The sequence below is a fragment of the Mus caroli genome, unplaced genomic scaffold (assembly GCF_978045245.1).
Source record: "Mus caroli unplaced genomic scaffold, Mus_caroli_1 scaffold_18, whole genome shotgun sequence".
Taxonomy (NCBI): Eukaryota; Metazoa; Chordata; class Mammalia; order Rodentia; family Muridae; genus Mus; species Mus caroli.
This window is the reverse complement of record NW_028227273.1, coordinates 71,401,953-71,474,041: the sequence shown is the minus strand read 5'-3', so window position 1 is coordinate 71,474,041 and position 72,089 is coordinate 71,401,953. Positions and strand designations below refer to the sequence as shown.

The following is a 72,089-nucleotide window of genomic DNA, read 5'->3' as shown; positions in this document are numbered from 1 at the left end:
CATGTCTCTAGCTGCATGTGTATCAGAAGATGGTCTAGTCGGCCATCTTGGAAAGAGTCCCCTTGGTCTTGCAACTTTATATGGCTCAGCACAGGGTAACGCCAGGGCCAAGAAGTGGGACTCGGTGGGTAGGGGAGTGGGGGAAGGGTATGGGGGACTTTTGGGATAGCATTGGATATGTAAATGAAGAAAATACCTAATAAAAAATAAATTAAAAAATGGGCACAGAGCTAAACAAAGAATTCTCAACTGAGGAATACTGAAGGGCTGAGAAGCCCTTGAAAAAAATTCAACATCCTTAATCACCAGGGATCTGCAAATCAAAACAACACTGAGATTCCACCTCACAGCAGTCAGAATGGCTAGAATCAAAAATTTCGGTGACAGCAGGTGCTGGCAAGGATGTGGAGAAAGAGGAACACTTCTCCATTGCTGGTGGTATTGCAAACTGGTACAACCACTCTGGAAATCAGTCTGGCAGTTCCTCAGAAAACTGGACATCCTACTACCTGTAGATCCTCTACTGGGCATATATGCACAAGATGTTCCCACTGGTAATAAGGACAAATGCTCCCCTATGTTCACAGCAGCCCTATTTATAATAGCAGTAGCTGGAAAGAACCCAGATGTCCCTCAACAGAGGAATGGATACAGAAAATGTTGTACATTCTAAACATTTTTAACAAATGTGCAGCTTTGTCTTTAAGAGGGATTCCTAAGTGCAATACCAGAGTCTGTGTCTTAATTTTCTGTCTTTCTTTGGATAATTTACCCCTAAGGGTTGCTTCTCCTGACCCCAATAAGAAAACATGAATCTTTTCCTAATTGGTGTGCAACATGCTATAACTAAGCATGTTGCTATGGGGGGGGGCAGTCCCCTTTTCTGAAGAAAGAAAGAGTAGTGGATGGGAGGAAGGGGATGGATAGGAGAAGGAATAGGAGTAGATGAGGGCATGTAAATTGTTATCAGTATATAAAGCAAATGAATGAATGAATGAATGAATGAATGAGCAAGCTACATTTAAAAATGATTGAAGCTGGTGGAACCTGCTCTTAACAAAAGAGAGTCTTTCCATCAACGAGAGTTCTCCCCTGTGCTTTCATATTTGCTCCTATTTCCACAATATATTTTAAGTAAAATTTGTCAAGGACTATTTTATTTCAAAAGCTGAGTATTTATTTCAAACTTGCTATTTATATGTTTCTAATAGACAGATGTCTACTTTTCTTCCATTATTTTGGATATGTACAGCAGCAATATAATGGATATACAGTGGCTACTGAGAGTGGTTTCTTTTCTGTCTTGTTCCCATTGGTTTTAAATTTGATTTTTAGACCATGCATCCTTGTTCACCTATGAATTTTATTTTTTCTTGTTGTTTTATCCCTGTCATAGTTTGAATTTTGTACTTATAAAGCCTTTTTTTTTCAATCCTCAATTTGGAGCATACCTTTTATGAGATTATTTACTGATATTTATTTGGTTTATTTCATATATATACATATATATATATATAATGTATATATATATATATATATATATATATATTGAAATTCTTTCATTATTTTCTAATTTAGTGAAATCCTTTCATTTTCGCATTCAGTGTCTCAGTGATTAAAGATTTCACATTTTTATTGTATTTTCCAGAGGTGATTACTGTTCTTCTTTATTTCTTTTTCATCATTCTTATAATCATTCTTTGATTCCTTGTTTGGTATATCATTGTACATACTTTTACTTAAATCTAATGTTTAAATATTTCTTTGATGTCTGAACATGTTTGTTTATTAGATTACACACTGAGATTAGTATATATATGTATATATATGAATATGTATATATATATATATATATATAAAACACTGATTGCATTCTTAAATTTTTTTTCAAGGAAATGTTGTTATAAGGCTCATGTAAATTCTGGATAGAAATCATGTGAGATTTCTATTCTATCCTCTAGGTTGATACTCAGTTATATCATTTCATTTTCAGCTCCTACGTTCTTTTCCCTAAGAATGGAATTCTTAATCACATTGAGGAAGAATAGTAACTTTAAATTTCATATTATCAGAGCAACAGGAGATATTCAAATGAAATTAGGCAATTTGAATATGAAACACTAAAACTAATCACATCAGAATTCATAACTATGTTATAACCACCATACCTATGAGATATTTAATTTTCAAATTTTCTCAAAAATTAATTCTTATTACTACCAATTTTTCCTCATATACAGCATGCAACTTGCACAGACTTCTTTATTTGAATGACCTATGCAAAAATGGATGGGGCCAGACAAGTTTCCTTTAGTGAGCATTGTGTCTTACAAGGTATGCTTCAGGGCTCTAGACATGGCTAAATTCTCAAAAACAATTGTTACTCAGGAGTAGGAGCCATGTTTAATTTCCAGTACCCACTGTGTGGCAAGAAGCTCTTGCAAATGCTCAGAGGTTTGAATGATTCTTATGCTTTCCATATATACTTTTCATGCAGGTGTTTCACAGATATACATACTGACAAAACAACCATACCAACATAGCAAAGAAACAAAAGAAGAGAAGGTATAGTTCATACAGGTATCAAAATTTGTCATAAAATATTAATGTATGGCTAGGTAATGTTGTAGGAAATTTAAAACTACTTGTTAAGCAAGCTTGAAAATAATATAATAAAAATTTGTGACTTAGTTATTATGCATTTACTCTGTCTTTACAAAGATCCAAGGTCTTTAAACATCCTTTGAAAGGGTTTATCATAAGATTGGAACTTACTCTGTCATTAATAATTAGACTAGTAGCATATATACCTTCTCAGCCTTTTGGCTAAGATCAAGTGTAGACTAGTAGCATATTTCTCACTATACTGGAATAACATAAACTGTTTTCTGATACAGTTACTCTAATATTAAAGGCCTGAAACAGTATCTGATATGATACAAATACAGTGTATTCATGTTGGAAATCCTCAAAGAATTACTAAAATGTGACATAAAACATGAAAAAATAAACATAGTATAGGATGCTACAAATTTATCTTGCACATGGCAATCAGTTTCAAGGACATTTGGATGCACATACTTGAAAATTCAATTTAAATTAGCATAATTAGGCTGAACCCACCTGTGTACTTCCTTTTGCCCACTTTATCATAACTTCAGATAAATGTACCTGTTGACCATTTGGAAAATAGGGACTAACCATCCCTATTTTAACTCTAAATCCAAGGCCCTGTGGGAAATTCCAAGTGTAGAAAATGTCATATTCTTCCTGCAGTTTGTCTCTTTGGTTCATATTCACTATGTCTCCAACAGGATTAGTGAACTGCATCTTTCTCAGAGAGGGATCCAGCTGAAAGACAGTCAGCATAGTATAGAGTATATTCTCTTTTTTAAAGTAAGAAAGTATATTCTTATTTCATCTTAAAGGCAACATTATTGGCAATATGCTGGTGAAAATTTCAGTGAAATTCAAGGGCTGAACAAATTATAATGTTGTTATTATTTTAGTTCTCTAAGAAATTATCAAGCACAAACATATATGTAGACATCAACAATATTTGCAATATGAAATATACATACACATGAAACAGAGAGACTTGCATCCTTGTAGAGATGCACACATATCACAAGCACACACTTATCTACAGAAACATTCACATACATGTCCAAAGCCATGTATAAAAACACATATACACACAGACACACACAGACACAGAATATGCATCAAAAACTTCAAACAGACACAGATACACACAAAACACATAGTCAGTTACACACACATACAAACCCATGCACAGAGAAATATTCATAGGTTCACATAGACATATATTGACATCCACACAGTGACATTGACAGAGAAAAATTTGTGATCTCATGCATAGACAAACAGACAAAAATGAAAGAACATACACAAAACCCAGACACAGGCAGAAACATGCATTGATAATTATACACAGGAATACACATTCTCACAAAATGTACCAAACAGAACCAGACAAATTTATGTTTACTGCCCTAGATAGAATGATAGGGAGATTGGCAAAAAGTGTCTATAAATAACCCGTCTTCTCTCTCTCTCTCTCTCTCTCTCTCTCTCTCTCTCTCTCTCTCTCTCTCTCTCTCTTTCTGTTTATGTCTGTCTATCTTTACATCTATCATCTATATCTAGCTGTAGACACAGATACAAATAAAAACAGAATCTTACAAATAAGCAGTGAGAAATATGCATTCACTCACATCACCACACACAATTGTAGGGAACATAATTCTAATACAATTTTCTTTGTAAATACTCTCAGAGCAAGAAGTAATACCATAGGCTAGAGTAGGAACAGCATGAATTTGGATGAGTAGTTAAAACAATACCGAACAATGAGTACAATATGCTTGAAAAATAGTGAACAATGTCTCATCATTGAGTGGACTCATGTGGATGGGCTCAGTATGTTTTCATTATTAGAACATGTATGATGATATTCAGGTAATTTGTAACAAAATCGCAGGAATACAAGGACAGATTATGCCTTCTACTCTATTTCCTTAACATTAGAGTTTTATACTAATATAAAGATTTACTTGCTCAATAAAAGTTCTTTCTATTTTGGAAAACATTTTGTAGCACACTTGGTTTTGGGCATTTATAGTCTCTTAAAACTATATCATTAATAAAACTAAACATCATCTAAGAGTAGAAATATTACCTTCTTGCAGCTATAATTGTGATCTTTCCCATTGTCCTTGGGCAGATTATCAAACTTTTGAAAAGTCATCTGATGGAGTGCATGGGCAAAAGCATACACAGCATTGTATATGTAATAACTCTTTTCAATAAAAGCCATGTCAAAAGTATGTACCATTAACCATTCAAATGAGTAACTGGATGAGCAGTTCATCAGTGTCTTACATTTAGATGCTGAGACCTCACAGTTAAAGTGCATCCATTCCAGCTCTACCAGATATTCATCTGGGCATTTGACAGAGTTCAATGTCTGCACAAAATTTTTAAAACCAGAAATCTCACTATTGTGTTGTTGAAAAGCAAAAGTCCCATATTCGTTACCAAACGTAAAGTGTTTCATACTAGGACTGACATCCCACTGTGAAGTGGTGATCCATAGTCTCTGTATACCTAGGGATTCCCACATTCTAAAGCTCACAGCTAAAGTACTGTCTGTGTCACCATAAATGATGACAACATTTGTGGATGATGTCATGATTTGGTTGTAAAATACTTCAGCTCTTGACATGTATAAATTCATGTTGACTGGAATCATGTTGACAAAGGCAAAGCAGACTGTATATTTTTCCATCTCTCTTCTCAAATAGGAGAGAAATTGGATACCTTGATCACTGTCTGAGATGACCAACCCTACCCAGTTCCAACCAAAATGAATTATGAAGGATACCAGGGCAAGGGCTAGAGATGTATGATCAGAGGCCATCTGATGTAGATAGGGAAATTTTTCATGATCACTCAGGACAGGATGAAAGGGTCCATAAGTAATGTGAAGGAACTAGAAAACAGGAAGCAGCAGGAGGTACAATGAATTCTTAGAACATGTAAACACATTTTGTTCTGCATAGTTCTAAAAATCTTAGCTAAATATTATTCTCTCCCTCATCTATATTTCAAATAAGGTAATGTGGAAACCCCATCAAATCTGTGAATAACACCCGTGAACTACTTAGATTTACTTAGTCCTATCAAGGCCATGCTGGCACAGGAGATACATGATTTCATGACTGAATTCTCACGCTGCACCTCCTAACAAAAACCACACACTCATACAAACATAAAAATTTACCTGATCAGACAGGAAGTTCTTCACGATTGTATAAAATGTCACAGTTGTTGCCAAATTCCGGCTTGTAAGGGCCATTGCACATTTGAAGTATTCTTTACACAAATAATTAGGGAAAATATCATAATCTTGTATATTCGAATGCAGGAGTCTCATGGTTTCAGATTCACAGAGACAATTGACTGTTGAGAATTCAAAAAATAGAGACATATTTGGCAAAAGATCAGAGTTCCTGTTGATTTCATATATGGAAAACGCCAAAGCCAGAGCATATTTGTGATTTTCAGTCTCAGTTCTGTAAAAGTTGACAGTGTTTATAATTGACAGCAACTTACATATATCATTTGTAGTCAATAAAAGGACAGATCTGCACTGGATTTCATTATCCCCAACTCATAGAGATGAAATGATCTGTGTAATTTGGTTGAGATGACAAAGAACCTGGAAGATCATAAAACCTTCAGATGCTCATGAAAGGTCACCTTTCATAAATGAGATGTCACTACTATTAGCAATAGCATGATTTTCAAAGAACACAAACAGAACCCTTAGAGTCCATCCATTGCTTCCTTATTTTAAAGAGAGGGTAAAGAACTGGACTTCATAAGTTGTTAAAGCCAGTGAATTTGTATAGCTTAAAATGTAAACTTCAGAGTGAGCAAATATCTAACTTCAATTTTCATGCAGCATGTGTACATAAATGGGGACCACATGGAGCAAATTTATGAAGTAATTGAATATATATGTGTGTGTGTGTGTGTGTGTTCAGTTAATATCAGCAGTCTCTATGGCCATTTGCCTAAACACCTAGTAGGATTAAGTAGTATAAAATATATAAGCATTCTTATAGGCATTCTTTTGATAAGATACATTGGCTCTTGTGAAATGGAAACTGTCTAGGAGAGATATTTATGGACAGTTAAAGGTTCAGATTTGTTTTATTGCTAAGTTTCCATCCCTGTTAATGATATACTGATGGCAAAACATACTCTGTGTCAAGTTAAAGTCATAATATAGCATTAAGTCTGTTATAATATTTCAAGTTCTTTCTTCTTTTGCAGGCTGAAAACACCGTGCAAAAGCCTCAGAGCTTTGCTTTGCTCCTCATCCTCAGTAGTCTTGGGAAACATTCATGATGACTGTAATGGAAAACCCAAAAGCACTTACTGTATATTCAATATATTACTAAAATACTCTTTCTCCACAGGTTGTTGTACTGCATGAATCACGAAGGTACATCCTGTCTCCTGGTTTCTATCCTTGTTTTCATTTCGCTTTATTTTCCAAAAGCACCTGGGATGAATAAAATCAGCCACAAGAAGTGGAATGTTCAGTAGCAAGAAGATTAAAATCAAGGTGAACATATTTTTCCTGTTCTGAGTCTGGGCAGTATTGATGGTGAAGTGCCAAACAAATCAGCAAATCAAACAGGTACCAATATATTCCCATGTACTATTAACACTGTGTCCCAGGGAGATGCTACACATGCATTCATATTTCCATGTTTCCTCACCCCTGGAAGAATCACTGATGCTCTCTCCTGAGTATCTTCACCTGTTGTCCACTGTGTGATAAACTTGGTTTATAATACAGATGAGGATGATGTAGCTTGATGGTTGACATCACACATGTTTATGGAAATTAAGGTCCCTGGAAAGATTCCACTTTGTGAAAATTTGGTCCCAGGACTGCCTCAAAATCTGTTTATGTGAACACCTTAAATAATAGCAATGGATTTTGTTAGTTGATCCACCATGAGACATGCATTAATGGCTCAGGAAGGCCTCACAAAATCTGAGGTCATGATTACACACTGGCCATTGTGTCACAAATCCCCAGAGAGGGAATTTCAGCCTCATGTTTAGAGCATTTGCTATCCACTGAGAATGCATAACAGACATTGATACAGCACTGACAGATACAGAATATCTAAACAAAATCTATACTTACATTGTCTTGAGAATTTAAAATTATGTCCAATCTAGAAACGTCCTGAATCCTGCTCTATCCAAAACTATCCAGATCATCACAGAACCACATTTTCCTTACATATTTTTATTTTTGTTAAGATCATTATTCATCTTAATTTTTAAATACATTTAGAATATCCCCCTGTATAGTTAGGATTCTATTTTTTCTAATATATAGCCTGAAAGTTGATATGAATTTCATTAATTTTAAGTCTTTTATTTATTTATATTTTAGTCATTGACCTGCTCCCATTCCTCTTGATTTTTAAATTTTCATTAATTTCCTGAGAATGCTTGATCTGTGTGGTCTTTTCAAAACTTCATAAGACCTAGCACTCATATTCCCAATTAATAATAATAAGTAACTAGCTGAATATTTATTTGATTTCTAAAATATGATCTTCAAAATGACCCTCAGTTCTCACAGGTCAATACTGTATTTTGACCTGTTTCTTCTAGTTTATGTTTGCTTTTCTACATTATTTTGCTAATTTTACATTCCAGTAGTTGCTGTGAAGAATTCCCACAATTAGTATTTCAGAAGCAAATAGTTAAGAGGCAAGTGAACCTGTGTTTTATGAGTAAATTAATCTAATATAATTTTCCTTTCAGCTATTCTTGTTAATATTTTAGAACCTGTACTGCCAGTGGACGAGTTTGTTGATAATTGAGGTAAGATGATTCTATGTGGATATGGAATGCATTTAAAGCAGCACCAATATAGTCAACTCTCTGTTATATGCTGTGTTATGTCATATTTGGCATTTAAGAGGAGGCAAATAGGGCAAATTTTCTTGAAATGTTGAATTATCAACAATTTCCATATGCATGAAAAAGAACCTCTATCCTCTGAGACTAAAATATGCATATACAGAGATATGTGATAAAGAATTTTTTAGCATTTAACTATTTTTTTAATTTCAAATATTTTTTTCTTGAAAAGTTATTTTTGTACACAGTATATTTTTATCAGCTTTACCTCCTCCAATTCCTAGATCCTTCTCGGTTCCATAGGAGAGCAAAGGAGTTTTCAAACTGATTTCACATGCTACCCCATCCCCATATCTTTTGGGTGTTTTCAATTCTCAAAAATTTCTCTCCTACTTACTTCATGTATAAATGTGTGTATATACACACAAATACATACATATACATTTATTGACTTTCATATATGGAATGTTATTTACCTATTGTGGTAAAGCCTACCAGAGAATGGTAGTTGAGTGGTAGTTGATATTTTTGATTGGTTCTTGGGTTTTCTTTGTAATAAATTTATTGTGTTTCTGTACCAAGGTTCATAAGAAAAATTATTCTATAAATCTCCTTCTAGGTTAGTTTATTAGGAGGCTTAGTTCTTACGGTGAGTGTAGACTCATAATCTGACTTGAGCAATATCTCTTCTGTTTCTCTTGTTTAGCATAATATCACGTTAATGGTGTTATATCTTGGATTGTCTCAAAGAATTATGTCCTAAATTTATTGAGGTCTCACATTTTGGCATGAAGAGTTGGGAGACTTTTAGTGAGTTCTTCTATTTCACTGTTGGTTAGAGTTGTATTCTGTAAATTCTTATTCTGAATATCTTTAACCTTAGAAAGTGGTAGGGATTGATGAAAATACCCACATATTTCAGATTTTACATTATGGGGAGTATAAAGTTATAAAGTAAGCCTTTTTGATTATCTAGATTTTTCTGTTTCTATTATTAACCCCCTCTTCATTTTCTTTTTTTTTTTTTTGGGGGGGGGAGGAAAGGGTTTATTCATCTTACATTTCCATACTGCTGTTCATCACCAAGGAAGTCAGGACTGGAACTCAAACAGGTCAGGAAGCAGGAGCTGATGCAGAGGCCATCGAGGGATGTTTTTACTGGATTGCGTCTCTGACTTGCTCAACCTGCTCTCTCTCTCTTTTTTTTTTTTTTTTTAGAATTGATTTTTTTAATTAGGTATTTTCCTCATTTACATTTCCAATGCTATCCAAAAAGTCCCCAATACACTCACACACACACACTACCCTACCCACCCACTGCCACCTTTTGGCCCTGGCATTCCCCTGTACTGGGGCATATAAAGTTTGCAAGTCCAATGGGCCTCTCTTTCCAGTGATCTTTTGATACATATAGGGTTCCACCTATAGGGTTGCAGATCCCTTTAGCTCCTTGGGTACTTTCTCTAGCTCCTCCACTGGGGCCCTGTGATCCATCCAATAACTGACTGTGAGCATCCACTTCTGTGTTTGCTAGGCCCAGCATTGTCTCACATGAGACAGCTTGATCTGGGTCCTTTCAGCAAAATCTTGCTAATGTATGCAATGGTGTCAGCGTTTGGAAGCTGATTATGGGATGGATTCCTGGATATGGCAGTCTTTAGATGGTCCATCCTTTCATCACAGCTCCAAACTTTATCTGTGTAACTCTTAACATGGGTGTTTTGTTCCCAATTCTAAGAAGGGGCACAGTGTCCACACTTTGGTCTTTGTTCTTCTTGAGTTTCATGCGTTTAACTAATTGTATCTTATATCTTTGGTATCCTAAGTTTCTGGGCTAATATCCACTTATCAGTGAGTACATATTGTGTGAGTTCTTTTGTGATTGTGTTACCTCACTCAGGATGATGCCCTCCAGGTCCATCCATTTGCCTAGGACTTTCATAAATTCATTCCTTTTAATAGCTGAGTAGTGCTCCATTGTGTAAATGTACCACAATTTCTGTATCCATTTGTCTGTTTAGGGGCATCTGGGTTTTTTCCAGCTTCTGGCTATTATAAATAAGGCTGCTATGAACATAGTGGAGCATGTGTCCTCCTTACCGGTTGGAACATCTTCTGCATATATGCCCAGGAGAGGTATTGCTGGATCCTCTTGTAGAATTATATCTAATTTTCTGAGGAACCGCCAAACTGATTTCCAGAGTGGTTGTACAAGCTTGCAATCCCACCAGCAATGGAGGAGTGTTCCTCTTTCTCGACATCCTCTACAGCATCTGCTGTCACCTGAATTTTTTATCTTAGCCATTCTGACTGGTGTGAGGTGGTTTTTCAGGGTTGTATTGATTTGCTAATCAATTATTTGCATAATTATTTGCTAATCAATTATTTGCATAATCCCTATGATTATGGATGTTGAACATTTTTTCAGGTGCTTCTCTGCCATTCGGTATTCCTCAGGTGAGAATATTTTGTTTAGTTCTGAGCCCCATTTTTAATGGGATTATTTGATTTTCTGGAGTCCACCTTCTTGAGTTCTTTAACATATTGGATATTTGTCCCCTATCCAATTTGGGATAGGTAAAGATCCTTTCCTGATCTGTTGGTGGTCTTTTTGTTTTATTAACAGTGTCTTTTGCCTTGCAGAAGCTTTGCAAGTTTATGAGGTCCCACTTATCGATTCTCCATCTTATAGCACAAGCCATTGCTGTTCTATTCAGGAATTTTTCCCCTGTACCCATATCTTCGAGGCTTTTTGCTACTTTCTCCTCTGAAAGTTTCAGTGTCTCTGGTTTAATGTGGAGTTCCTTAATCCTCTTAGATTTGATCTTAGTACAAGGAGATAGGAATGGATCAATTCGATATCTTCTCCATGAAAACCAGCAGTTGTGCTAGCACCATTTGCTGAAAATGCTGTCTTTTTTCCACTGGATGGTTTTAGCTCCCTTGTCAAAGATCAAGTGACCATAGGTGTGTGGGTTCATCTCTGAGTCCTCAATTTTGTTCCATTGGTCTACTTGTCTGTCATTATACCAGTACCATGCAGTTTTATCACAATTGCTATGTAGTACAGCTTTAGGTCAGGTATGGTGATTCCACCAGAGGTTCTTTTATCCTTGAGAAGAGTTTTTGCTATCCTAGGTTTTTTGTTGTACCAGATGAATTTGCAGATTGCCCTTTCTAATTCCTTGAAGTATTGAGTTGGAACTTTGATGGGGATTGCATTGAATCTCTAGATTGCTTTTGCAAGATAGTCATTTTTACAATGTTGATCCTGCCAATCCATGAGCATGGGAGATCTTTCCATCTTCTGAGATCTTCTTTAATTTCTTTCTTCAGAGACTTGAAGTTCTGGTCATACAGATCTTTCACTTCCTTAGAGTCACGCCAAGGTATTTTATACTGTTTGTGACTATTGAGAAGGGTGTTGTTTCCCTAAATTCTTTCCCAGCCTGTTTATCCTTTGTGTACAAAAAGGCCATTGACTTGCTTGTGTTAATTTTATATCCAGCTACTTCATTGAAGCTGTTTATCAGGCTTAGGAGTTCTCTGGTGGAATATTTAGGGTCACTTATATATACTATCATATCATCTGCAAAAAGTGATATTTTGACTTCTTCCTTTCCAATTTGTATCCCCTTGATCTCCTTTTGTTGTCTAATTGCTCTGTCTAGGACTTCAAGTACAATGTTGAAGAGGTAGGGAGAGAGTTGACAGCCTTGTCTAGTCCCTGATTTAATGGGATTTCTTCCATCTTCTCACCATTTACTTTGATGTTGGCTACTGGTTTGTTGTAGATTGCTTTTATCATGGTTATGTATGGGCTTGAATTCCTGATCTTTCCAAGACTTTTATCATGAATGGGTGTTGGATTTTGTCAAATGCTTTATCAGCATCTAAACGAAATGATCATGTGGTTTTTGTCTTTGGGTTTGTTTATATACTGGATTACGTTGATGGATTTCCGTATATTGAACCATCCCTGCATCCCTGGGATGAAACCTACTTGGTCAGGATGGATGATTGTTTTGATGTGTTCTTGGATTCAGTTAGCAAGAACTTTATTGAGGATTTTTGCATCGATATTCATAAGGGAAATTGGTCTGAAGTTCTCTATCTTTGTTGGGTCTTTTTGTGGTTTATATATCAGAGTAATTGTGGCTTCATAAAATGAATTGGGTAGAGTACCTTCTGTTTCTATTTTGTGGAATAGTTTGTGAAGAACTGGAGTTAGGTCTTCTTTGAAGGTCTGATAGACTCTGCACTAAACCCATCTGGTCCTGGGCTTTTTTTGGTTGGGAGACTATTAATGACTGCTTCTATTTCTTTAGGTGATATGGGACTGTTTAATCATTAACCTGATCTTGATTTAGCTTTGGTACCTGGTATCTGTCTAGAAACTTGTCCATTTCATCCAGGTTTTCCAGTTTTGTTGAGTATAGCCTTTTGTAGAAGGATCTGATGGTGTTTTGGATTTCTTCAGGATCTGTTGTTATGTGTCCCTTTTCATTTCTGATTTTGTTAATTAGGATGCTTTTTCTGTGCCCTCTAGTGAGTCTGGCTATGGGTTTATCTATCTTGTTGATTTTCTCAAAGAACCAGCTCCTTGATTGGTTGATTCTTTGAATAGTTCTTCTTGTTTCCACTTGGTTGATTTCACCCCTGAGTTTGATTATTTCCTGCCTTCTACTCCTCTTGGGTGAATTTGCTTCCTTTTGTTCTAGAGTTTTTAAGTGTGTTGTCAAGCTGCTAATGTGTGCTCTCTCTAGTTTCTTTTTGGAGGCACCCAGAGCTATGAGTTTTCCTCTTAGAAATGCTTTCATTGTGCCCATAAGTTTGGGTATGTTGTGGCTTCATTTTCATTAAACTCCAAAAAGTCCTTAATTTCTTTATTCCTTCCTTGACCAAGTTATCATTGAGAAGAGTGTTGTTCAGTTTCCACGTGAATGTTGGCTTTCTATTAGTTATTTTTTTATTGAAGATCAGCCTTAGTCCATGGTAATCTGATAGGATGCATAGGATAATTTCAATATTTTTGTATATGTTGAGGCTTGTTTTGTGACCAATTTTGTGGTCAATTTTGGAGAATGTACCATGGGGTACTGAGAAGAAGGTATATCCTTTTGTTTTAGGATAAAATGTTCTGTAGATATCTGTTAAGTCCATTTGTTTTATCAGTTCTGTTAGTTTCACTGTGTCCCTGTTTAGTTTCTGTTTCCATGATCTGTCCATTGGTGAAAGTGGTGTGTTGAAGTCTCCCACTATTATTGTGTGAGGTGCAATATTTGCTTTGAGCTTTACTAAACTTTCGTTAATGAATGTGGCCGCCCTTGTATTTGGAGCATAGATATTCAGAATTGACAGTTCCTCTTGGAGGGTTTTACCTTTGATGAGTATGATGTGCCCCTCCTTGTCTTTATTGATTATTTTGGGTTGGAAGTCGATTTTGTTAGATATTAGAATGGCAACTCCAGCTTGTTTCTTCATACCATTTGCTTGGAAAATTGTTTTCCAGCCTTTCATTCTGAGGTAGTGTCTATCTTTTTCTCTGAGATGAGTTTCCTGGAAGCAGCAAAATGTTGGGTCTTGTTTGTGTAACCAGTTTGTTAGTCTATGTCTTTTTATTGGGTAGTTGAGTCCATTGATATTAAAAGATATTAAGGAAAAGTAATTGTTGCTTCCTGTTATTTTTGTTGTTAAAGTTGGCATTCTGTTCTTGTGGCTGTCTTCTTTTAGATTTGTTGAGGGATTACCTTCTTGTTTTTTCTAGGGCGTGGTTCCTGTCCTTGTATTGGTTTTTTCCTGTTATTATCCTTTGAAGGGCTGGATTCGTGGAGAGATAATGTGTGAATTTGGTTTTGTCGTGGAATACTTTGGTTTCCCATCTATGTTAATTGAGAGTTTGGCTGGGTATAGTAGCCTGGGCTGGAATTTGTGTTCTTTTAGTGTCTGTATAACATCTGTCCAGGCTCTTCTGGCTTTCATAGTCTCTGGTGAAAAATCTGGTGTAATTCTGATAGGCTTGCCTTTATATGTTACTTGACCTTTTTCCCTTACTGCTTTTAGTATTCTATCTTTATTTAGTGCATTTGTTGTTCTGATTATTATGTGTCGGGAGGAATTTCTTTTCTGGTCCAGTCTATTTGGAGTTCTGTAGGCTTCTTGTATGTTCATGGGCATCTCTTTCTTTAGATTTGGGAAGTTTTCTTCTATAATTTTGTTGAAGATGTTTGCTGGTCCTTTGAGTTGAAGATCTTCATTCTCATCCACTCCCATTATCCGTAGGTTTGGTCTTCTCATTGTGTCCTGGATTTCCTGGATGTTTTGAGTTAGGATCTTTTTGCATTTTCCATTTTCTTTGATTGTTGTGCCGATGTTCTCTATGGAATCTTCTGCACCTGAGATTCTCTCTTCCATCTCTTGTATTCTGTTGCTGATGTTCACATCAATGGTTCCAGATTTCTTTCCTAGGGTTTCTATCTCCAGCATTGCCTCACTTTGGGTTTTCTTTATTGTGTCTACTTCCCTTTTTAGGTCTTGGATGGTTTTATTCAATTCCATCACCTGTTTGGTTGTGTTTTCCTGCAATTCTTTAAGGTATTTTTGTGTTTCCTCTTTAATGTCTTCTACCTGTTTGGTTATGTTTTCCTGCAATTCTTGAAGGGATTTTTGTGTTTCCTCTTTAATGTCTTCTACTTGTTTAGCAGTGTTCTCCTGTATTTATTTAAGTGAGTCATTTAAGTCCTTCTTGATGTCCTCTACTATCATCATGAGATATGCTTTTAAATCCAGGTCTAGCTTTTCAGGTGTGTTGGGTTGCCCTGGACTGGGCGAAGTGGGAGTGCTGGGTTCTGATGATGGTGAGTGGTCCTATTTTCTGTTATTAAGATTCTTATGTTTACCTTTAGCCATCTGGTAATCTCTCGAGTTAGTTGTTATAGCTGTCTCTCTTTAGAGATTGTTCCTCTGGTGATTTTGTTACCCTCTATGAGCAGACCTGGGAGACTAGCTCTCTCCTCTGAGTTTCAGTGGTCAGAGCAGTCTCTGCAGGCAAGGTCTCCTCTTTCAGGGAAGGTGCACAGTTATCTGGTGTTTGGACCTCCTCCTGGCCGAAGATGAAGGCCCAAAACAGGATCTTTCCTAGAAGCTGTGTTGCTTTGGCCTGACACAGAAGACGTTGTTTCAGTAATCCACACTCTCACCTGTGTAGACTACTTTCCTTGGAGTCCCAGAACTAAGGTGGCTCCCGCGGAACCTGAGGCAGAAGCCTCTAGGGCCTGGTGGACACCTGTGCTCTGACCAGGAAGGTGGCCGGTTGTCTGGAGCCGAAAATGGTGCAGCCTCAGAGTCTCTGTGGTTCTCGCCTGTCCCAGCGACTGCTGACCTCTGTATTCCACTCTCACCTGTGCAGACTGCCCTCTGCTGAGTCCCATAACCAAGCTGGCTCCCGAGGAACCTGAGTCAGAAGCCTCTCGGGCTGGGCGGACACCTGTACTCTGACCAGGAGGTGGCCAGTTGTCTGGAGGCGAAAATGGTGCAGCCTCAGAGGCTCTGTGGCTCTCGCCTGTCCCAGAGACTGCTGGCCTCTGTTCTGCCGTGTTGTCTTATTGACAGTGTCCTTTGCCTTACAGAGCTTCAGAGTTTCATGAGGTTCCAATTTGTCAATTCTGATCTTAGAGCTTGAGACACTAGTATTTTGTTTAGGAAATTTCTCCTCTTCCCATGTGTTACAGGATTTTCCCCACTTAATCTGCTATTATTTTCAGTGTATCTCCTGTTACTTGGAGTTCCTTGATCCACTTGGACTTGAGATTTGTACAAAGAGATAAGAATTGATCAGTTTGGACTGATATACATGCTGACCTCCAGGTGAACAATCACCATTTGTTGAAAATGGTGTCTTTTTATCACTGGATGGTTTTAGCTCTTTTGTCAAAGATAAGTGTGTGTGTGTGTGTTTTTCCTGCATCTTCAATTCTACTTCAGGTAGATAACTGGCTGTCTTTTTACCAGTACCATAGAATTTTAATGGAGACTACTCTGTTATATAACTTAGAGTCAGGCATGGAGATTCCCAAGAAGTTCTTTTATTGTTGAGAATAGTTTATGCTATAGTGGGTTTTTTTTTTATTCCAAATGAACTTGCAAATTGCTCTCTCTATCTCTATGAAGAACTGAGTTGGATTTTGATTGGGATTACATTGAATCTGTAGATTGCTTTCTGCAAAATGGCCATTTTTACTATATTGTTCCTAACAATCCATGAGCTTGTGTGATCTTTCCATCTTCTGAGATCTTCTTTGATTTCATTCTTCAGAGAATTGAAATTCTTGTCATACAGTGTTTTCACTTGTTTGTTTAGAATTACACCAAGGTATTTTATATTATTTGTGACTATTGTGAAGTGTGTTGTTTCCCTAATCTCTTTCTCAGCCTGTTTATCCTTTGAGTAGAGAAAGGAAACTGATTTGTTTAATTTTATATCCAGCCACTTTGCTGAAGTTGTTTATCAGGTTTAGGAGCTCTCTGGTGGAATTTTGGGGGTCACATAAATATGCTATCATATCATCTGCAAATAGTGATATTTTGACTTCTTCATTTCCAATTTGTGTCCCTTTGACCTCCTTTTGCGGTCTCATTGCTCTGGCTCCTACTATTGAGTAGATAGGGATAGAGTGGGTAGCCTTATCTAGTCCCTGTATTTAGTTGGATTGCTTCAAGATCCTTTCTAATTAGTTTAATATGGTCTACTGGGTTGATGTATTTTGCTTTTACTATGTTCATGTATAGATCTTAAATTCCTGATCTTTTTAAGACTTTTACCATGAAGGTTGTTGAATTTTATCAAATGCTCTCTCAACATCTAATGATGTGATCATGTTATCTATGACTTTGTTTATATATTGGACTACATTGATGGATTTCTGTGTGTTGAACCATCCCTGTATCCCTCAGATGAAATCTTCTTGATCATGTTTAATGATCACTTTGATGTGTTCTTGGATTGGGATAATGAGAATTTTATTGAGTATTACTGCATCAATATTCATAAGGGAAACTGGTCTGAAATTCTGTTTCTTTGTTGGGTCTTTGTGTGGTTTAGGTATAAGCATAATTGTACCTTCATAGAATGAGATGAGTAGTTTTCTGTCTGTTTATATTTTGTGGAGTAGATTGAAGAGTATTTGTATTAGGACTTCTTTGAACATCTGATACAATTCTACATGAAAACCATTTTTGATGATTGATTCTAGTTCTTTAGAGGTTATCAGACTGTTTAGATGGTTTATATAATCATGATTTAACTTTGGTAACTGGTGTATGTCTAGAAAATTGTCAATTTCCTACAAAGTTTTCACTTTTTGTTGAATATGTGCATTTGCAGAAGGAGCTAATAAGATTTTGAATTTTTTTCTGTTTCTGTAGTTTTGTCTCCCTTTTCATTTCTGATTTTCCTAATTTGGATACTGTCACTGTGTCCTCACGATAGTCTGGTTAAGTGTTTATCTCTTGTTGATTTTCTCAAAGCACCAACTCCTGATTTTCTTGAATCTTTTTATAGTTCTTTTTGTTTCTACTTGGTTGATTTCAGCCCTGAGTTGGATTATTTCTTGGTGCCTACTCCTCTTTGGTCTTTTTGCTTCCTTTTGTTCTAGATTTTTCAGAGTCACACTCAAGCTCCTAGTATATGCTACCTCCAGTTTCTTTCTGAAGGCACACAGAGCCATAAGTTTTCCTCTTAGCATTGCTTTCATTGTGTTCCATAAGTTTGGGTATGTTGTGCCTTAATCTTCATTAAATCATAACAGGCTTTAATTTCTTTTTTTCTTCCTTGACCAAGTCATCATTGAGTAGAGCTTCCACGTATATGTGGGTTCTCTGTTGCTTTTGTTGTTATTGAAGACACTCCTTAATCTGTGGTGATCTGGTAGGGTGCATGGTATTAAGAATAGAAACAGAATGTTTGGTTCAGTTACACAATGTAATTTTATTAAGCTATTAAAAATATAAAGGACTGTATCAAATTTGCCAAAATATGGATAAGACTACAAAATATTATTCTGAGCAATGTAACAGAGAATTAAAAATATGTACATGGTATGTACTGTGTTATAAATGCACATTTGCCAAAATATAACCAATAACCATGATACAACTTGCAGACCATATGAAGTTTAGCAAGAAGGAAGGCCCAAGTTAGGATACTTCAATCCTATTTAGAAGGGAGAACAAAATAAGTATGGGAGACTGGAGGAAGGACAAACTTGTGTGGGAGATGGAATGGTATGGGGGAAAGGGAAAGAGGATCACGTATGATGGACAAAAGGAGAGAAGGCCAGAGGATAGTGAGAGTGAATAGAAATCTGAATCTGCAGTGATGTAGGTTGGGGGCAACAAGGGGACTTCTAGAAAGTCCCAGATATCTAGAATGTGAGTGTCTTTCAGAACTCAATATGGATAACCTTAGCTGAAATGCCCAACAATAGGGATATAGAACATGAAAAGACCAACTCCAGTAGTTACCCAAGGTCCCCAGTGGTGGGATGGGTCCACACACCCATCTTCAAAATTTTGACCTAGAATTGCTTCATGTCTAATGAAAATACCTGGACAAAAATGGAACAGAGTCTGAAGGAAAGGCAATCTAGTGATCAGTCTAACTTGGGTACTATTCCACACACAGGCACCAAACACAGACACTATTATTGATTCCATGTTGTTCTTGCAGACAGGAGCCTAGCATAGCTGTCTTCAAAGAATTTCCACCAGCAGCTGACTGAGACAGATGTAAATAATGAGAACCAACCATTGGACTGAGGTTTGGGACCGACTATGGAATAGTTAGTGGAAAAGATTGAAGGAGCAGATGCAGATGACTACCACAATAGGAAGAAAAACATTGCCAACGTAATTGGACTCCTGAGAGCTATCAGAGTCTCAACCACCAACCAAAGAGCATACATGGCCATGGTTTCTAGCACATATGTAGTAGAGGACTGACTTGACAGACTTTTGTGGAAGAGGGTGCATCTAATCCTGTAGAGGATTGATGTCCCAGGGAAGGGGGATACTATGTAGTTGGGAAGGGGAAGCACCCTTTTATATATAAGTGCGAGGGGGTTGGGAAGAAGAATTCTGGAGTGAGGACAAGATTGGGAGGCAATAATTGGAATGTAAATAAATAAAATAATTTAATTTTAAAAAAGAAGAAAATAAGAATAATAAAATAATTGCTTCTATTTTTTAACTACAAATATCTGATTGTATCAGATTTTGCCTGTAAGAAAAATTTGCTGAAAAATTATCTTGCTGCCTTACTATATGCTAATATATAACTAGTTTATTGTTTTCTCTACCTATACTATGTAATATTTCTTGTTAAGTTATTTGGACTTTACTGTTTTTTTTTTTTTGTTTTGGTTTTTTTTTTTTTTTGGTTTTTGTTTTGTTTTGTTTTCATAGCAATTAATGAGAAGATTACTAAAACAAATTATTTTACACCCTGAATGATTTTTCTGGACTAGATAAGTGATGGGAGAAAGAATAAAGTGGTTGGGACATTGCATTTTGCACCCATCAACAATGTGTATGTATGTGTTGTGTAAATTTTGTGTAGGAGTATGTTGGACCTCTTTACTTCCCAAGGTATGTATGTATGTATGTATGTATGTATGTATGTATGTATTTGTGTATGTATGTATGTATTTATGTATGTATGTATGTATATATATGTATATGTATATATATATACATAAATATGTGTGTAGATGAGTGTTTGTTTCCATGTGTAAACTGTACGTGTGTGTTGAAATTTCACTCCATTCATATCTTCTCATATGTAACTATGTAAAGATGTCTGGGTGTGTTTTGGAGCTTGTTCCTTCCACCAATTGTGTGTATATATGTATGTGTATTATGTGAGAAATAGTTGGAACCTGTCTGTTTGATCTTTCTTACATCTACGATTTGTGTGTATATGTGCATCTGTGTATATGTGTGCACATGTGTTTATGTGAAATGCTTGGAACCTGATGTAAGAGCTTGGCTTCAGCCATCAAATGTGTGAGTGTGTATGTGTTTGTCTGTCTCTCTGTCTCTCTGTTTGTCTCTCTGTGTCAATGTATGTGTTAAATTTCTAGTACTTTTATTTGCCTCCATCACTGTGTGTGTGTGTGGTAATGTGCATGTAAATGTGTATGTGTGTGTGCATGTGTCTGTGAAAGTTTGAATCTCCCCCTTTTTCTTCTCTAGACACTGGATATCATAGCCAGTAGCCTCTTTGCTTTTCTGGACCAACTAACCCATGTCAGGTGATGTCAACACAGACTATCACCAGCTACTTGCCTAGGGTTACTCTGTGGTGTCAAAGGTGATATTTTGCACAGACTCATCTAAATTCTACACATAGAATAGATTACTTCAACAAGCTGTGCTTTCCATGACAATTTCACAAGTATGTCTTTGATGATATACTTAAAATTGAGAGTTATCTGTAGAGTTTCTGAAAATGAACTCAGTCATTTCTACTCATAGCTGATCTTTTCTTTGTTAGTTACTACAATTGTGATACCTTAGGAGAACATTAAAATATACCACTGTATAGGTTTTGTAACATTCATCTGTATTTTTTAAAATTTTATGAAAATTTAGTTGTGTTCATATATGTGTTTACATGTGTGAGTTTGTGTGCCTTATAATATGCAAATATAGCTTCAGGTACATATGCAACACAAAAGAGAGCATCCTGTTAATTGTAGCTATCGTTATAGGTGTTTGATAACAACAGTTGTTGGGGCTTAGTATTGTATCAGGTCCTCTACAAAAAGAGGCCAAGACTATATCTAAAGAGACATCAATTCCTCTTTGCAAATATTCTAACAACCTGTGGATAAAAATATACCTCTTTCCTTTATGCTGCTAGAAGTAGTCCTCTAACTCAGAATGAATCAGGATTCTATTATCTGTTTCTGTCAAAAGATGATTGTTTGAGAACATTGTGGAAAATTATAAGATCAATGGGAATATCAGCAGACATGGTATTGCTAGGCAATATCCATAGAGGAAACAGTGAGAGTTATTCTAAAAGCAGATAGGTATGGCAATATAATTCAACATTTTGTGATTATAAACCAACTATACATTTTTCAGAATTTATGAAATTCGAGCATGGGAAGATGATTTCACCCTGGTCATTTCAAGAGAATTCCGGTCTGGTCTAAACAATATTGTGTAACATTTAGAAACAAAGATGCATCCCAGCATCCCTGCACTGGAAGCCAAAGTGGAGAAGATCTCCACAGTCACCATGACCTTGCCTTTGGTGCTATGGTAAACAGGGATGAAAATGACCCAGACACTGCAGAACACCAGCATGCTGAATGTTATGGATTTGGCTTCATTAAAGGCACCAGGAAGTTTTCTGGAAAGGAAAGCCAGAGTGAAGCTCCCAAAGGACAAGAGAGCCAAGTATCCCAGAATAGAGTAAAATGCATTGACTGAACCCTTGTGGCAAACAATGATGATGTGGCCATGTTCAGATTGTGCATCAATATCAACAGAAGGAGGAGAAGCTCCCAGCCAAACTACACATATAATAACTTGGATGAGAGTGCAAAAGAGAATGATGTAGTTAGATGCCCCTGAAACTAGAAAGTACTTCATCATTCTTTGAGAGGCTCTAATTTTGAATGCCAGAACTACCACAATTGTTTTAGCTAAGACAGTGGAGAGAGCAACAGTGAATACAACTCCAAATGTGATTTGTTGTAGAACGCAGGTGACTGAGTTTGGATGGCCAATGAAGAGCAAGGGGCAGAGGAAACAAAAAATGAGTGAGATGAGCAAGATATAGGTGAGAATTCTGTTATTGGCCTTAACAATTGGAGTATTGTGGTGCTTCACAATGACGCCGAGAATCACAGTTGTGAATGCCAAGAAGCACAAGGAGAGTAAGGAAAGTGCCATCCCCAGTGGTTCTTCATAGCTGAGAAATACAACAGCTTTATGAATGCAGTGATTCTGTTCTGTGTTAGCATATTGGTCCTCTGGACACTGGGCACAATTATCCACATCTAATGGAGAAATGAAGATATTGTTAGTGCAGCTTCAGCTATTTTACTGACAGGATATTTCATTTCAGCATATAGAAGAAGTGCTGCAATATATGAGTGAGTTTGTTATTGCAGGATTTTCCCTGTCCAATCACATTAGGGCAGAGGGAAGCTTGTGACTGGACAGGAGATGGGAGGCAGATCCAGGAGTTGAGGAGACAGAGTGGGGTCTCATGAGCAGAGAGGGAACCAGAATGGAGACTGAGGTGGTGTTGTCAAAAGTTTAGAATAATTGTGTTAAAGCTTTATTATTATCCTTTGGCTCTGAAATTATTGTTTTGACATTTGTTAATTGTGTTATTACTGATACATAAGCCTGATTGGCTACCTAAGAATTAAGAGTCTTGATTCTACCCGGTAATTACACTTTGATGTGGTTAACCAGGGATGGGAGGGGTGTTGCCTGAAAGCAACGGAAACTTAGGGGGCCCGTTCCAAATGTTAGCCTGGTGGGAGCCATGTGGCCTAGCAGAACTAGCAAGTTGGCAGGCTGAGAGTCAAAGGGAGTGAGATCACCTGGTGCAGGGGCCTGCTCTAGATATTTCCCATAACATGTTTTTTAGAATGCATTGAAAGTCACTGTTATAAGAAATAATATTTTCCATTTTCGGATGGTGATCATCATTAGGTAAATGAAAGCAACAAAGTTTTTTTTGTTTGTTTGTTTGTTTTCCTATACTGTTTTGATCATGTATCATGGATGTGTTTATTTATGAGTATGTTTACATATAAAATTAACAAGAAGTATCATTAACTTGAGAATGATTAGGTTTATATAGATGAAGCATGAAGGTGAGAGTGAGACCTGAAATTTATACAAATATAATGTTGATTTTTATAAATGCCAAAATAATTTTAAAAATTGTTCCAACTTTTGTCCTCTTATGACTACAGTAATACCACATTCCTACACCTTTTTTATCAAAGGGCAGCAAGCTTTTTTTAAAAGGTTAAAAGTTCTGTAGTTCCCACCTTTGTGTGTGTAGGAAATCTGATTGCCATTCCAGTGAGTCACTGAATGATTGCAATACAGGATAAATAATGTACTTCCAAGGTTAGAAGTCTTTTATATGGTACAAAGCATTTGTGGAGAGCTGTTATTATTTTATTTGTTTAAGGGCTAAGAATTTAGCTTGGTTGTGAGCAAAATGTATTGCTTTTGGAGAATATTTGAGTTTGGTTGACAGTGCCAATGTCATGTGTCTCCAAACAGACTTGTTAAATCACTTATGTGTATGTTCAGTGTAGAACTGTATGCGTATCACAAAGCAACTGGTAGGAGTTGGTTACCTACTATTATTTGATGAGTTCTGGGGAAACTTTCAGCATTATACTTAGTTGTGAAGGATTTAAGTTCTAAGCAATCTTACTAGCAATAAATGTCCCCTTATGATATTTCTTCAATTATACAATTTGGCACAAAAAAGCCCAGAAATACTACATACCTGCCATTTGTATTTAATTCATCCTAACTAAATAGTTATTTAATTAACATGGACTATGCTAGTGCCAATGCCATTTGAAATCTGTGGCTAATTCCTTTAAGGAACAAACAATATTAATGTGCATCATTTCTGAAAGAACACAGACCTGGGAGTCCTCTACTGTATTTGTTTTGGGGGTCTCATATCAGCTGGTGTATGCTGCCTCTGTGGTGGTTTAGTGTTTGGTAGATCTCAGGGGTCAAGGTTAATTGAGACTGCTGGTTCTCAGAAATTCTCTCAGGATCACACTTCTCCTCAGTTTCTTTCAGCCTTCCCTAATTCAATAACAAGGATCACCTGCTTCTGCCCATTGGTTTGCATGCAAACATCTGCATCTGACTCTTTCACCTGCTTGTTGGGTCTCTTGAAGGGCAGTCATGATAGGTTCCTTTTTGTGAATGCTCCATAACCTCAGTAATAGTGTCAGCACTTGGGATCTCCCCTTATCTGGATCCCACTTTGGGCCTGTCACTGGACATTCTTTTCCTCAGTTACCTCTGCATTTCCATCCCTGTAATTCTTTCATACAGAAACAAATATGGGTCAGAGATGTGGCTGTGGGATGGCAACCCCAACCCTCTCTTGTTGTCATGTCATCATACTCGAGGTGGGTTCTATAAGATCTCTCTCCCTAGAGACAGGCTTTTCATCTAAGTTCCTTCCCTTTGAGTCCAGAGATTCTCTCAGATTTCTGGTGCATTCTGGAAGGTTTTCCCAAACCTCCTATTTCCAGAGTTTGCCTGTTTCCACCTTCTTCTGGCCCAAAGGCTTGAGTCCTTTTCTCTAAACCTGAAGAGACTGGAGTTCTCAGGGAGTTTAGAGGTCATGTGGGGTGGTGGTGGGCACATCCACATAGGATGGGGGTGGGGAGGAGGTAGAGGATGTGGAACAACCAAAGGGTGGATCAGCGTGAGGGAATATATCATGGAATATAAAAAATGTATTAGTTTAGATAATTATGATCTTCCTTCACAGATCCCAACAAGACTAGTCTGCCCAGGTGGAAGTGCGGACTACAGAAGCTAACAGCTTCTGGGTCACCAGGAGCCACAGAGCTTCTGAGACAGACCCATTTTGGGCTCCAGACATACGGGCACCTTCCTTGCCACAGGAGAGGTATCCACTCCGACCAGGAGGTCTTTGATGGAGCATCTGCAGGAGCCATCTATGTTCCCAGATCCTGCCAAGACTAGTGCACAGTGTAAGTCACTGTGCACAGGTGAGAGTGTGGACGACAGAAGCTAACAGCTTCTGGGACAGGCCCTGGTTTTGGCCTTCATATTCTGCCAGGAGGCAAATCTGATTAACAGTTATCTGTGCACCTTTGCCTTAATAGGAGGGCTTGCATGCAGAGAGTGATCTAACCACTGAAACTCAGGAGAGAGCTAGTCTCCCAGAGCTGCTGGTACAGGCATACAGAATCACGAAAAGAACAAGCTCTAACCAGAGACAACTATAAAAACTGACTCAAGAGATTACCAGATGGTGAAAGGCAGACTTAAGAATTTTACTAACAGAATCCAAGACCACTCACCATCATCAGAACCCAGCACTCCCACCTCAGCCAGTCCTGAGTACCCCAACCCACTCAAAAAGCTAGACCCAGATTTAAAGGCATATCTCATGATGATGCTAGAAGACATTAAGAAGGACTATAATAACTCAAAGAAATACAGGAGAACACGGCTAAAGAGTTACAAGTCCTTAAAGAAAAACAGGAAAACACATCTAAACAGGTGATGGAAATGAACAAAACCATACTAGACCTAAAAAAGGGAAGTGGACACAATAAAGAAAACCCAAAATGAGGCAATGCTAAATATAGAAAACATAGGAAAGAAATCTGGAACCATAGATACGAGTATCAGCAACAGAATACAAGAGATGGAAGAGAGACTCTCAGGTGCAGAAGATTCCATAGAGAACATCAGCACAATAATCAAAGACAATGCAAAATGCAAAAAGATCCTAGCTCAAAACATCCAGGAAATCCAGGACACAATGAGAAGAACAAACCTACGGATAATAGGAGTAGATGAGAATGAAGAGTTTCAACTTAACGGACCAGCAAATATCTTCAACAAAATTATAGGAGAAATGTTCCCAAACCTAAAGAAACAGATGCCCATGAACATAGGAGAAGCCTACAGAACTCCAAATAGACTGGACCAGAAAAAAATAATTCCTCCTGACACATAAAAATCAAAAAAACAAATGCACTAAATAAAGATAGAATAATAAAAGCAGTAAGGGAAAAAGGTCAAGTAACATATAAAGGCAGACCTATCAGAATTATGCCAGATTTTTGACCAGAGACTATGAAAGCCAGAAGATCCTGGACAGAGGTTATATAGACACTATGAGAACACAAATGACAGCCCAGGCTACTATACCCAGGCTACTATATATTCAATTAACATAGATGGAGAAACCAAAGTATTCCTTGACAAAACAAAATTCACATATTATCTTTCCAAGAATCCAGCCCTTCAAAGGATAATAACACAAGAAAACCAATACAAGGACAGAAACCATATCCTAGAAAAAGCAAGAAAATAATCCTTCAACAAACCTAAAAGACGACAGCCACAAGAACAGAATGTTAACATTAACAACAAAATAATAGGGAGACACAATTACTTTTCCTTAATATCTCTTAATATCAATGGATTCAACTCCCCAATAAAAATACCTAGACTAACAGACAGGCTACACAAACAGAACCCAACATTCTGCTGCTTAGAGGAAACCCATCTCATGGAAAAAACAGATACTACATCAGAATGAAAGGCTGGAAAACAATTTTCCAAGCAAATAGTCTGAAGAAACAAGCTGGAGTAGTCATTCTAATATCTAATAAAATAGACTTTCAACCCAAAGTTATCAAAAAAAAAAAAAAAAAAAAAAACGAGGAGGGACACTTCATACACATCAAGGGTAAAATCTTCCAAGAGGAACTCTTAATTCGGAATATCTAAGCTCCAAATAAAAGGGCAGCCACATTCATTAAAGAAATTTTAGTAAAGCTCAGAGCACACATTGCACCTCACACAATAATAGTGGGAGATTTCAACACATTACTTTCATCAATGGACAGATCATGAAACCAGAAACTAAACAGAGACACAGTGAAACTAACAGTAGTTATGAAACAAATGGATCTAACAGATATCTACAGAACATTTTATCCTAAAACAAAAGGATATAACTTCTTCTCAGCACCTCATGGTAACTTCTCCAAAATTGACCATATAATTGGTACAAAATAGGCCTCAACAGATAGAAAAATATTGAAATTGTCCCATGCATCCAATCAAATCACCATAGACTAAAGCTAATCTTCAATAACAACAGAAATAATAGAAAGAAAATATTCAAGTGGAAACAACAGTCTTCTCAATGATACCTAGGTCAAGGAAGGAATAAGGAAAGAAATTAAGCACTTTTTAGAGATTAATGAAAATGAAGCCACAACATACCCAAACTTATGGGACACAATGAAAGCATTTCTAAGAGGATAACTCATAGCTCTTAGTGCCTCCAGACAGAAACTAGAGAGAGCACACACTAGCAGCTTGACAACACACCTAAAAGCTCTAGAAGAAAAGTAAGCAAACTCACCACAGAGGTGTAGACTGCAGGAAATAATGAAACTCAGGGGTGAAACCAACCAAGTGGAAACAAGAAGAACTATTCAAAGAATCAACCAAATATGGAGCTGGTTCTTTGAGAAATCAATAAGATAGATAAACACTTAGCCAGACTCACTAAAGGACACAGGGACAGCATCCTAATTAACAAAATCAGAAATAAAAAGGGAGACATAATAACAGATCCTGAAGAAATCCAAAGCACCATCGGATCCTTTTACGAAAGTATATGCTCAACAAAACTGGAGAACCTGGATGAAATGTAAAATTTCTAGACAGATACCGGGTACCAAAGTTGTATCAGGATCAGGTTAATGATCTAAACAGTCCTATATCCCCCAAAGAAATAGAAGCAGTCATTAATAGTATCCCAACCAAAAAAAAAAAAAAAAAAGCCCAGGACCAGATGGGTTTAGTACAGAGTTCTATCAAACCTTCAAAGATGATCTAATTTCAGTTCTTCACAGATTATTCCACAAAATAGAAGCAGAATGTACTCTACCCAACTCATTCTATGAAGGCACAATTACTCTGATACCTAAATCACAGAAAAACCCAACAAAGATAGAAAACTTCAGACCAATTACCCTTAGGAATATTGATGAAAAATCCTCAATAAAATTCTCGCTAACCGAATCCAAGAACACATCAAAACAATCATCCATCCTGACCAAGTAGGTTTCATTCCAGGGATGTTGGGATGGTTTATTATATGGAAATCCATCAACAAAATTCATTATATATACAAACTCAAAGATAAAAATCACATGATTCTCTCGTTAGATGGGGAGAAACCATTTGACACGATCCAACACCCATTCATGATAAAGTCTTGGAAAGAACAGGAATTCAAGGCCCATACCTAACCATAATAAAAGCAATCTACAGCAAACCACTAGCCAACATCAAAGTAAACGGTGAAAAGCTGGAAGAAATCCAACTAAAATCAGGGACTAGACAAGGCTGCCCACTTTCTCCCTACCTCTTTAATATAGTACTTGAAGTCCTAGCCAGAGCACTTCGACAACAAAAGGAGATAAAGGGGATACAAATTGGAAAAGATGAAGTCAAAATATCACTTTTTGCAGATGATATGATAGTATATATAAGTGACCCTAAAAATTCCACCATAGAATACCTAAACTTGATAAACAGGTTCTATGAAGTATCTGGATATAAAATTAACTCTAACAAGTCAATGGCCTTTCTGTACACAAAGAATAAACAGGCTGAGAAAGAAATTAGGGAAACAACACTCTTCTCAATAGTCACAAATAATATAAAATACCTTATCGTGACTCTAATGAAGGAAGTGAAAGATCTGTATGACCAGAACTTCAAATCTCTGAAGAAAGAAATTAAAGAAGATCTCAGAAGATGGAAAGATCTCCCATGCTCATGGATTCGCAGGATCAACATTGTAAAAATGGCTATCTTGCCAAAAGCAATCTACAGATTCAAGGCAATCCCCATCAAAATTCCAACTCAATTCTTCAACGAATTAGAAAGGGCAAAACCTAGGAAAGCAAAAACTCTTCTCAAGGATAAAAGAACCTCTCGTGGAATCACCATGCCTGACCTAAAGCTTTACTACAGAGCAATCCTGATAAAAACTGCATGGTACTGGTATACTGACAGACAAGTAGACCAATGGAATAGAATTGAAGACCCAGAAATGAACCCACACACCTACGGTCACTTGATCTTTGACAAGGGAGCTAAAACCATCCAGTGGAAGAAAGACAGCATTTTCAACAAATGGTGCTGGCACAACTGGTTGTTAACATGTAGAAGAATGGGAATCGATCCATTCCTATCTCCTTGTACTAAGGTGAAATCTAAGTGGACTAACCAGTACCTCGGAGCTCTTGACTCTAGCTACATATGTATCAAAAGATGGCCTAGTTGGCCATCAGTGGAAAGAGAGGCCCATTGGTCGTGCAGACTTTATTTGCCTCAGTACAGGGGAACGCCAGGGCCAAGAGGTGGGCGTGGTTAGGTGGGGGAGTGTGAGTGTGAGGGTGTTGGGACTTTTGGGATAGCATTGCAAATGTAAATGAAATAAATATACAATAATAATAATATATATAAACAAATCATTTAATAATTACTCATACAAAACAAATAAAAGAACAATGTGTTCTATTATGGAAAATTTTAAATGGGCACGATATATAATAGTAATGATTAGAGGGCCCCTCATATTTTCATATCATGTGTTAAGAGTGATGCTCTGTTTTCTAAATTTCAAATAACTGATCTTTTGAAAAAAAGAATGTTCCTTTTTATGCAAAACATCCCTTTTCCGAAGAAAATACTCATTTGAATATCTTATAATTTTACAAGTTATTATTTTCTCTGTTCATTTATCTTCAGAGGAACTGGGTTTGTTTACCCATACCCACATGGCTTTTTTTGTCTTCCATGTGCTTCTATACAGGCAAGGTAAGAGTGGCCTTAGGTAAAACAATATAAAAAAAAAGTAAATCTTTAAAGATTAATGATCTACGTATACTATTAGAGCATTAAATACTAGAAAAGATCTTTTGAAGAGTACATTTACTATGAATTTTCAAGGTGTAATGGATGCAGGCCAATTTCTACTTTTTTTCTTAATAAGGACATATTAAATTTTTGTACTCCTATAATGAGTAACTAGGACAGAGATGTATTTTATTTTTAAACTTTTATTTTTAACTACTTCAGCAATCCAATATGGGAGCAAGATGACAATCCTTTTGAAGAACTTATTCCAGCAGGAAATACTCACTTGTCTCATTAGAAATTTCATTTTCTGGGCAGGGTTTGCAATGAAAACAGCATGCTGCCATTCCATCCATCTCGAATTTTCTAGATCCAGGACCACAATCAGCACTGCACACAGAAGTTGGCACCTAAGGAAAAGTAGACATATGCTGCTATCAACATTTTTACTTACCCTTCCATAATTGTATTATATAAGTATTTGATATTAATAAACTAATTTTATACACACCAACAAAGTTAGCAGATCTTATTTAGTGCATTTTATGATGTCAGATATCAGTAGATGGAAAAATTGAGGAAAAGTTGAATTGTTTCCCAACTCCTTGAAATTCAAGAAGGTAACCTGATAGCTAAAGGGGTCTGCAACCCTATAGGTGGAACAACAATATGAACTAACCAGTACCCCCCAGAGCTCATGTCTCTAGCTGCATGTGTATCAGAAGATGGTCTAGTCGGCCATCTTGGAAAGAGAGTCCCCTTGGTCTTGCAACTTTATATGGCTCAGCACAGGGTAACGCCAGGGCCAAGAAGTGGGACTCGGTGGGTAGGGGAGTAGGGGAAGGGTATGGGGGACTTTTGGGATAGCATTGGATATGTAAATGAAGAAAATACCTAATAAATAAAAAATAAATTAAAAAATGGGCACAGAGCTAAACAAAGAATTCTCAACTGAGGAATACTGAAGGGCTGAGAAGCCCTTGAAAAAATGTTCAACATCCTTAATCACCAGGGAACTGCAAATCAAAAAACATTGAGATTCCACCTCACAGCAGTCAGAATGGCTAGAATCAAAAATTTCGGTGACAGCGGGTGCTGGCAAGGATGTGGAGAAAGAGGAACACTTCTCCATTTCTGGTGGTATTGCAAGCTGGTACAACCACTCTGGAAATCAGTCTGGAGGTTCCTCAGAAAACTGGACTTAGTACTATCTGTAGACCCAATACTGGGCATATATCTACAAGATGTTCCCACTGGTAATAAGGACAAATGCTCCCCTATGTTCATAGCAGCCCTATTTATAATAGCAGTAGCTGGAAAGAACCCAGATATCCCTCAACAGAAGAATGGATACAGAAAATGTTGTACATTCTAAACATTTTTAACCATTGTGCAGGTTTGTCTTTTAGAGGGATTCCTAAGTGCAGTACCAGAGTCTGTGTCTTAATTTTCTGTCTTTCTTTGGATAATTTACCCCTAAGGGTTGCTTCTCCTGACCCCAATAAGAAAACATGAATCTTTTCCTAATTGATGTGCAACATGATATAACGAAGCATGTTGCTATGGGGGGGGGGGCAGTCCCCTCTTCTGAAGAAAGAAAGAATGGTGGATGGGAGGAAGGGGATGGATAGGAGAACGAATAGGAGTAGATGAGGGTGTGTAAATTGTTATCAGTATATAAAGCAAATGAATGAATGAATGAATGAGCAAGCTACATTTAAAAATGATTGAAGCTGGTGGAACCTGCTCTTAACAAAAGAGAGTCTTTCCATCACCGAGGGTTCTCCCCTGTACTTTCATACATGCTCCTATTTCCACAATAAATTTTAAGTAAAATTTGTCAGGGACTATTTTATTTCAAAAGCTGAGTATTTATTTCAAACTTGCTATTTATATGTTTCTACTAGACAGATGTCTACTTTTCTTCCATTATTTTGGATATGTAGAGCAGCAATATAATGGATATACAGTGGCTACTGAGAGTGGTTTCTTTTCTGTCTTGTCTTTAAAACCAATGGGAATTGGTTTTAAATTTGATTTTTTAATCAAATTTCACCTATGAATTTTATTTTTTCTTGTTGTTTAATCTTTGTCATAGTTTGAATTTTGTACTCATTAAGCCCTTTTTTTCAATCCTCAATTTGGAGCATGCCTTTTGTGAGACTATTTACTGATATATTTATTTGGTTTATTTCATATATATATATATATATATATATATATATATATATATATATATATATTCTTTCATTATTTTCTAATTTAGTGAAATCCTTTGTCATTTTCACACTCAGTGTCTCAGTGATTAAAGATTTCACAGTTTCATTGTATTTACCCAGAGGTGATTACTGTTCTTCTTTATTTCTTTTTTTACCATTCTTATAATCATTCTTTGATTCCTTGTTTAGTATATCATTGAACATACTTTTACTTAAATTTAATGTTTTAGATATTTCTTTGATGTCTGCACATTTTTTAATTAGATTCCACACTGAGATTAATATATATATATATATATATATATATATATATATATATATATGAATAACACTGAGTGTATTCTTAAAATTTTTTTCAATGAAATGTGTTTATAAGGCTCATGTGAATTCTGGATAGAAAACATTTGAGATTTCAATTCTATTCTCTAGGTTGATACTCAGTTATATCACTTCATTTTCAGCTCCTATGTTCTTTTCCCTAAGAACGGAATTCTTAATCACATTGAGGAAGAATAGTAACTTTAAATTTCATATTATCAGAGCAACAGGAGATATTCAAATGAAATTAGGCAGTTTGAATATGAAACATTAAAACTAATAACATCAGAATTTATAACTATGTTATAACTAGCATACTTGTGAGATATTAAATTTTCAAATTTTCTCAAAAATTAATTCTTATTACTACCAATTTTTCCTCATATACAGCATGCAACTTGCACAGACTTCTTTATTTGAATGACCTATGCAAAAATGGATGGGGCCAGACAAGTTTCCTTTAGTGAGCATTGTGTCTTACAAGGTATGCTTCAGGGCTCTAGACATGGCTAAATTCTCAAAAACAATTGTTACTCAGGAGTAGGAGCCATGTTTAATTTCCAGTACCCACTGTGTGGCAAGAAGCTCTTGCAAATTCTCAGAGGTTTGAATGATTCTTCTGCTTTCCATATATACTTTTCATGCAGGTGTTTCACAGATATACATACAGACAAAACAACCATACCAACATAGCAAAGAAACAAAAGAAGACAAGGTATAGTTCATATGGGTATAAAAATTTGCCATAAAATATTAATATATGGCTAGGTAATGGTGTAGAAAATTTAGAACTACTTGTTAAGCAGGCTTGAAAATAATATAATAAAAATTTGTGACTTAGTTATTATGCATTTACTCTGTCTTTACAAAGATCCAAGGTCTTTAAACATCCTTTGAAAGGGTTTATTATAAGATTGGAACTTACTCTGTCATTATTAATTAGACTAGTAGCATATATCGCTTCTCAGCCTTTCGGCTAAGATCAAGTGTAGACTAGTAGCATATTACTCACTATACTGGAATAACATAAACTGTTTTCTGATACAGTTACTCTAATATTAAAGGCCTGAAACAGTATCTGATATGATACAAAAACAGGGTATTCATGTTGGAAATCCTCAAAGAATAACTAAAAGTGACATAAAACATGAAAAAATAAACATAGTATAGGATGCTACAAATTAGTCTTGCACATCGCCATCAGTTTCAAGGACATTTGGATGCACACACTTGAAAGTTCAATTTAAATTAGCATAATTAGGCTGAACCCACCTGTGTACTTCCTTTTGCCCACTTTATCATAACTTCAGATAAATGTACCTGTTGACCATTTGGAAAATAGGGAATAACCATCCCTATTTTAACTCTAAATCCAAGGCACTGTTGGAAATTCCAAATGTAGAAAATGTCATATTCTTCCTGCAGTTTGTCTCTTTGGTTCATATTCACTATATCCCCAACAGGATTAGTGAACTGCATCTTTCTCAGAGAGGGATCCAGCTGAAAGACAGTCAGCATAGTATAGAGTATATTCTCTTTTTTAAAGTAGGAAAATATATTCTTACTTCATTTTAAAGGCAACTTTATTGGCAATATGCTGGTGAAAATTTCAGTGAAATTCAAGGGCTGAACAAATTATAATGTTGCTATTATTTTAGTTCTCTAAGAAATTATCAATCAAACACAAACATACATGTAGACATCAACAATATTTGAAATATGAAAAATTCATAAACATGAAACAGAGAGACTTGCATCCATATAGAGATGCACACATATCACAAGCACACACTTATCTACAGAAATATTCATGTACATGTCCAAACCCATGTATAAAAACACATATACACAGACACACACAGAAACAGATTATGTATCAAAAACTTCAAACAGTCACAGATACACACAAAACACATAGTCAGTTACAAACACATACAAACCCATGCACAGAGGAATATTCATAGGTTCACATAGACATATATTGACATCCACACAGAGTGACATTGATAGAGAAAAATTTGTGATCTCATGCATAGACAAACAGACAAAAATGAAAGAACATACACAAAACCCAGACACAGGCAGAAATATGCATTGATAATTATACACAGTAATATACATTCTCACAAAATGTACCATACAGAAAGAAACAGAACCAGAGAAATTTATGTTATCTGCCATAGATAGAATGATAGGGAGATTTGCAAAATGTGTCTATAAATAACCCGTCCTCTCTCTCTCTCTCTCTCTCTCTCTCTCTCTCTCTCTCTCTCTCTCTCTCTCTCTCTCTCTCTCTCTCTCTCTCTCTTTCTCTCTCTCTCTCTCTCTCTCTCTGTCTATGTCTATGTCTATAGATATCATCTATATCTAGCAGTAGACACAGATACAATTAAACACAGAAACTTACAAATAAGGAGACATATGCATTCACTCACATCACCACACACAAATGTAGTGAACTGAATTCTAATAGGATTTTCTGTGTAAATACTCTCAGAGCAACAAGTAATACCACTAGGCTAGAGTGGGAACAGCATGAACTTGGAAGAGTAGTTAAAAAATACTCTACAATAAGTACAATATACTTGATAATTAGTGAACAATGTCTCATCATTGAGTGGACTCATGTGGATGGACTCAGTATGTTTTCATGTATGATGTATATTTAGGTAATTTGTAACAAAATCGCAGGTATACAAGGACAGATTATGCCTTCTAATCTATTTCCTTAACATTAGAGTTTTATACTAGTATAAAGATTTACTTGCTCAATAAAAGTTCTTTCTATTTTGGAAAACATTTTCTAGCACACTTGGTTTTGGGCATTTATAGTCTCTTAAAACTATATCATTAATAACACTAAACATCATCTAAGAGCAGAAACATTACCTTCTTGCAGCTATAATTGTGATCTTTCCCATTGTCCTTGGGCAGATTATCAAACTTTTGAAAAGTCATCTGATGGAGTGCATGGGCAAAAGCATACACAGCATTGTATATGTAATAACTCTTTTCAATAAAAGCCATGTCAAAAGTATGTACCATTAATCATTCAAATGAGTAACTGGATGAGCAGCTCTTCAGTGTCTTACATTTAGATGCTGAGACCTCACAGTTAAAGTGCATCCATTCCAGCTCTACCAGATATTCATCTGGGCATTTGACAGAGTTCAATGTCTGCACAAAATTTTTAAAACCAGAAATCTCACTATTGTGTTGTTGAAAATTAAAAGTCCCATATTTGTTACCAAATGTAAAGTCTTTCATACTAGGGCTGATATCCCACTGTGAATTGGAGACCCATAGTCTCTGTATACCTAGGGATTCCCACATTCTAAAGCTCACAGCTAAAGTACTGTCTGTGTCACCATAAATGATGACAACATTTGTGGATGATGTCATGATTTGGTTGTAATATACTTCAGCTCTTGACATGTATAAATTCATGTTGACTGGAATCATGTTGACAAAGGCAAAGCAGACTGTATATTTTTCCATCTCACTTCTCAAATAGGAGAGAAATTGGATACCTTGATCACTGTCTGAGATGACCAACCCTACCCAGTTCCAACCAAAATGAATTATGAAGGATACCAGGGCAAGGGCTAGAGATGTATGATCAGAGGCCATCTGATGTAGATAGGGAAATATTTCATGATCACACAGGACAGGATGAAAGGGTCCATAAGTTATCTGAAGGAACTAGAAAAGAGGAAGCAGCAGGCGATACAATGAATTCTTAGAACATGTAAACACATTTTGTTCTGCATAGTTCTAAAAATCTTAGCTAAATATTATTCTCTCCCTCATCTATATTTCAAATAAGAAAATGTGGAGGCCACATCAAATCTGTGAATAACACTGTTGAACTACTTAGATTTACCTAGGCCTAGAAAGGCTATGCTGGCACAAGTGATACATGGTTCCATGACTGAATTCTCACCCTGCACCTCCCAATGAAAACCACACACTCATACAAACATAAAAATTTACCTGCTCAGACAGGAAGTTATTCAGGATTGTATAAAGTGTCACAGTTGTTGCCAAATTCCGGCTTGTAAGGGCCATTGTACATTTGAAGTATTCTTTACACAAATAATTAGGGAAAATATTATAATTTTGTAAACTTGAATGCATAAGATTCATTAATTCAGACTCCCAGACACAATTGAGTGTTGAGAATTCAAATAATAGAGAAATATTTGGCAAAAGATCAGGGTTCCTGTTGATTTCATTTATTGAAAAAGCCAAAGCCAGAGCATATTTGTGATTTTCAGTCTGAGTTCTGTAAAAGTTTACAGTGTTTATAATTGACAGCAACTTACATATATCATTTGTAGCCCAAAAAGGACAAATCTGCACTAGATTTCATTATCCCCAACGCATAGAGATGAAATGATCTGTGTAATGTGGTTGAGATGACAAAGAACCTGGAAGATCATAAAACCTTGAGATGTTCATGAAAGGTCACCTCTCATAAATGAGATTTCACTACTATTAACAATAACATAACTTTTCAAAGAACACAAACAGAACCTTTAGAATCCATCCATTGCTTCCTTATTTTAAAGAGAGGGTAAAGAACTGGACTTCATAAGTTATTAAAGCCAGTGAATTTGTGTAGATTAAAATTTAAACTTCAGAGTGGGCAAATATCTTACTTCAATTTTCATGCAGCATGTGTACATAAATGGGGACAACATGGAGCAAATTAATGAAGTAATTGAATATATATATATATATATATGTGTGTGTGTGTGTGTGTGTGTGTGTGTGTGTTTGTGTGTATTCAGTTACTATCAGCAGTCTCTATGGCCATTTGCCTAAACACCTAGGATAAAGTCGTAGAAATTTTGTAGGCATTCTTTTGATAAGATACATTGGCTCCTGTGAAATGGAAACTGTCTAGGAGAGATATTTATGGACAGTTAAAGGTTGAGATTTGTTTTATTGCTAAGTTTCCATCCCTCTTAATGAGATACTGATGGAAAAACATACTCTGTGTCAAGTTAAAGTCATAATATAGCATTAAGTCTGTTATAATATTTCAAGTTCTTTCTTCTTTTACAGGCAGAAAACACCGTGCAAAACCCTCAGAGCTTTGCTTTGCTCCTCATCCTCAGTAGTCTTGGGAAACATTCATGATGACTGTAATGGAAAACACAAAAGCACTTACTGTATATTCAATATATTACTAAAATACTCTTTCTCCACAGGTTGTTGTACTGCATGAATCATGAAGGTACATCCTGTTCCCTGGTTTCTATCCTTGTTTTTACTCTGCTTCATTTTCCAAAAGCACCTGGGATGAATAAAATCAGCCACAAGAAGTGGAATGTTCAGTAGCAAGAAGATTAAAACCAAGGTGAATATATTTTCCCTGTTCTGAGTCTGGGCAGTATTGATGGTGAAGTGCCAAACAAATCAGCAAATCAAACAGGTACGAATATAGCCCCATGTACTATTAACACTGTGTCCCAGGGAGATGCTACACATGCATTCATGTTTCCTTTTCTACAGGTGTTTCCTCACCCCTAAAAGAATAATTGATGCTCTCTCCTGAGTATCTTCACCTGATGTCCACTGTGTGATAATCTTGGTTGATAATACAGATGAAGATGATGTAGCTTGATGGTTGACATCACACATGTTTATGGAAATTAAGGTCCCTGGAAAGATTCCACTTTGTGAAAATTTGGTCCCAGGTCTGCCTCAAAATCTGTTTATGTGAACATCTTAAATAATAGCAATGGATTTTGTTAGTTGATCCACCATGAGACATGCATTAATGGCTCAGGAAGGCCTCACAAAATCTGAGGTCATGATTACACACTGGCCGTTGTGTCACAAATCTCCAGAGAGGGAATTTCAGCCTCATGTTTAGAGCATTTGCTATCCACTGAGAATGCATAACAGACATTGATACAGCACTGACAGATACAGAATATCTAAACAAAATCTGTACTTACATTGTCTTGAGAATTTAAAATTATGTCCAATCTAGAAATATCCTGAATCCTGCTGTATCCAAAATTATCCAGATGATCACAGAACCATTTTCCTTACATAATTTTATTTTTGTTAAGCTCATTATTCATCTTAATTTTTAAATACATTTAGAATATCCACCTGTATAGTTAGGATTCTATTTATTTTTCTAATATATAGCCTGAAGCTTGATATGAATTTCATTAATTTTAAATCTTTTATTTATGTATATTTTAGTCATTGACCTGCTCTCATTCCTCTTGATTTTTAAATATTCATCAATTTCCTGAGAATGCTTGATCTGTGTGCTATTTTCAAAACTTCGTAAGACCTAGCACTAATATTCCCAACTAATAATAATACGTAACTAAGCTGAATATTTATTTGATTTCTAAAACATGATCTTCAAATGTGACCCTCAGTTCTCACAGGTCAATACTGTTTTTTGACCTGTTTCTTCTATTTTATGTTTGCTTTTCTACATTATTTTGCTAATTTTACATTCCAGTAGTTGTTGTAAAGAATTCCCAAAATTAGTATTTCAGAAGCAAATAGTTAAGAGGCAAGTGAACCTGTGTTTTATGAGTAAATTAATCTAATATAATTGTCCTTTCAGCTATTCTTGTTAATATTTTAGAACCTGTACTGCCAGTGGAAGAGTTTGTTGATAATTGAGGTAAGATGATTCTATGTGGATATGGAATGCATTTAAAGCAGCACCAATATAGTCAACTCTCTGTTATATGTTGTGGTATGTCATATGTGGCATTTAAGAGGAGGCAAATAGGGCAAATTTTTTTGAAATGTTGAAATATCAACAATTTCCATATGCATGATCAAGAACCTCTGTCCTCTGAGTCTAAAATATGCATATACAGAGATATGTGATAAAGAATTTTTTAATTATGTAATTATATTTTTAATTTCAAATATTTTTTTCTCAAAAAGTTATTTTTGTACACAATATATTATGATCAGCTTGAGGAAATGCCTCCATGAGATCCAACTGTAAGGCATTTTCTCAATTAGTGATCAAGGGGGAAAGACCCCTTGTGGGTGGGACCATCCCTGGGCTGGTAGTCTTGAGTTCTATAAGAGAGTAGGCTGAGCAAGCCAGGGGAGACAAGCCAGTAAAGAACATCCCTCCATGGCCTCTGCATCAGCTCCTGCTCCCTGACCTGTTTAAGTTCCAGTCCTGACTTCCTTTGGTGATGAACAGCAGCATGGAAGTGTAAGTCGAATAAACCCTTTCCTCCCCAACTTGCTTCTTGGTCATGATGTTTGTGCAGGAATAGAAACCCTGACTAAGGCAAGCTCCTTTCTCTGTGATAACTCCAGCCTGTGTCAAGTTGACACACAAAAACAGCCAGTATACCAGGTATTTTGGAGGGACTGACATTGGAGTAGTGAGAAATGAGAGATTCAAGTGGCATTGGAAGTACAAAAGATGGCTCTTCAGTTAATAGTGCTTCCTATTCTTGAAGAGGACATGGGTAAATTTCCCATAACCAACATACTGTGATTTCAATTACAGTAACTGAGATACTTTCTTCTGACAGCAACAGGCAACATCTACAAATGAACTACATGCCTACATGCTGCCTAATATTGATATACAGAAACTAAAATACATGCTCAATTGCTGGTGGGAGTGTGCCTTATTTAGAGTTTTACTGCTGTAAACAGACACCATGATGAAGGCCACTATTTTAAAGGACATCATTGGGGCTGGCTTACAGCTCCAAAAGTTCAGTTCATTGTTAGCATGGCAGGAACATGGCAGAGTTCAGGCAGGCATGGCATGGGAGGAGCTGAATGTTCTACATCTTGATCTGAAGGAAGCTAGCATTGGTTTGTGTTCTGCATAAATAGGAAGAAGGTCTCTACCATTTTAACCTGACCCCTTTTTAAGATGCTGTTGGGTATCCAACTCCCTTGCCATCCACTGGAACCTCCCTGGAGGTATCCCAACTCTCCTCTTCTTGAGACTCCAAGCCCTTCAGTCAATTCAATATGAGATTTGGCCCAAACTGTCTGTCTTAAATGCTCCTGGGATGCCAGAGACCCCACACTACTTCCAGACTGTTGACTTGGTCTGTGTAAGGAGGCATTGGGTACAGTCTCTGGTACCCTGCTGGAAGGGACCCTTCCTGGTGCTGCTAACCATTCCCACAGCCCTCAAGGTGGACATTATTGTGGCCTGTGTACACATTTCCTATGTGAAACCTGTAGATGCCCCACTCCCTGGGGACCCCCGTTGGGCAGTACAGAAGACAGACTATCTGCTCAAGCTCAAGATCATTCAACCTTGATCATGACCTCCTGGTGGTACTTTTGGATTCTGGTTCTTTCCCCAATCCTATGTGCCTTTCCACCAAACCTGTGACAGCACTCATTTTCTCTCTTCTATTGGGGTTGGGGGGAGGGGTGAGCAGACACTGGGACCTCTGCTTTGGTCTTACAAGGGAAAAATTATGACAGTCTAAGGGCAGCAATTGATTTATATAGAGAGAGAATAGAAACTTCCATCAGTCACCTTCAAGAATCATTGACTTCGTTAGCAGAAGTAGTACTACAGAATAGGAGGTGATTAAACGTAACTTTTCCTCTATCAAGGAGGGCTATATGCTGCCTTAGCTAAGGAGTATTGCTTTTATATAGACCATTCTGGGTTGTTAAAGATTCAATGACCAAGGTGAGTGAAGGGTTAGCCAAGTGCAAGAGAGAAAGTAAACAGAGTCAGGGCTGGTTCAAGTCTTGGTTTAACTCCTCCCCTTGGTTAACCACCCTCATATCCACCTTGTTAGGACCCCTAATTGTTCTCCTGCTGTTGTTGACCTCTGGACCCTGCATATTGAACAAGCTTATAGCCTTCATAAAAAAAAAGAGAATAAGAACAGTGCAGCTGATGGTCCTGTGCCAACAATATGAGACACTGAGGACAGGACCTGAAGAATATTACTTAGTTACCCAAGACCCCTTAGTGTAGCTTGTACAAGAAAAAGGGGGGAATGAGAGACCCTAAGAGGTTTTCCAGCCTCACACCCTCCTTGCAGATTCCTCCTCCCACCTGGGGTCAAGACTAGGCCAAGTTCTATTCTCCACCCACAGGAACATTCTTTTTTTTGTTTTGTTTTGTTTTTTCAAGACAAGGTTTCTCTGTGTAGCCCTGGCTTTCCTGGAACTCACTTTGTAGACCAGGCTGGCCTCGAACTCAGAAATCCACCTGTCTCTGCCTCTGAAGTGCTAGGATTAAAGGCATGCACTACCACTGCCCAGCCCACAGGAACATTCTTGAGTAAAAAAGAAAAATTCTCAAAATGTTTTAATAGTCACTTGACCATCTGGAAAGTACCAGGTAGAGTTCAAATGTGTGTCATGCTTGCTAGCCAATAGATTTAAAGGTTATTATTCTCAGCCAATAAATTTAAACTCTAAACCTTTTGCTTTTGCATCAAAAAGAGGGTCTCAAAGCTCAACTATACAGTGACACATTTTATCCAACAATACCATACTTACTCTAACAAGGCCACGCCTCATAATGTCACTGTCTGGGACAAGCATATTCATCCAACACGGAGTGAAAAGCTTGTACAATTATTTTGGAAATCAATCTGGTGGTTTCTCCTAAAGTGGGAAAGTTCTACCCAAAACCCAACTATACCACTTCTGGATATATACCCAAAAGATGCTCTGCCATACCATAAGGACACTTGCTAAAGTATGTTCATAACATTGCTTTTCATAATACCCAGAAACTGGAAATAACCTAGATATCCTTCAACAGAAGAATAGATAAGAAAAATGTAATTCCTTTACAAAATGAAATACTTCTCAGCTTTTCAAAACAAGGACATCATGATATTTGCAGGCAAATGGATAGAACAAGACAATACAATCCTGAATCAGGTTACCCACATGCAGATAGACACACATGTTATGAACTCACTTATAAGTAGATATTAGCCATAAAGTAGATGATAACCATGTACATTGCTGTCAATACACAGGTGAGGACAGGTGAAATATAAGGTTAAAGTCTGTGATTGGGCAATGAAAAGGAATGCAGGCCTGAGAGTTTCAGAAAGAGTGGACAGGGTACAGATAGGACAGAGATTAGAGAAATATGGAGGAAGAGGACAAACCTGATCCATGTGGCTTGAAATAGCCACAGGTAGCTATGGATATCATAGAAGAGCATAGAACAATATAGGGCCATTTGTCCAATCTACGTGGGCAGCTTGTATCAGCATCAATTTAGTTTTGAGTTCTTTGTGTGGGCATTTTGTGGATTGAGAATTTACTGATATAAATCTGACTGATCATTTACAAGCTTCTGGAATTTTGATTTTCCTGGGTTACAGGGATTTGTGACAGCTCGTCACAGTGGGCAATGACTGGGAAGGTGAGTAGGTTCAGCAGCAAGTGAACAGCAGGAATTTGGGCAGACAGCTGCATGGGGTTAGCCATGGGGGTAAGGAGACACTCCCACAGCTGGAGAGGAGCCTGCAGTAGCGTGGTTTGATTTTTTTTTTAAATAATACATGCAACATAACCATGCTATAATTCCCATACCCCAAAAAGCTAAGTAACAAGGAGGGCTCAAGGGAGGATGCCTGAAGCTCAGGGGGAAATAAAATATTCATTCAAAGTGAATGGAATGAGGGCACTAAGTGGGAGAGGTGGTGGGGAGTAGACAGGTAGGAGAGGAGTGGGGAGCTGGAATATAAAGGGAATAAATAAAAAAAATTAATACAATAAAATACTCCATGCAAGTAGCACTACTTAAAAGTAAAAGTGCGATTACAGCAACATGTTCTACTCTTAAAGGAAATACTTTAAATGTCAGACAGAGTTAGTTACTCTGGAGAGGTTTACTGGGTAGCTGCATGAAATCCTTTCCTACACTATTCACATTAAGTGACACTAAAAAATAAATCCATATCCTTCCCTCATAGACCTCCACTATTACAAGTTAAATATGTAGAATTACACTATTAGCAATTGACTTGAGGGAAGACATTTCAGAAACTCAGAATTTTTAAAGGATTTAGGTGTCTCGGGAAGTCAGGTGTCTGTAAGTCAATTGATAACAACCTAATGCTGAATTGGTCCTGCTGCATCCTGCTTTCACTGCCAGATATTGTGATTTTGCTGAGTCAGAAACAGGATTGTTTTCTGGGAAGTATGCCAAAGGAGCTCAAATATGAAGAACAGAAAATCTCAGTTAAAAACTGTGATTTGTGGGAAAGCTTGTGGCTTTCTATGATATGAAAATAAGCAAATAATTGCCAAATAATTTTGGCAAAGCATTAAAAAATGCAGTTACAAGGTGTTTTAGTCAGGGTTTCTATTCCTGCACAAACATCATGACCAAGAAGCAAGTTGGGGAGGAAAGGGTTTATTTGGCTTACACTTCCATGCTGCTGTTCATCACCAAAGGAAGTCAGGACTGGAACTCAGACAGGTCAGGGAGCAGGAGCTGATGCAGAGGCCATGGAGAGATGTTCTTTACTGGCTTGCCTCCCCTGGCTTGCTCAGCCTACTCTCTTATAGAACCCAAGACTACCAGCCCAGGGATGGTCCCACCCACAAGGGGCCTTTCCCCCTTGATCACTAATTGAGGAAATGCCTTACAGTTGGATCTCATGGAGGCATTTCCTCAACTGAAGCTCCTTTCTCTGTGATAACTCCAGCTGTGTCAAGTTGACACAAAAATAGCCAGTACAATTGACCCCTTGTCAACTTGACACACAAAAACATCACTAGTAAGCCTCAACCCTTACATTCTTATTCATCCCCAAGATCTAAATAACTTTAAAAGTCCCACAGTCTTTACATATTCTTAAATTTTCAATCTCTTTAAAATATCCATCTCTTTTAAAATCTAAAGTCTTTTTACAATTAAAAGTCCCTTAACTGTGGGCTCCACTAAAACAGTTTCTTCCTTCAAGAGGAAAAATATCAGGGCACAGTCACAATCAAAGCAAAAATCAATCTCCAACCGTCCAACATCTGGGATCCAACTCACGATCTTCTGGGCTCCTCCAAGGGCTTGGGTCACTTCTCCAGCCATGCCCTTTGTAGCACACACGTCGCCCTCTGGGCTCCAGATGCCTGTACTCCACTGCTGCTGCTGCTCTTGGTGGTCATCTCGTGGTACTGGCATCTCCAAAACACTGTGTGACCCCTTCAGTCCTGGGCCTTCAATTACAACTGAGGCTGCACCTTCACCAATGGCCTTCCATGGCCTCTCACAGTGCCGAGCCTCAGCTGCTCTGTGACCCCTTCATGCCTTCAAAACCAGTACCACCTGGGTGACCCTTACACATTACCAAGTCCCGCTGCAGAAGGAGTACAACCTTGGCTATCTCTGGAACACAGCCTCTTTGTGCTTTCAGAAAACACTTCCCAGAAGATGTCACCTCAACGATGCTGGTCTCTTCTTAATCACTGCTAATTTCTTAGCTCCAGCTAACCAGCATCAATAGTCCCAGTAATGCAAAGTTTTTGCTTTAGTAGTTCTGGTATCTTGTTAATCACAGCTGATTCTTCAGCCCCAGCTAACCAGAACTACAAAATCTTCACAAACAAAACAGCAACGGCCCTGAAAAGAGTCTTTAATTTTCCCTCTGAAATTTCACAAACCAGACCTCCATCTTCTGTACTGTTCTCAGCATTATCTTCCAAGCTCCTACACAACATCTGACAGAGCTCTTAACAACGAATGGATCTTCAAGCCCAAAGTTCCAAAGTCCTTCCACAGTCCTCCCCAAAACATGGTCAGGTTGTCACAGGAATACCCCACTCTGCTGGTACCAATTTGTTTTAGTCAGGGTTTCTATTCCTGCACAAACATCATGACCAAGAAGCAAGTTGGGGAGGAAAGGGTTTATTTGGCTTACACTTCCATGCTGCTGTTCATCACCAAAGGAAGTCAGGACTGGAACTCAGACAGGTCAGGGAGCAGGAGCTGATACAGAGGCCATGGAGGGATGTTCTTTACTGGCTTGCCTCCCCTGGCTTGCTCAGCCTACTCTCTTATAGAACCCAAGACTACCAGCCCAGGGATGGTCCCACCCACAAGGGGCCTTTCCCCCTTGATCACTAATTGAGAAAATGCCTTACAGTTGGATCTCATGGAGGCATTTCCTCAACTGAAGCTCCTTTCTCTGTGATAACTCCAGCTGTGTCAAGTTGACACAAAAATAGCCAGTACACAAGGAATGCTCAAAAACACATGGAAAGTGAACAACTCTATGTTGAATTCAAATGGGTCAAGACAGAAGTAAAAAATAAACTAAAACTGGAGAAATCTCATACTAGCAATGAAGAAGTGAGTTCAGGACCTTTGGAAAATTCCACCAGACCCCTCTCCTGGAAGAGAAAGGTCATGGAGCACTTAGGCACCCCTCCAGAAGGGAGAGGCTAATTACTTCCTCATACCACAGTCAGGGGCACCAACCATCAGCCACTCATGGGTGGGGAAGGGCCAGAACACTTAGCCAAATTCCACAGGATGGTGACTGTTGGCCACCTACAGACAAGGAAAGTCCTTGCTACCTCATTCCCTAAGGACCAATCAGTTTAAAAGTCACATTGTCACCAATCAGTTCTGCCAATCACATTGTGCCTAGTGTTTATTGCCCTATTCTACCTCTGAAAACTATAAAAAACCTCATACTGAATGGGCCACCTGGGGTGGCTGACTCCTTCGGGCACAAGATGACAACACCAGCATGCTGCAACAATAAATTCCTCTTGCTTTGCATCAATCTCCAGCTCCATTTGTTCACTTGGGGGTCCCCAGTAAGCTAAGGCTCATCAGAGTCTTAGAGCAACTGAACACCTCAACTGAAAACTCTCACACACAGAAAAGTAACCACATCCAAGAATAGACAGCAAGAAGTAGTTTTACTCAGGGCTGAAATAAAAGGAATCAATGAAACAAAGCTGTTTTTTTTTCCTTTGACAAAATCAACAAGAGAAACAAACTCATACCCAAATTAAAAGGTAGAGAGAATATTCAAATTAACTAAATCAGAAACAATAATGGGGACCTAAGAACAGACACTCAGAAAATCCAGAGAATCATAAGACATACTTATAAAAACCTCTTCTTCACCGAACTGGAGAAATAAAAAAGAAATGGATAACTTTATTGGTAGATATCCACATTCCAGAGTGAAATCAACATCAGATAAACAAATAAACATATTTAACCACTAGTGAAATAAAGCTGTCATTAATTGTTTCCTACCACAAAAAGCCCAGGGCTAGATCGTTTTAGACATAATACAACTTTCAAGGAACAATTAAAGTTAATACTCCTCAAATTATTCCATAAAACAGAAACAGAAGCCCATTTCATTTTATAAGGCTAAAGTTAGCCTAATACCAAAAGTACAAAAACACACACACGCACACACAAATAAAAAAGAATGTTATAGGTCAAATTCTCTTATGAATATACATGGGAAAATACTCACAAAATAATTGCAAAGAGAATCCAAGAACAGAAGAAAAAAGATCAGCAAATCAAGTATGCTTTGGCTTAGAGATGAAATGATCATTCAAGATACATATTCAATAAATATAATCTACCATACAACAAACTTAAAATAAGGCATGAGCATCTCATTACATGCAGAAAATGCCCTTGAGAATATTGAACATCCTTTCTCCATAAAAGTCCTATACATATAAAAGATATGAGGGGAATACCTAAACATAATACAGGCAACTTGCAGCAAGCTTAGTACCAAGATCAAATTAAATGGAGAGAAACGCTGAGCATTGGTGGCACATGCCTTTAATCCCAGCACTTGGGAGGCAGAGGCAGGCAGATTTCTGAGTTCAAGCCCAGCCTGGTCTACACAGAGAAACCCTATCTCGAAAACAAACAAACAAAAACAAAACAAAAAGGAGAGAAACTCAAAGCAATTCAACTAAAACCAGGAACAAGCTGAGGATATTCATTCTCCCTATTATATAATAAAAAAATTGAAGCTTTATCTATAGAAATAAGGTGATGGTAGGAGATCAAGAAGATACATATTGGACCACAAAGAAAGAAGTCAAAATATCCTTATTTGTAAATGATACTATACATAAGTGATCCAAAAGTATCCACCGGGGACCTTCTATAACTCTTTAACACTTTCCCCAAAGTAGCTGAATAACAAATTAATGCACAATGAGCCATTCTATACACAAAGACAAAAAGACAAAGAGAAAAAATCAGGAAAACAAAACTTTTCACAATTGCCTCAACAACAACAAAAAAAAGCTGGTGTTATCTGTATGCTCTTGAGGTTTCTTTTTTTGCTTATATTTTAATGCTAAATAGTTGCCCCTAGGAATCAGAGTGTCTGCAGGCACCCAAGCGAAGCTCTGCAATCTTGCTCCCTAAGTTATCCCTAACTGGCAAATCAACATGCCTACAGCCAATAGCTGAGCAGAAGAGAGATAGGCTTGGGGGAGGAGAACAAAGAACTATGGGGAAAAAGAAGCATGTGGAGGATGAGAAAATCATATGGGCTAAGAATCTTAGAATAATGGCCATGTTGGTTGGCTAATTAGAGTTAAAAGCAGTCAAGAGGAAACATGACAAAATAAAAATGGGGTTAATATCTGGGAAATAGACATAGTAATAGCATAGAGAATAGATAACTTCCCAGCTCTAGTGCTGATAAAGGCTTATTATAAAGATTGTGTGTCTTTTATCGGGGAAGTGAATAATCAAAGCCAGGGTAGAAACCAAGGTTGGGATTAAATACTTTGCACAGCCCTTCCGGTTCCCCACCAGCACCGGGGTAGCTTGGGCATGGAGTCTGAAGACACCCACAGGCTACCCACAAGACTGTCCACAGAATCTTAAGACCTCTGGTGAGTGGAACACAGCTGCTGCTCCAATCCAATCGGGAGGGACCTGAGACTGCATTAATTACGGAGGCAGAAAAACCGGCCTGATCAGGGGCACAAGTCCCTTCCGGTCCACAACAGCACTGGGGTACCTTGGGCGAAAAGTCTGCAGACACCCCAAAGGTACACACAGAACACTCCACAGGATCTTAAGACCTCTGTGAGTAAATCACAACTTGTGACAGGAGACAGGTTGGAACACCAGATATCTGGGCACCTGCCCTGCAAGAGGAGAACTTGCCTGCAGAGAGTACTCTGAACACTGAAACTCAGGAGAGATCTAGTCTCCCAGGTATGCTGATAGAGGCTAACATAAACACCTGAGGAACAAGATCTAACCACAGACAACTACAACAACTAACTCCAGAGATTACCAGATGGCGAAAGGCAAATGTAAGAATCTTACTAACAGAAACCAAGACCACTCACCATCATCAGAACCCAGCACTCCCACCCGACCCAGTACTGGGAACCACAACACACCCAAAAAGATAGTCCCAGATTTAAAAACATATCTCATGATGATGGTAGAGGACATCAAGAAGGACTTTAATAACTCATTAAAGAAATACTGGAGAACACTACTAAACAGGTAGAAGACCTTAAAGGGGAAGCACAAAAATCCCTTAAAGAATTGCAGGAAAACACGACCAAACAGGTGATGGAATTGAATAAAACCATCCAAGACCTAAAAAGGGAAGTAGACACTATAAAGAAAACCCAAAGTAAAGCAACACTGGAGATAGAAAACCTAGGAAAGAAATCTGGAACCATAGATGCAAGCATCAGCAACAGAATACAAGAGATGGAAGAGAGAATCTCAGGTGCAGAACATTCCATAGAGAACATCGGCCCAACAATCAAAGAAAATACAAAATGCAAAAAGATCCTAACTGAAAACATCCAGGAAATCCAGGACACAATGAGAAGACCAAACCTACGGATAATAGGAATAGATGAGAATGAGGATTTTCAACTTAAAGGGACAGCAAATATCTTCAACAAAATTATAGAAGAAAACTTCCCAAACCTAAAGAAAGATATGCCCATGAACATACAAGAAGCCTACAGAACTCCAAATAGACTGGACCAGAAAAGAAATTCCTCCCGACACATAATAATCAGAACAAAAAATGCACTAAATAAAGACAGAATATTAAAAGCAGTAAGGGAAAAAGGTCGAGGAACATATAAAGGCAGGCCTATCAGAATTACACCAGATTTTAAACCAGAGACTATGAAAGCCAGAAGAGCCTGGACAGATGTTATACAGACCCTAAGAGAACACAAAGGCCTGCCCAGGCTATTAAACCCAGACAAATTCTCAATTACCATAAGGAGAAAACAAAGTATTCCATGACAAAACCAAATTCACACATTATCTTTCAACGAATCCAGCCCTTCAAAGGATAATAACAGAAAAAAAAAAAAAAACAATACAAGGACAGAAACCACGCCCGAGAAAAAGCAAGAAAGTAATCCCTCAACAAACCAAAAAGAAGACAGCCACAAGAACAGAATGCCAATTCTGAAAACAAAAATATTAGGAAGCAACAATTACTTTTCCTTAATATCTCTTAATATCAATGGACTCAATTCCCCAATAAAAAGACATAGACTAACAGATTGGCTACACAAACAGGACCCAGAATTCTGCTGCTTACAGAAAACCCATCTCAGGGAAAAAGACAGACACTACCTCAGAATGAAAGGCTGGAAAGCAATTTTCCAAGCAAATGGTCTGAAGAAACAAGTTGGAGTAGTCATTCTAATGTCGAATAAAATCGACTTCCAACCCAAAGTTATCAAAAAAGACATGGAGGGACACTTCATACTCATCAAAGGTAAAATCCTCCAAGAGGAACTCTCAATTCTGAATATCTATGCTCCAAATGCAAGGGCAGCCACATTCATTAAAGAAACTTTAGTAAAGCTCAACACACATATTGCACCTCACACAATAATAGTGGGAGACTTCAACACACCATTTCCCCAATGGACAGATCATGGAAACATAAATTAAACAGGGAAACAGTGAAACTAACTGAAGTGATGAAACAAATGGACTTAACAAATATCTACAGTACATTTTATCCTAAAACAAAAGGATATAACTTCTTCTCAGCACCTCATGGTACCTTCTCCAAAATTGACCATATAATTGGTCACAAAACAGGCATCAACAGATACAAAAATATTGAAACCACAGGAAGATCCAACAAAGATAGAGAACTTCAGACCAATTTCCCTTGTGAATATCGATACAAAAATACTCAATAAAATTCTCGCTATCTGAATCCAAGAACACATTAATACAATCAGCCATTCTGACCAAGTAAGTTTCATTCCAGGGATGAAGGGATGGTTTAATATACGGAAATCCATCAAAATAATCCACTATATAAAGAAACTCAAAGAAAAAACTAAATGATCATCTCGTTAGATGCTGAGAAAGCATTTGACAAAATCCAACACCCATTCATGATAAAAGTCTTGGAAAGATCAGAAATTCAAGGCCCATACCTAAACATGATAAAATCAATCTACAGCAAACCAGTAGCCAACGTCAAAGTAAATGGTGCGAAGCTGGAAACAATCCCACTAAAATCAGGAACTAGATAAGGCTGCCCACTTTCTCCCTACCTATTCAACATAGTACATGAAGTCCTAGCCAGAGCAATTCAACAACAAAAGGATATCAAGTGGATACAAATTGGAAAAGAAGAAGTCAAAATATCACTTTTTGCAGACGATATGATAGTATATACAAGACACCCTAAAAATTCCACCAGAGGACTCCTAAACCTGATTAACAGCTTGGGTGAAGTAGTTGGATATAAAATTAACTCAAACAAGTCAATGGCCTTTCTCTACACGAAGAATAAACAGGCTGAGAAAGAAATTAGGGAAACAACACCCTTCTCAATAGTCACAAATAATATAAAATATCTTGGTGTGACTCTAAATATGGAAGTGAAAGATCTGTATAATAAGAACATCAAGTCTCTGAAGAAAGAAATTAAAGAAGATCTCAGAAGATGGAAAGATCTCCCATGCTCATGGATTGGCAGGATCAACATTGTAAAAATGGCTATCTTGCCAAAAGCAACCTACAGATTCAATGCAATCCCCATCAAAATTCCAACTCAATTCTTCAACGAATTAGAAAGAGCAATCTGCAAATTTGTAAGAAGCCGTCCTCACATTCGCCATTACAAGATGGCGCTGACGGCACTGACACCCGTGTTCTAAGTAGTAAACAAGCAAGCTGCACTTGTGCCGGGGTAGCTTTCCACGCCATGTGCTCTGCCTTTCCCGTGACGACAACTCCGGCCGATGGGCTGCAGCCAATCAGGGAACGACACGTCCGAGGCGGAGGACAGTCCTCCATAAAAGGGACGGTTTCCGCCATGCTCTCTCTCTCTCTCTGGCTCTCTCTCACGCTCTCTCTCTCTCTCTCTCTCTCTCTCTCTCTCTCTCTCTGGCTCTCTTCTCCACTGGCTCCTGATGGGGTAAGCAATAAAGCTTGTGCTGCAGAAGATTCCGGTTGCCCTGAGCGTGTTCTTACCAGGGGGAACAAAAAAGCGGCGGGCAATAAATGGCGCCGAAACCCGGGAGCTACTACATCAAGGGGAAGGAGCAGTTAATGAAGTGTTCCCACAAAACAGACTGTTGAGAAGGATCCGGCATGGATTCAGAACTCTTCAGCTGGGGAACTGTGGTAAGGAAGTGTTCCCGCAAAACAGACTGTTGAGAAGGATCCGGTGTGGATTCAGAACTCTTCAGCTGGGGAACTGTGGTAATGAAGTGTTCCCGCAAAACAGACTGTTGAGAAGGATCCGGTGTGGATTCAGAACTCTTCAGCTGGGGGACGGAGCGGAACCAGAACTACGGTGAGACTCGTTACAGCTTTACAAGGTATGTCTGGTCTTGAACTTTCTCTAGTGTTAAAAGTCCTTTTATTTCTTTTCACATGTCAACAAGTGGTTAAGGCAGGGTGGACAATTCTGGTCAAAATTCAAGACAGTCTATCAGAAGTAAAGCGGGGAGAGAGAGCAGGAAAAAAGAGAAAGCATGGCGCGCCAAATAAGTACACAGGCCTTTCCACGGGTCTTGAACCCAAGGAAAAGTTAATGTCAGGGAAAAATACCTGGGGAGAGATTAGAAGGAAAGAGGAGAAAAAAGATGAGTTTAAAGAGCCAGTTCTTAGTAGCTGTAAATCAGATGAAAAAATTAGCCCTTCTGAGAAAACAGACTTAGAGGAGGGAGCAGCTCGTTATGAGAGAGAAATACGAGCTTATAGGTCAAGAAAAAAGCCAAAAGCGGCTGGCAAAGGCCAGCTTGCTGCTCGGCCTCAGGGCAGTCGGCTTCAAAGTCATAGTGCACCTCCGCCCTATGCGGAGCCCCCGCCCTGCATAGAGAGGCAGTGCGCAGACTCATTCATTTCAGGAAAGGAACAAAGGAAGATACAACAGGCATTTCCGGTCTTTGAAGTAGCCCAGGGTGGGCGTGTTCACGCTCCGGTAGATTATACACAGATTAAAGAGCTTGCCGAATCGGTCCATAAATATGGAGCCAATGCTAATTTTACCTTGGTGCAGTTATACAGGCTTGCTGGTGAGGCATTAACTCCTGCCGACTGGCAAATGATTGCAAAAGCCGCTCTCCCCAGTGCGGGCAAATATATGGAATGGAGAGCACTATGGCAAGAGGCTGCACAAACTCAGGCCCGAGCAAATGCTGCCACTTTGACTCCAGAGCAGAGAGATTGGACCTTTGACCTGTTAACGGGTCAGGGAGCTTATACCGCTGATCAAACAAATTATCACTGGGGAGCTTATGCCCAAATTTCCTCCATGGCTATTAAGGCCTGGAAGGCTCTCTCCCCAACAGGTGAAGCCACTGGACAATTAACAAAGATACAGCGGCTGAACGCCATTGTTCAGAGCCAGATAGGCCCAATGAGATGGTTAAATGGAAAAATGTTTTAAGTAACAAATGGAAAGGCCCAGATCCTATTTTGATAAGATCCAGGGGAGCTGTTTGTGTTTTTCCACAGAATGAAGACAACCCATTTTGGATACCAGAAAGACTCACCCGAAAAATCCAGACTGACCAAGGGAATACTGATGTCCCTCGTCTTGGTGATGTCCAGTGCGATAACAACAAAGGGAGAGCAGCGTTGGGAGATACAGAATTGGACGGCTAAATTTGAACAGACCCTTTGAAAATTGAGACTTGCCCCACGCACTTGGACCTGTCCCTGACCTAAGGACTATCTTTTCAACATTTTCCTTCTTTAAAGAATGGGTGGGGGTGGAATTATTTGGAGCTGTTCTTTGCTGTGGATTAGTGTTGCTTCTCTGATTGGTCTGTAAGCTTAAGGCCCAAACTAGGAGAGACAAGGTAGTTATTTCCCAGGCGCTTGCAGCACTAGAACATGGTGCTTCCCCTGATATATGGTTATCTATGCTTAAGCAATAGGTCGCTGGCCACTCAGCTCTTGCACCCCACGAGGCTAGTCTCATTGCACGGGATAGAGTGAGTGTGCTTCAGCAGCCCGAGAGAGTTGCACGGCTAAGCACTGCAGTAGAAGGGCTCTGCGGCATTTATGAGCCTATTCTAGGGAGACATGTCATCTTTCAAGAAGGTTGAGTGTCCAAGTGTCCTTCCCCCAGGAAAAACGACACGGGAGCGGACCAAGACCCCTTTGGGTGATGAGCCTGGGAGGAGGTTTTGTGTAAAGCCCCTATTTTACACACTGGGCATTTGACCTCTATCTCCACTCTCATTATTATGGGTGGCCTATTGCTCTTAAATAAAAGAAAAGGGGGAGATGTAAGGAGCCGTCCTCACATTCGCCATTACAAGATGGCGCTGATGGCACTGACACCCGTGTTCTAAGTAGTAAACAAGCAAGCTGCACTTGTGCCGGGGTAGCTTTCCACGCCATGTGCTCTGCCTTTCCCGTGACGACAACTCCGGCCGATGGGCTGCAGCCAATCAGGGAACGACACGTCCGAGGCGGAGGACAGTCCTCCATAAAAGGGACGGTTTCCGCCATGCTCTCTCTCTCTCTCTAGCTCCCTCTCTGGCTCTCTTCGCCACTGGCTCCTGATGGGGTAAGCAATAAAGCTTGTGCTGCAGAAGATTCCGGTTGCCCTGAGCGTATTCTTACCAGGGGGAACAAAAGCTCCCAATACAAATTCATCTGGAATAACAAAAAACCTAGGATAGCTAAAACTCTTCTCAAGGATAAAAGAACCTCTGGTGGAATCACCATGCCTGACCTAAAGCTTTACTACAGAGCAATTGTGATAAAAACTGCATGGTACTGGTATAGTGAAAGACAATAGACCAATGGAATAGAATTGAAGACCCAGAAATGAACCCACACATCTATGGTCACTTGATTTTTGACAAGGGAGCTAAAACCATCCAGTGTAAAAAAGTGCAGGCACAACTGGCAGTTATCATGTAGAAGAATGCGAATCGATCCATTCCTATCTCCTTGTACTAAGGTCAAATCTAACTGGATCAAGGAGCTCCACATAAAACCAGAGACACTGAAACATATAGAGGAGAAAGTGGGGAAAAACCTCCTAGATATTGGCACAGGGGAAAAATTCCTGAATAGAACAGCAATGGCTTGTGCTGTAAGATCAAGAATTGACAAATGGGACCTTATGAAACTGCAAAACTTCTGTAAGGCAAAAACACACCATCAATAAGACAAAAAGGGCATCAACAGATTGGGAAAGGATCTTTACCTATCCTAAATCAGATCGAGGACTAATATCCAATAAATATAAAGAACTCAAGAAGGTGGACTCCAGAAAATCAAATAACCCCATTAAAAAATGGGGCTCAAAGCTGAACAAAGAATTCTCACCTGAGGAATACCGAATGGCTGAGAAACACCTGAAAAACAGTTCAGCATCCTTAATCATCAGGGAAATGCAAATCAAAACAACCCTGAGATTCCATCTCACACCAGTCAGAATGGCTAAGACCAAAAATATTCAGGTGACAGCAGATGCTGTCCAGGATGTGGAGAAAGAGGAACACTCCTCCATGGTTGGTGGGATTGCAAGCTTGTACAACCACTGTGGAAATCAGTTTGGCGGTTCCTCAGAAAATTGGACATGTTACTACCGGAGGATCCTGCAATACCTCTCCTGGGCATATATCCAGAAAATGTTCTAACTAGTAAGAAAGAAACATGCTCCACTATGTTCATAGCATCCTTATTTATAATAGCCAGAAGCTGGAAAGAACCCAGATGCCCCTCAACAGAGGAATGGATTCAAAAAATGTGGTACATTTACACAATGGAGTACTACTCAGCTATTAAAAAGAATGAATTTATGAAATTCCTAGGCAAATGGTTGGTCCTGCAGGGCATTATCCTGAGTGAGGTAACCCAATCACAAAAGAACTCAAATCATATGTACTCACTGATAACTGGATATTATCCCAGGAACTTAGAATACCAAAGATATAAGATACAAATTGCAAAACACATGAAACTCAAGAATAAAGACCAAAGTGTGGACACTTTGTCCCTTCTTAGAACTGTGAACAAAACACCCATGGAAGGAGTTACAGAGACAAAGTTTGGAGCTGTAATGAAAGGATAGACCATCTAGAGACTGCCATATCTGGGGATCCATCCCATAATCAGCTTCCAAACGCTGACACCATTGCATACACTAGCAAGATTTTGCTGAAAGGACCCAGATATAGCTGTCTCTTGTGAGACTATGCAGGGGCCTAGCAAACACAGGAGTGGATGCTCACAGTCAGCTATTGGATGGATCACAGGGCCCCCAATGGAGGAGCTAGAGAAAGTACCAAGCAGGTAATGGGATCTGCAATCCTATAGGTGGAACAACAATATGAACTATCCAGTACCCCCCTGGAGCTCGTGTCTCTAGCTGCATGTTTATCAAAAGGTGGCCTAGTCGGCCATCACTGGATAGAGAGGCCCATTGGACTTGCAAACTTTATATGCCTCAGTACAGGGGAATGCCATTGCCAAAAAGTGGGAGTGGGTGTGTAGGGGAATTGGGGGGAGGCTATGGCGGACTTTTAGGATAGCATTGGAAATGTAAATGAGCAAAATACCTAATTAAAAAAAAGATAAAAAATATTTTGCACAACACTATGCAAACAAGTGAAAGTCTTGTATGGTAAAAACTTCAAGTCTGTGAAGAAAGAAATTGAAGAAGATATTTGTACTTGAGATCTCCCATGCTCGTGGATTAGGAGAATTAACATAGTACAGGTAGCCATCCTACCAGAACAAATTTATATATTCAATGCATTCCTTATCCAAAATCCAGCCTGTATGTTACAGACAAGAGTGAAACAGTGATGTGACAGGCACAAATGCCCTTTCCCTTGAAATTTCATGCATTTCTATGCCCATTTTTCTTACCATTCTGATCACGACCCTGAATCCCCTGTGCACAGACTTGTACAAGCTGTAATCCCATGACAGCATTTTTTTTTCTTGGCTTTCAACATTCTGTTGTGCTATCTTTCTATTTTCACTTACATTGAAAAGGTCAGTTTAGGAACTTTGGGAAGGTTATAAAACACTTGCCCCTCAGGAAGGGCGAGGCTAATTAACATTTCTCTGCACAGGGTGGGAACCGACCTGCAGGTGGGGACACATTCTGCAGAATGGACTATTGCCCACCTTCAGACAAGGGAAGTCCTTGTCACCTCATTTCCTAAAGACAAATCAATTTAAAGGGTGCACTGTTCCACCAAACATTGTGCCTAGTTGCTGATGCTCAATTCTGCCCCTGAAAACCATAGAAAAAAAATGCAGAATGGTTACTGGGGTTCGCCGCCTCTATTTTGGGGCTGGGATGACCCCAGTATACTGGAACAATAAATTGCTCTTGCTTTTTGCATCAATCCCGGGTCCACGTGGTTCACTCGGGCAGTTCCTGGTAAGCTAAGGCTCACCCGAGTCTTACATCTTATGCTGATGTTTTCATTAATATCATGACTGTTAGACTATTTATAGAGAATTATTCTTGCAAATTATTTGCATTATCTACTCTTTTTTGCTATTGAGGCCAGGACAATGCTGCTAGAGTTTTACTTTATCCATGTTTCCCACTCCCCTGTTCTTTGATTGCTCTTTTTACAGTGACCTTTGTCCCAGATCCTCTCTCATCATTCTATCTCAAACCTTTTTATCGATATTTTCATCTAATTAGTCCTTCTTGTACTCCATGTATTTTGAGACAAGCTTTGGGAGGGAGCCAGGCCTTTGTCTTATTTTTAGTACTTTGTGTTGGGAACGGAAAAAATAGGAATTTAGGGTGCTGGTTATATTTTGCTGGGCGTTTTTAACCCAGAAGGCTTGTATTCCAAGCTAACAAGTGAGGCTGCTTATCTATTATCTGAGGGGTTCAGAACTCATTATTAGATATCAGGGTGCAGTGATCCAGTTCTGGTGTAGGCTGGCAGCAGACATTGGGGTGGGGGATGGAGATATGGGTGGGAGTGGGAGGTGGGGGAGGCTGTGCACAGCAGGTCCAGGGAAGACTGACAGGGGAGCTATGTGTCAGGAAGCTTGAGAGAGTGGGAGGAATCAGAATCACCTGGCGGGACATGGAGGAGATACTAGAAGGACCAGGAGAGTAACAGCAAAAAGAAATAAGCGTGGGTGGACTATAGCAAGGAGAAAGCATTGGTATTGAAATGTCTCAGCGGAAGTACGTCACTGGAACTGAAGCATAGGGGCGGGTCTAAAATAGGCGCTCCAAAGATCCTAGCCTGCATGACTATAAAACCCACAGTTCCCCTTGCTTCATGTGCAAAGTACCTGTTCTCCAACGCGGGCGGGTTTCCTCCTAGCTCTCCCTAGGTTCCGGGAAATTTTCCTCAGACCTGGTTCCCTGGATGCGGACACAGAAGAGTCGGCCATCAGCAGCACAGTGGCCGGCACCACGGCCCGGCGGTCCTGGAACCTCCCAGGTCAGAGGAGCTGCGGGGCTGAGAAAAGGACGGGAGTGGAGCAGGGGGCTGTTTACCGCAGCTGCTTTTATGGACGCCGCGCTCACGATCATTGTCGCGAAGTTTGAGATCTGGGATTTATAGTGGTTTTCTTCATTTATCCTAAAATCTGGCAGAGCAGTTGCATTATCTGCGTTTGATTTTGTGGCAGTTACAAAGCTCCTGAAACGTGAGTTCATTCATGTGTTCTGACACCCTTCTTTTACTAATTGCTTATTAGTAAAAGAACACCTCTGGCCCTGTTTAATAGGCATCCACTTAGCTTCGTATATAAAAATTCGAGGTAACACTGCAGATTTTATTAAAGTGGAAAATGTACTTTATCGAGCACAACCATTATTGCTGTAAACATTATCATGTAGAGACAGACTTTTCAGTGCTCATGCATTTTTGATCTGAGTTGTATTCAGTTTAGGATGTAAGTACCACATTCTGAAACGTGTCTTCATATGCTGAGGTCCAGGCAAACCCAACATCACTGTGTGAGTTCAACAGACCACACTATTTGTATAAGTGGAAAACTCACTATTGATTAAAATAAAGCTTTAGAAAGCATCTTTTGAATAATTATGATCACTCACCTTTATCAGAAAATTGTTTCCTTGGTTGAAGAAAAGCACTCTGCTCTTACACATATGGCCAAACAGTTATTTTTGTTGTTGTTTTGTTTTGTTTTGTTTGTTAATATTGAGTGCTGTGACTGTGGACTTCTCAGAGGAGGCATGGGAATGCCCAGACCCTGCTGACAGGGCTTTTTGCAGAGATCTCCCTTTGGACAAGTACAGCAGTCTGGTTTCTGTGGGTGACAATAGTTTTCTTGCAGTCTCCCCAGCTCCTCCTCAGGGTTCCTGGTAGAATGACTCTGCTTGTGTCTGAACTGTGTGAGTGAGTCTCACATCTTACAGAGTACATTCAAATCCTTACAGGAAAAGAGACTTTTTTTTGTATTTATTTCATTTACATTTCCAATGCTATCCCAAAAGTCCCCCTCACCCACTGCCCCACCCACCCTCTCCCACTTCTTGGCCCTGTCGTTCCCCTATACTGAGGCATATAAAGTTTGCACGACCAATGGGCCTCTCCTTCCACTGATGGCCAACTAGGCCATTTTCTGATTCATATGCAGCTAGAGACACGAGCTCCAGGGGGGTACTGGATAGTTCATATTGTTGTTCCACCTATAGGATTGCAGATCCCATTACCTGCTTGGGTACTTTCTCTAGCTCCTCCATTGGGGGCCCTGTGATCCATCCAATAGCTGACTGTGAGCATCCACTTCTGTGTTTGCTAGGCCCCAGCATAGTCTCACAAGAGACAGCTATATCTGGGTTCCTTTCAGCAAAATCTTCCTAGTATATGCAATGGTGTCAGCGTTTGGAAGCTGATTATGGGATGGATCCGCAGATATGGCAGTCTCTAGATGGTCTATCCTTTCATCACAGCTCCAAACTTTGTCTCTGTAACTCCTTCCATGGGTGTTTTGTTCACAATTCTAAGAAGGGACAGTGTCCACACTTTGGTCTTCATTCTTGAGTTTCATGTGTTTTGCAATTTGTATCTTATATCTTTGGTATCCTAAGTTTCTGAGATAATATCCACTTATCAGTGAGTACATATTGTGTAAGTTCCTTTGTGATTGGGTTACCTCACTCAGGATAATACCCTCCGGGTCCAACCATTTGCCTAGAAATTTCATAAATTCATTCTTTTTAATAGCTGAGTAGTACTCCATTGTGTAAATGTAACACATTTTCTGTATCCATTCCTCTGTTGAGGGGCATCTGGGTTCTTTCCAGCTTCTGGCTATTATAAATAAGGCTGCTATGAACATAGGGGAGCATGTGTCCTTCTTAGCAGTTGGAAAATCTTCTGGATATATGCCCAGGAGAGGTATTGAAGTATCCTCTGGTAGTACTATGTCTAATTTTCTGAGGAACCGAGAGACTGATTTCCAGAGTGGTTATACATGCTTGCAGTCCCACCAACAATGGAGGAGTGTTCCTCTTTCTCCACATCCTCACCAGCATCTGCTGTCACCTGAATTTTTCATCTTAGCCATTCTGACTGGTGTGAGGTGGATTCTCAGGGTTGTTTTGATTTGCATTCCCCTGATGATTAAGGATGTTGAACATTTCTTTCAGGTGCTTATTTGCCATTCAGTATTCCTCAGGTGAGAATTCTTTGTTCAGCTCTGAGCCCCACATTTTAGTGGGGTTATTTGATTTTTCTGGAGTCCACCTTCTTGAGTTCTTTATATATATATTGGATATTAGTCCTTGATCTGATTTAGGATAGGTAAAGATCCTTTCCCAATCTGTTGGTGGCCTTTCTGTCTTATTTGAAGGTGTCTTTTGCCTTGCAGAAGCTTTGCGATTTTATGAGATTCCATTTGTCGATTCTCGATCTTACAGCATGAGCCACTGCTGTTCTCTTCAGGAATTTTTCCCCTGTATCCATATCGTTGAGGCTTTTCCCACTTTCTCCTCTATAAGTTTCAGTGTCTCAGTTTTATGTGGAGTTCCTTAATCCACTTAGATTTGACCTTAGTACAAAGAGATAGGAATGGATCAATTCGCATTCTTCTACATGATAACCCCCAGTTGTGTCAGCACCATTTGTTGAAAATGCTGTCTTTTTTCCACTGGACGGTTTTAGCTCCCTTGTCAAAGATCAAGTGACCATAGGTGTGTGGGTTCATCTATGGGTCTTCAGTTCTATTCCATTGGTCTACTTGTCTGTCGCTATACCAGTACCATGCCGCTTTTATCACAATTGCTCTGTAGTACAGCTTTAGGTCAGGCATGGTGATTCTACCAGAGGTTCTATCCTTGAGAAGAGGTTTTGCTATCAGAGTTTTTTTGTTATTCCAGATGAATCTGCCGATTGCCCTTTCTAATTCGTTGAAGAATTGAGTTGGAATTTTGATGGGGATTGCATTGAATCTGTAGATTGCTTTTGGCAAGATAGCCATTTTGACTGTATTTATCCTGCCAATCCATGAGCATGGGAGATCTTTCCATCTTCTGAGATCTTCTTTAATTTCTTTCTTCAGAGACTTGAAGTTCTTATCATACAGATCTTTCACTTCCTTAGTTAGAGTCACTACAAGGTACTTTATATTATTTGTGACTATTGAGAAGGGTGTTGTTTCCCTAATTTCTTTCTCAGCCTGTTTATCCTTTGTGTACAGAAAGGCCATTGACTTGATTGAGTTAATTTTATATCCAGCTACTTCTTGAAGCTGTTTATCAGGCTTAGGAGTTCTCTGGTGGAATTTTTAGGGTCACTTATATACACTATCATATCATCTGCAAAAAGGGATATATTGACTTCTTCCTTTCCAATTTGTATCTCCTTGATCTCCTTTTGTTGTTGAATTGCTCTGGCTAGGACTTCAAGTACAATGTTGAATAGGTATGGAGAGAGTGGACAGCCTTGTCTAGTCCCTGATTTTAGTGGGATTGCTTCCAGCTTCTCACCGTTTACTTTGATGTTGGCTACTGGTTTGCTGTAGAATGCTTTAATCATGTTTAGGTAAGGGCTTTGAATTCCTGATCTTTCCAAGACTTTTATCATGAATGGGTGTTGGATTTTGTCAAGTGCTTTCTTGGCATCTAAGGAGATGATCATGTGGTTTTTGTCTTTGAGTTTGTTTATATACTAGATTATGTTGATGGATTTCCATGTATTGAACCATCCCTGCATCCCTGGACTGAAACCTACTTGGTCAGGATGGATGATTGTTTTGATGTGTTCTTGGATTCGGTTAGCAAGAACTTTATTGCAGGTCTCCCAGGATATCTGCTACAGCCAGAGCAACAGGTAAGACACAGCCCAAATAACCACAGCAGCTTAGACCCCAAAGATGCCCAGCAGCTGCGGGACCCCTCACCTCCATTTTAACCCTATCTCTGCTGGGTAAAATCAGTGTGTCTTCACTCTCAACAGCCTACAGTCTCCAGATCTTCCAGGAGATCTGCTGCAATCCAAGGACACAGGAGTCAAACTCCAGTCAGAGATACCTACTCCAAGACCATACCTCTTTAAATAGTGCCACTCTCTGGGACAAACATATTCAAACCACTACACAGCAATGAAGGATAGAAGAGAAAATGCAGGTTTTGGGTCCTCAGATGTTTATTGGATACAAGTCATAGGGGCTCAAAGCCCAGTGCTCACACTAAGAATTAATGGAAGAGGGTTTCAGAGACTATTGTATACAGGGGCTGAAGTTTCATGGCTCACAGATCAATAGCCTCAGGCATGTCTGAAACATCCCATGATTATACAACTACAAGGAATTAGTCAATGTCAATGTCTAGAAAAGTATAATGATATTTTATTCTTGTAGGATGAGGAGGGATACAAAGGTATGTTCCAACTATACATTGTAACAGACCTACCAGGTAATTTATGAGGATGGGATTTGTTGGGCAAAATGAGGGTTTTTCTTTATAGTCCTAACCCAAAAAAAAAAAAAAAAATCATAAGACAGATGTTTGATCAAGGATTTTGCCAAATCAAGGTATGGAAATTGAGGGGCAGGGAGTCCAGGAGCTGGTAATGCCTACTCATAGACTTCATAGAGTTGGGTCAGGGTATTTTTCGTAGAAGCAACTGGCCAGCCTGTGCTCCATGACTATTCTATTACTTGGAAGATTAAAAAACCTGTGTGAGTAGATCAGTGGTCTTTTGCAAAGGAAAAGGAACAGTTAGTACAGGAACAGCTTGATAGTGGACATCTAGAGTCCTCTAGTTCTCCTTGAAATTCACCCATTTTGTGGTTAAAAAGAAAGCAGGAAATTGGAGATGGTTACAATATCACTGGGGAGGTAATGAAACTATGGAATTAATGGAAGCATTGCAGTGAGGATTGCCTGCCCCTTCTGCTGTACCTGAAGATACCTTTAAGATTATTCTGGAGTTAAAGGACTGTTTTTATTCTATACCTCTTGCTCCAAAGAATTGTAAGAGATTTGCTTTTAGTGACCCCTCCAAAAAAATTTCAAGAACACGTGCAAAGATTTCATTGGAAGTTTTTACCCTAAAGCACAGCAAACAGCCTGACTTTATGTCATAATCTCGTGATGCAAACTGTTACAAAAGCTAGAGAAGCACATTCTGAAGGCTATATAATTCATGATATGGATGATATTTTATTAGCCTATTTAAAAATAAATGGACTGCTGTTATCAGCTTATGCACATTTAAAGAAGACCTTGAAAAACTGGAGCTTAGTAATAGCAACTGAAAAGGTTCAGACTGATCCATCTTACTCCTATTTGGGACATAAGTTATATCCCAAGATTATTGTGCTGCAAAAAATCCAAATCAGGAAGGATGGTTTGAAATCATTAAATGATTATCAAAAGTTATGGGAAAACATAAATTGGGTTAGACCTCATTTGAAAATTTCTACAGGGGAGTTAAAACTTCTTTTGGATATTTTGGAAATATTCCTAGTCCAACTTCTGATTAAGAAATAATGGCTGATAGTAGACAGGCTCTGCATAAGGGGAAGAAAACTATTGAGAAACAGTGTATGCAATATATAGATTATATGCAAACATGGGCTAGTTATGTTCTTGCTACTACACATACACCTACTGCAGTAGTACAGCAGTTGTTGCTTGTCTAATACAGATAATTCAAGGAGAATCTAAGAATATTTTGGGAAAGAACACTTTTACAAAACAACAAATTTATTAGTTATTTCAAAATATGAATGTATGGGTCCTTGCTTTTATGCAATGATCTGGAGTCATAAATAGTCATTATTCTAAAGATAAATGATTGCAGTTTGTGAATAAGCATGCATTAGTATTCCCTAAAATAGTGAGGCAGATTTCTATACCCAGAGCTCAGGTAATTTTTACTGATGGATCCTCTAATGCCCCCATAGCATATGTGATTCAGAGTAAAGCATATAACTGTGCCCAATTGTCCATTACTGATAAAGTGGGTATTCCATACTATCCACAGGACAGGGAATTGTGGAATGAGTCCATGGAGCTCTAAAAATATTAGCTACAAAAAATTTTAAGGGGGGCAGTTGTATACTCATTCACGGCAACTTAATTTAAATCATGTATTTTTATTTATTTATTTATTTATTTATTTATTTACTTTGGATGGCAAGGGACACTCTGCTGCTGAGCATCTACGGCATGCTACAACTCAGCATACATATGCACAGGTAAAATAGAGGACACCCTTAATGTCATATGGCATGGTCCCAATCCTGGGCATATACCTAAAAGATGCTTCACCATGCCACAAGGACACATGCCCTACTATGTTCATAGCAGTGTTATTTGTGATTTTGAGAATATGGATACAACCCAGATGTTTCTAAACAGAAGAATGGATACAGAAAATGTGGGTCATATACACAATGGAATCCTATTCAGCTATTAAAATAGAGAATATCATGAATTTTACAGGCAAATGGATAGAACTAGAAAATCTGAGGTAAACCAGACGCATGGTATATACTTACTGATAAGTGGATATTAACCAAAAAGTACAGAATGCCCATGATACAACTCAGAGACCATATAAAGCTTAATAAGAAGGAAGGTGCGGCACAGGATCCCTCTGCCTCAGGAGAAGGGAGCGCCATCTTGGTTCCGGGACACCGCCGAACTTAGGAATTTAGTCTGCATAGGTGAGAGTGTGCACCACAGAGGCAGACAGCTTCTGGGACAGGCGGGAGCCACAGAGCCACTGAGGCAGCACCCTTTTGGGGCCGCAGACATCCGGAACCCTCCCAGCCAGAGAACAGTGGTCCGCCCTGCACGGGAGCCCTCTGCCTCAGGAGCAGGGAGCACCATCTTGGATCAGGGACTCCGCCGAACTTAGGAACTTAGTCTGCACAGGTGAGAGTGTGCACCACAGAAGCTCACAGCTTCTGTGACCTGCCAAAGCAACACAGCATCTGGGAAAGATCCTGTTTTGGGCCTTCTTCTTTGGCCAGGAGGAGGTCCAAACACCAGATATCTGTGCACCATCCCTGTAAGAGGAGAACTTGTCAGCAGAGAGTGTTCTAACCAGTGAAACTCAGAGGAGAGAGCCTGTCTCCCTGGTCTGCTGATAGACGGTAATCAGAATCACCAGAAGAACAATCTCTAAACACAGACAACTATAACAACTCCAGAGATTACCAGATGGCGAGAGGTAAACGTAAGAATCTTACTAACAGAAACCAAGACCACTCACCATCATCAGAACCCAGCACTCCCACTTCACCCAGTCCAGGGCACCCCAACACACCCGAAAAGCCAGACTTGGATTTAAAAGCATATCTCATGATGATGGTAGAGGACATCAAGAAGGACTTTAATAACTCACTTAAAGAATTACAGGAGAACATTGCTAAAGAGTTACAAGTCCTTAAAGAAAAACAGGATAACACAATCAAACAGGTAAAAGTCTTTAAAGAAAAACAGGAAAAGACAACCAAACAGGTAGATGTCCTTAAAGAAAAACAGGAAAACACATCCAAACAGGTGATGGAAATGAACAACACCATACTAGACCTAAAGAGGGAAGTAGACACAATAAAGAAAACCCAAAATGAGGCAACACTGGAGATAGAAACCCTAGGAAAGAAATCTGAAACCATAGATGCGAGCATCAGCAACAGAATACAAGAAATGGAAGAGAGAATCTCAGGTGCAGAAGATTCCATAGAGAACATCAGAACAACAATCAAAGAAAATGGAAAATGCAAAAAGATCCTAAATCAAAACATCCAGGAAATCTGGGACACAATGAGAAGACCAAACCTATGGATAATAGGAGTGGATGAGAATGAAGATTTTCAACTCAAAGGACCAGCAAATATCTTCAACAAAATTATAGAAGAAAACTTCCCAAATCTAAAGAAAGAGATGCCCATGAACATACAAGAAGCCTACAGAACTCCAAATAGACTGGACCAGAAAAGAAATACCTCCCGACACATAATAATCAGAACAACAAATGCACTAAATAAAGATAGAATACTAAAAGCAGTAAGAGAAAAAGGCCAAGTAACATATAAAGGCAAGCCTATCAGAATTACACCAGATTTTTCACCAGAGACTATGAAAGCCAGAAGATCCTGGACAGATGTTATACAGACACTAAAAGAACACAAATTCCAGCCCAGGCTACTATACCCAGCCAAACTCTCAATTAACATAGATGGGAAACCAAAGTATTCCACGACAAAACCAAATTCACACATTATCTCTCCACGAATCCAGCCCTTCAAAGGATAATAACAGGAAAAAACCAATACAAGGACAGGAACCACGCCCTAGAAACAACAAGAAGGTAATCCCTCAACAAACCTAAAAGAAGACAGCCACAAGAACAGAATGCCAACTTTAACAACAAAAATAACAGGAAGCAACAATTACTTTTCCTTAATATCTCTTAATATCAATGGACTCAACTACCCAATAAAAAGACATAGACTAACAAACTGGTTACACAAACAAGACCCAACATTTTGCTGCTTACAGGAAACTCATCTCAGAGAAAAAGATAGTCACTACCTCAGAATGAAAGGCTGGAAAACAATTTTCCAAGCAAATGGTATGAAGAAACAAGCTGGAGTAGTCATTCTAATATCTGATAAGATTGACTTTCAACCCAGTGACATCAAAAAAGACAGGGAGTGGCACTTCATACTCATCAAAGGTAAAATCCTCAAAGAGGAACTGTCAATTCTGAATATCTATGCTCCAAATACAAATGCAGCCACATTCATTAAAGAAACTTTAGTAAAGCTCAAAGCACACATTGCACCTCACACAATAATACTGGGAGACTTCAACACACCACTTTCACCAATGGACAGATCATGGAAACAGAAACTAAACAGGGACACAGTGAAACTAACAGAAGTTATGAATCAAATGGATCTGGCAGATATCTACAGAACATTCTATCCTAAAACAAAAGGATATACCTTCTTCTGAGCACCTCATGGTACCTACTCCAAAACTGACCACATAATTGGTCACAAAACAGGCCTCAACAGATACAAAAATATTGAAATTGTCCCATGCATCCTATCAGATCACCATGGACTAAGGCTGATCTTCAATAACAAAATAAATAATAGAAAGCCAACATTTACGTAGAAACTGAACAACACTCTTCTCAATGATACCTTGGTCAAGGAAGGAATAAAGAAAGAAATTAAGGAATTTTTAGAGTTCAATGAAAATGAAGCCACAACATACCCAAACTTATGGGACACAATGAAAGCATTTCTAAGAGGAAAACTCATAGCTCTGAGTGCCTCCAAAAAGAAACTAGAGAGAGCACACATTAGCAGCTTGACAACACACCTAAAAGCACTAGAACAAAAGGAAGCAAATTCACCCAAGAGGAGTAGATGGCAGGAAATAATCAAACCCAGGGGTGAAATCAACCAAGTGGAAACAAGAACTATTCAAAGAATCAACCAATCAAGGAGCTGGTTCTTTGAGAAAATCAACAGGATAGATAAATCCTTAGCCAGACTCACTAAAGGGCACAGGGAAAGCATTCTAATTAACAAAATCAGAAATGAAAAAGGAGACATAACAACAGATCATGAAGACATCCAAAACACCATCAGATCCTTCTACAAAAGGCTATACTCAAAAAAACTGGAGAACCTGGATGAAATGGAGAAGTTTCTAGACAGATACCAGGTACCAAAATTGAGTCAAGATCAGGTTAATGATCTAAACAGCCCTATATCCCCCAAAGAAATAGAAGCAGTCATTAATAGTTTCCCAACCAAAAAATGCCCAGGACCAGATAGGTTTAGTGCAGAGTCTATCAGACCTTCAAAGAAGATCTAATCCCAGTTCTTCACAAACTATTCCACAAAATAGAAACAGAAGGTACTCTACCCAACTCTTTCTATGAAGCCACAATTACTCTGATACCTAAACCACAAAAAGACCCAACAAAGATAGAAAACTTCTGACCAATATCCCTTGTGAATATTGATGCAAAAATCCTCAATAAAGTTCTTGCTAACCGAATCCAAGAACACATCAAAACAATCATCCATCCTGACCAAGTAGGTTTCATCCCAGGGATACAGGGATGGTTCAATATATGGAAATCCATCAACGTAATCCAGTATATAAACAAACTCAAAGACAAAAACCACATGATCATCTCGTTAGATGCGGAAAAAGCATTTGACAAGATACAACACCCATTCATGATAAAAGTCTTGGAAAGATCAGGAATTCAAGGCCCATACCTAAACATGATAAAAGCAATCTACAGCAAACCAGTAGCCAACATCAAAGTAAATGGTGAGAAGCTTGAAGCAGTCCCTCTAAAATCAGGGACTAGACAAGGCTGTCCACTTTCTCCATACCTATTCAACATTGTACTTGAAGTCCTAGCCAGAGCAATTCGAAAACAAAAAGAGATCAAAGGGATACAAATTGGAAAAGATGAAGTCAAAATATCACTTTTTGCAGATGATATGATAGTATATATAAGTGACCCTAAAAATTCCACCAGAGAACTCTTAAACCTGATAAAAAGCTTTGGTGAAGTAGCTGGATATACAATTAACTCAAACAAATCAATGGCCTTTCTCTACACAAAGAATAAACAGGCTGAGAAAGAAATTAGGGAAACAACACCCTTCTCAATAGTCACAAATAATATAAAATATCTTGGCGTGACTCTAACTAAGGAAGTGAAAGATCTGTATAATAAAAACTTCAAGTCTCTGAAGAAAGAAATTATAGAAGATCTCAGAAGATGGAAAGATCTCCCATGCTCATGGATTGGCAGGATCAACATTGTAAAAATGGCTATCTTGCCAAAAGCAATCTACAGATTCAATGCAATCCCCATCAAAATTCCAACTCAATTCTTCAATGAATTAGAAACTGCAATCTGCAAATTCATCAGGAATAACAAAAAACCTAGGATAGCAAAAACTCTTCTCAAGGATAAAAGAACCCTGGTGGAATCACCATGCCGGACATAAAGCTTTACTACAGAGCAATTGTGATAAAAACTGCATGGTACTGGTATAGTGACAGACAAATAGACCAATAGAATAGAATTGAAGACCCAGAAATGAACCCACCCACCTACGGTCACGTGATCTTCGACAAGGGAGCTAAAACCATCCAGTGGAAGAAAGACAGCATTTTCAACAAATGGTGCTGGCACAACTGGTTGTTATCATGTAGAAGAATGCGAATGGATCCATTCCTATCTCCTTGTACTAAGGTCAAGTCTAAGTGGATCAAGGAACTTCACATAATACCAGAGACACTGAAACTTATAGAGGATAAAGTGGGGAAAAGCCTTGAAGATATGGGCACAGGGGAAAAATTCTTTAATAGAACAGCAATGGCTTGTGCTGTAAGATCGAGAATTGACAAGTGGGACCTCATGAAACTGCAAAGCTTCTGCAAGGCAAAAGACACCATCAATAAGACAAAAACCCACCAACAGATTGGGAAAGGATCTTTACCTATCCTAAAACACATAAGGGACTAATATCCAATATATATAAAGAACTCAAGAAGGTGGACTCCAGAAAATCAAATAACCCCATTAAAAAATGGGGCTCAGAACTGAACAAAGAATTCTCACCTGAGGAATACCGAATGGCAGAGAAGCACCTGAAAAAATGTTCAACATCCTTAATCATCGGGGAAATGCAAATGAAAACAACCCTGAGATTCCACCTCACACTAGTCAGAATGGCTAAGATCAAAAATTCAGGTGACAGCAGATGCTGGCGAGGATGTGGAGAAAGAGGAACACTCCTCCATTGTTGGTGGGATTGCAAGCCTGTACAACCACTCTGGAAATCAGCCTGGCAGTTCTTCAGAAAATTGGACATAGTACTACCGAAGGATCCAGCAATAACTCTCCTGGGCATATATCCAGAAGATGACCCAACCGGTAAGAAGGACACATGCTCCACTATGTTCATAGCAGCCTTATTTATAATAGCCAGAAGCTGGAAAGAACCCAGATTCCCCTCAACAGAGGAATGGATACAGAAATTATGGTACATTTACACAATGGAGTACTACTCAGCTATTAAAAAGAATGAATTTATGAAATTCCTAGCCAAATGGATGGACCTGGAGGGCATCATCTTGATTGAGGTAACACAATCACAAAGAAACTCACACAATATGTATTCACTGATAAGTGGATATTAGCCCAAAACTTAGGATACCCAAGATATAAGATACAATTTGCTAAACGCATGAAACTCAAGAAGAATGAAGACCAAAGTGTGGACACTATGCCCCTTCTTAGAATTGGGAACAAAACACCCATGGAAGGAGTTACAGAGACAAACTTTGGAGCTGTGATGAAAGGATGGACCATCTAGAGACTGCCATATCCAGGGATCCATCCCATAATCAGCTTCCAAACGCTGACCCTATTGCATACACTAGCAAGATTTTGCTGAAAGGACCCAAATATAGCTGTCTCTTGTGAGACTATGCCGGGCCTAGCAAACACAGAAGTGGATGCTCACAGTCAGCTATTGGATGTATCACAGGGCTCCCAATGAAGAAGCTAGAGAAAGTACCCATGGAGCTAAAGGGATCTGCAACCCTATAGTTGGAACAACATGATGAACTAACCAGTACCCCGGAGCTCTTGTCTCTAGCTGCATATGTATCGAAAGATGGCCTAGTCGGCCATCACTGAAAAGAGAGGCCTATTGGACTTGCAAACTTTATATGCCCCAATATAGGGGAATGCCAGGGCCAAAAGAATGGGAATGGGTGGGTAGGGAAGTGGGGGTGGGGGTATGGGGGACTTTTGGGATAGCTTTGGAAATGTAATTGAGGAAAATACGTAATAAAAAAAAGAAATTTGCAAGTGAAAAAAAAAAAGAAGGAAGATGCAAGTGTTGATACTTCAATCCCACTTATATGGGGAAAGGAAATAATCATGAGAGGCAGATGGAAGGAGGGACCTAGGTGGGAGAAGGAAAGGGGGAGAGGGAAAGGGGACAGGATCAGATATAGGGGATACAGAAGAGAAGCCCTGAGTGTCAGTAGTTGGAATGGAAATATGCAGCTCAGAGGGTTAGGAAGGTGGAGGGTGGAAAATCCCAGAAACCTAGGATGTGAGAGATTCTTAGGACTTAATGGTGATTACCTGGGTGGGAGAAGGAGAGAGAATGGGAAAGGGGGTCAGGATCAGATTTGTGGACAGATAGAAGAGAAGCCCTGAGTTCCAATAAAAGGAATGGAAATATGCAGCTCAGATGGCTGGGGGGCAGAGGGTGGAGGGTAAAATGTCCCAGAAACCTGGAATGTGAGAGTCTCCCAGGACTCAATGGTGATTATATTAACCAAAATGCCTAAAAGTAGGGAGATGGAACCTCCA

General features: G+C 38.7%; 2 protein-coding genes and 1 pseudogene across 2 annotated transcripts in view; 1 reads left to right on the top strand and 2 right to left on the bottom strand.

Moving 5' to 3' along the window:
• The window catches only part of LOC147000486 (vomeronasal type-2 receptor 116-like), a 20,849-nt gene extending 13,515 nt beyond the window's left edge, over positions 1 to 7,334 (bottom strand). The window contains exons 1-4 of the mRNA XM_085832564.1: positions 6,971 to 7,334; positions 5,807 to 6,098; positions 4,703 to 5,515; positions 3,124 to 3,351 (exon numbers count right to left, since the gene is read on the bottom strand). Of these exons, the coding sequence (XP_085688690.1) occupies positions 3,124 to 3,351; positions 4,703 to 5,515; positions 5,807 to 6,098; positions 6,971 to 7,167 (1,530 nt within the window). The 5' untranslated portion in view covers positions 7,168 to 7,334. The remainder of the gene's footprint in view (positions 1 to 3,123; positions 3,352 to 4,702; positions 5,516 to 5,806; positions 6,099 to 6,970) is intronic.
• LOC147000487 (U2 spliceosomal RNA) lies at positions 2,807 to 2,969 on the top strand (annotated as a pseudogene).
• Positions 7,335 to 21,633: 14,299 nt separating the features above from the next.
• Positions 21,634 to 43,205, bottom strand: LOC147000485 (vomeronasal type-2 receptor 116-like). Its single transcript, XM_085833130.1, is given in 7 exon segments — positions 21,634 to 22,553; positions 30,497 to 30,620; positions 34,020 to 34,247; positions 35,637 to 36,449; positions 36,741 to 37,032; positions 37,924 to 38,138; positions 43,098 to 43,205. Coding segments are annotated over 7 exon segments (2,700 nt in total).
• Between the last annotated feature and the right edge of the window lie 28,884 nt (positions 43,206 to 72,089).